This window comes from Onychomys torridus, chromosome 5, assembly GCF_903995425.1.
Source record: "Onychomys torridus chromosome 5, mOncTor1.1, whole genome shotgun sequence".
Classification (NCBI taxonomy): domain Eukaryota; kingdom Metazoa; phylum Chordata; class Mammalia; order Rodentia; family Cricetidae; genus Onychomys; species Onychomys torridus.
Window position 1 is genome coordinate 92,479,275 of NC_050447.1, and position 54,051 is coordinate 92,533,325.

The following is a 54,051-nucleotide window of genomic DNA, read 5'->3' on the forward strand; positions in this document are numbered from 1 at the left end:
TGATAGGAAATCACAACATGTCCACACAGTTGGGCTTGCCTGGCGGACCGTCTAGTTATTTCTGGTTCAAAATAGCCATTTCCAGGTCAGAACATCTCACGTGGCTAGGACTCTGTGGCTTTACATGGCTATGCACAAGCGTGGAGTAGCCACATGCGGTCCTGTACGCATGCCCTGCCCACTCTTTAAAAAGCCAGCGCCATTTTGCACAGGTCTCTCTCTCCTCTCTCTCTTGTCTCCTCACTCACGTGTGTGCTTCACACAGGCCTGTCACATTCTCTTTCTATCTTATATTAATAAACAGCTCCTCTGTGGATTTGTTGTGTTCGGAACGTCTTCCTCATGGAGTAAGAGTGCCGATAAATAACTAACAGACCTTGCCTTGGAGGAGGTGGGAATGGGGGTTTGTTTTGGGGGGAAGGTTAGGGGGCAAGAGGAGGAAGGAAAGGGGAATCTGTGGTTGGTATGTAAAATGAATAGAAAATCTCTTAATAATAATGATAAAAAACCAGCTCAAGGAAGTTTCAGGGTCCCCCCCCACACAAGGGCTTTGGCAATTTGGAAACCATTATTGTGTTTGATGATGCAACACGATGAAGGAAAAATTACTTTATAAAAAGTAAAGTGTCCCAGAGATACCAGACAGCAGGAAGAAGTGTCATTGGGTAAGAGTTCGCTCACTGTGGGCTGTGTCAGTTGCTTTCCTCACTCCTGTCCTTAATTATGTCACCAGCCTGTGACGGTGTCCCAGCCTAAAAAGCGGGCATGCCCTCTGAGGTGCCCTCTCCTTTCGTCTGTCCTCCCCACTCCGCGAGCTCAATCTCTCTCTCTCTCTCTCTCTCTCTCTCTCTCTCTCTCTCCCAATAAAGCTCTAAAAAGGTAACTATGGCTCATGACTCCAACACTCTCCTCCGCTGGCCGTCGATTAACCAACAACTACTGTGACTGAATACCTGACAAGAAGGGTTACGAGGAGGAGGATTTATTTGGGCTCACGGCTTGATAATGCAGGCTGCTGTAATAGGAAAGGCATGGTGGTGGGCGACTGCTTGCTTACTTCTGGGTATATCAGGAGAAAGGGAAAGGGGTGGGTGCAGACTCTCAGTTCATTCCCCACCTTTTAATTTTTATTTAAAAACTCTTCACTACATTTATTTACTTACACCTGTGTGTACATTCGTGTAGGTCCCATGGTGCATTTTTTTTTCAGTTCAAATGACTTGTAGAGTTTTTTCTCTTCTATTTCAGGTCCCAAGGACTGAACTCAGGTTGTCAGGCCAAGCAAGCTTTGATGCACTGAACTTGCTGCCCTCCTCCTACCTTTATTTAGTCTGAGACGCCAGCCTGTGAGATGATGCCACTCACATTCAGGGCGAGTGGAAACTGCCTCATAGATATACAACAAATGTCATTACTGACTGTCTTAGTCACTTTTCTATGCCTGTGATAAGACACCAAGGCAACTTACAGAAGAAAGAGTTTATTGAGGGCTTGCTTACAGTTTCAGAGGGTTAGAGTCCTTGACCATCATGTTGCAGGGAATGGAAGCAGGCTGGGAGGCATGGTACTGGAGCAGTAGCTGAGAGCTTACATCCCGATTCACAAGTAGGATGCAGAGAGAGCTAACTGGGAAAAGTGTGGACTTTGAAACCTCAAAACTTGCCTCTTGTGATACCACCTCCTTCAACAAGGTCACACCTCCTAATCCTTCCCAAACAGTTCCACCAACTGGGGACCAAGCATTCAAATATATGAGCCTACGGGGGACATTCTCACTCAAACTACCACATTGACCTAGCCATTTCTTTTATTTGCTTTTTGATTTTTGAGACAGGATCTCCTGTTGCCCAGACTGGCCTCAAATATTCTATGTTGTCAAGGATGACTTTGAATTCCTGACCTTCCTTCCTCACATCTTTAAGTCTTGAAATTATATCCTTGAGCCATCATCATATGCCATGTCAAAATATACATTCCTGGGGTGGAGAGATGGCTCAGAGGTTAAGATCACTGCTTGCTCTTCCAAAGGTCCTGAGTTCAATTCCCAGCAACCACATGGTGGCTCACAAACATCTGTAATGAATTCTGGTGCCCTCTTCTGGCCTGCATGGATATGTGCAGACAGAACACTGTATACATAATAAATAAATAAATCTTTAAAAAAATACATACATTCATAAGCTTTTTAAAAAAATGCCGGGTGGTGGTGGCACACACCTTTAATCCCAGCACTCGGGAGGCAGAGCCAGGTGGATCTTTGTGAGTTCGACGCCAGCCTGGTCTCCAAAGCGAGTTCCAGGAAAGGTGCAAAGCTACACAGAGAAATCCTGTCTTGAAAAACCAAATATATATACATTCCCTCAGGACTTCTTCCATTTCCTATAGACAAAGACATTCCAAATAGCAGATTAGTGTGAACTTGTGAGCATCCTTCCATCAGTGAACAGACTAATCTCATGAGCTCTGTGTTTACCTATGTGGATTGGGGGCTGCAGGGGAGCGTGAGGCTCTTGAGAACACTCACACGGGCTTCCCAATGTTTCCACACCTGGAATCACCTGATGACTTTACCAACCCAGATAGCTGGTACTATCCACAGAATTAATGGTTCCTGAGGTCCAGGGCAGATGTCCCAAATCTGCAATTCTAGAAATTTCCTAGGGAACAATGACCCACATGGTTTGGTCTACCACCATGATTGACCCCATAAGCAGAGGTCAGGGCCAGTGAAAAATTGGACCTGGAAGTAGGGATTCACCTACTCCTGCCACTTGCTAGGCACATCTTCATCTCTCTAAACCTTGATTTTCTAACCTGTACAATGGGGACAGTGACAGCAACATATAATGAAAAGAAGATCAGTGTAGTTAGTTCTGTCCCACCAGCCAGCTCCCAAATAACCACATGGAGACTCCTTACTAATTATGAAAGCTTGGTCGATAGCTTAGGCTTGTTACTAACCAGCTTTTACAACTTAAATTAACCCATTTTTATCAAGCTACTTTTTGTCTCATGGCTTTATTACCTTTACACTGTACTGCTCATGCTGCTTCCTCTTTGTCTGGCTGGTGGTCCTCCCCACAACCCATCCTTTCCCGCATCCTGTGTGCCTGAAAATCCTGCCTAGCTATTGGCCGTTGGCTTTTTATTAAACAAATCAGAACAACATATCTTCATGGTGAACAAAAAGATTATTCCACAGCAGATCAGGGCTGGAAATGTAGCTCAGCTGGTGCAGTGCTTATCCAACAAGCCCTAGGTTTGGGTTTGATCCCCAACACAACATTAGGCAGCCATTGTGGTGCACTCTGTAATCATGGCACATTGGGAGGTGGAGACAGGAGAAAAAGAAGCTCAAGGTCATCTTCAGCCACATAATGAGTCTGAAGTCAGCCTGGAATAAGTGAAAGCCTGTTTAAATATACAGAGTATTCAGACTTGTGGCAAAGACTTTATGCTCTTAGTCTGGACAGTCAGGAGGCTGGAGCTGTTGACCATTCTGAGCTCAGTTCAGAGAGATCAGCTTTCTCATTTGTCCAGTGAGGTTGCATATCATAAGAATTTGGAGAAGGGAGTTTGGGAATTTCCTAGAGGTTAAACAAGCTCCTACAGAGCAGCAATGATCATTCACCAGACACCGATCATACTCTAAAGCTCTTGCTTATGTTGCTGGATGGATAAATGACACATGGAGTAATGCTGCCCCCTCCTGGGCTGTCTGACTCATAACTGACAATTTTTTGTCCATCAGACAAAACAATAGGCTTATTTTCTCTGAGTTAGCTGCTCAATACCTGTGGAGCTATTTGGAAACTTATTTTTATGAAGAAATTGACTCTGTTTTGGGAAGCCTTTGATTACTGCTTTGATGACTTGGCCAATTATGAGTCTATATAGTTTCTATATCATTGTGCTTGGCAGAGGTTGGGTATGCAATTCCCTCAAGTTCTTTGGTGTGTGGATGTACAGTCACTGTCAGTTATCCCAACCCCTATTCCTGTGGAGTCATCAGTAATAGCTCACTTTCATGTCTGATGGTAGCAATCTGAGGCTTCTGTCTTGTCTTAATGAAACTGGCTAAAGGGTAAGCTATTTGTTTTCATTACTAAGACTCCAGTTCTTTGGAGGTTCTCTATTTAGTTAATCCTGCCCTAATATTTTTTACCCTCCCCCCTGCTAGCTTTTGATTCAATTTATGCTTTTTTCTGGTTCCTTAGGTTGTAAAGTCAACTTGTGAATTTTCCTGGTTTTTTAATAGAAATACTTTGGGACACACATTTCTGCTTTTACTGTGTCCCATAAATTTGAGGTTGTAGTAGTACATTTGGCACATCTCTAAGCATTTTATTATGTTCTTGTGATTCTTTGATATTTAAATTCTTTGCAGGAGATGGGAAGGTATGTGATTAGTTGGGTTTTCCTTGTTTTCTGAGGCAGGGTATTCTTAGGTATCCCAAGTTGGCCTTGAACTCATGGTCCTCCATCATCTGCCTCATGGTTGATGGTACAAATCTATTTGTTACTTAAGCGCGTCTTGCCAGGGATAGTGGCACATACCTGTAGTCCCAGTACTCACGAGACTGAGTCGGGAAGATTTCGAGTTTAAGATCAATCTTGGCTATATAGCAAAACCCTGTCTCCCAAAATAAATTAATAAGTAAACCAATAAATAAATATAACCAATAAAGCAATAACAAATCTAGAAATAGCCACCAAGGGTGTCTTGGTTCATTCAACCAATTGAAACAAAACACGAGACTAAGCAAATTATACACAACACAAATTTATTTATCATGGTTCAAGGGGTTGAAATTTTGGTGTCTGGTGAAGGTCTCTAAGGTTTCTTTGTAGTTTCTAAGATGACCTCGCTACCTTCTCCAGCTGGAAGGAGTACTGTGTCCTTGAGTGGTGGGAGGAGATGATTATGCCTTCTAGGTCTTTAATCACCTCTAAAGTCCCCACCTATTAATACTACCATATTGTGGTAGAGAAGGTATAATGGTCTACATAGCTAGTTCTAGACCATTCACTAAATAAATAAGTAAATAAATACACAAAATTCATACTTACATATGGGGATGTAGCTCAGTTGAAAAGCATGTGCCTGGAGCAAACTAAAAAAAATTTGGGAGAGGGAAGATAGAAAGAAGAGCATGTCCCTAGCATCACAAGACCCTGGATTCGGTCCCTAGAATCAAAAGCAAATAAATATAAATGAAACATTTAAGTTGTGACTTAACATATACTTTCTCCCAGAGAATGCCCCATATATACTTAAGAAAAACAGATTTGTTCAGAAAGGCTTCTTGAAGACTGAGCAGATGGCTCAGTGGTTAAGCACATCTTTTGGTCTTCAGGAGGACTTGGGTTTGATGCCCAGCACCCCTATATAACTCCAGTTCCAGGAGATCTGATGCTCTCTTCTGACCCCCATGAGCACCAGGCATGCAAGTGGTGTATATACATACATGCAGAGAAAACACTCACATCCACAAAAAGAATAAATCTAAAAAATCTAATAAATCTAAAAGCAAACAAACAAAAAACACAGCAACCCAAAGCCAGACATGGTGGTATACACCTTTAATTCCAGCACTCAGAAGGCAGAGACAGGCAGATGGCTGAATCTGAGACCAACCTGGTCTATAGAGCAAGTTCCAGGACTACCCACACACACACACCAAAAAAAAAAAAAACCCACCACACTTTTTTTGTTGAAACTTACAGTAGAACAGTTTTGGTTACTTGATAGGCATACACACACACACACACACACACACACACACACACACACACACACCCACCCCACTAAGTTTAGCTGGTTTCTTCTGTGGTTCACCATCTCTGTCACTTCTCAATCATTACTAGAAGTAGGGTATCAGGGTCCAGAAAAGACATGACAGCAAACACAGGAAACCTAAAAATCTGAGGGCAAAGGAAAGAATCCGCTTACACATGTCTCTTTATTGTTGTCTTAGTTCTAATTCTCTTATCCTAATGGTCTATAATTTCTTAACTCTAATTCTCTGTTCCTATTCTAGTTCCTAAATTTTCCTAGCTTCTTCATCTCACCTAAATACATTTCTTCTTAGGAAGCTTGAAGCAATAATAATAAAAAAATCACGAGTTACCTCTCATTGGTCAAAATCACATTCCTAGCATAAGTGATAAGGAACAGAATCATTTACCATGGCAACACACGGTTCCAAGGTTCCAGGAATAAGACTGACCAGACTGGTAAAAATGAGCCAAATGTGTGCAGTTTGTGTTAGACTGAGGAGAGATTGTTATTTGTGTTAGTCTGAGAAAAAGGAACAAAGCAGGCTTTAAGTGTCTGCAGTCTCGTGGGACAATGCATCTGGTTATGAAGCACATCCTAGTATATTTTCTATATATCAAAATTGTACAGCTAATGAGAAGTCATCTTTCCTGACCATCCATGGATATGTGTGTGCTCAATAAATGATTAATAAATACTCTGCTAAGACTACGGGAATACCCCCCCAAAGTTGTAGCAGGCGGGAAGGAGCTATGGTTTCACACAAGAACTCTACAGCAAGAAACAGCCAATTCATTCAAAAGGCAGTAACTCCAATCTGCCTTGCTTACTCCCTCAGAATATCCATGTTTCTGGTGGGTTGGCCTTCTAAATAACAGCCGAGATCTCATTGCATAATCCTGTGGCATGCAGCAGTAGGGCACTGGCCAGGTGGTAGTGGTGGTGCACACCTTTAATTCCAGCACTTGGGAGGCAGAGGCAGGAGGATCTCTGTGAGTTAGAGACCAGCCTGGGCTACAGAGTTGAGTTCCAGGTCAGTCAGAAGCCTTGTCTCAATTAAAAAAAAAAAAAAGAAAGAAAAGAATGAATGAATGAATGAGTGAATGAATGGAAAAAAATGCCAGACGGTGGTGGCACACACCTGTAATCCCAGCACTCGGGAGGTAGAAGCAGGTGGATCTCTGTGAGTTCGAGGCCAGCCTGGTCTACAAAGAGAGTTCCAGGACAGCCTCCAAAGCTACAGAGAAACCCTGTCTTGAAAAACAAAAAATAAAAAAAATTAAAAAAAAAAAAGAAAAGAAAAAAGAAAGGAAAAAGAGGTAGAACATTAACCAGGGATGGTGGTTCATGCCTGTGATTCTAGTACTTGGGAGGCTAAGGCAAGAGGATTGAGAGCTTGAGGGCTAACTAATGAGATCTTGTCACAAACAAACATACAATAATAAGACAAACTGAGCTAGAGAGCTGGCTCAGTGGTTAAGAGCACTGACTGCTCTTCCAGAGGACCCAGGTTCAATTCCCAGCACCCACATAGCAGCTCACAACTGTCTGTAACTCCAGTTCCAGAGGATCTGACGCCCTCGAACAGAGATACATACAGGCAAAACTCCAATGCACATAAAATAAAAATCTTTAGAGAAGACAGGGCTGGAGAGATGACTCAGGGATTAAGAGCACTGGCTGCTCTACCATAGGACCCTGGTTTGATTCCCAGCACCCACATGTCAGATCACAACTGTAACTTAGGGATCTGATGCCTTCTTCTGGATTCTATAGGCACTAATGCACATGCTGCACATACTGCACATACATGCAGGCAAAACACCCACACACATAAATTAAAATAAGTAATAATTAAAAAAAAAGAATTTATGTGCTCAATCTACATTCCTAGAAATGGTTAGGTAAGAAGTTAGGGGTTTATAATGTTAGTAAGGCTGTATGAGAAAGGGTGTCTCAGCTTAAATTGTACAAATAAAGGTATCCACCTGATCTAGAAGACAGGCGTTGTTTCCATAAGGGTATTACCTTAGTTCAGGTGATCATTTGTCCTTTGATGCTTGATAAGTGTTTTAGATAAATATACTGTTAAGAGTACTTGGAAGCACACATAGCATACAAGAAAATTATTGTAGGAACCAGCTAATATATACACAAAAGCTAAAATATCATCAAGACTTCTTAAGCCATGGCTTGACCTTTGGGAAAGTCCTTGACTTTTCCAAGCAGTAGCTTTTGTGATAGAAACTGAATTCCTTTATATTTTCCTGTGGCCTGCAGCAGGAAAAGGGGCAGATTAGATATAATCATTACACCTCATGAAACCATTACCCACTGTGACTCTAATATGGTTAGAAATCAAACCCAAATATTCTTTCTTTTAAGCCTAATTCAATTTGGCTTTCAAATTAACATTAGCTATTATATGTGTGGTTGTTTGAATGAAAATGGACCCCATAGGCTCATAGAAGGTGGGACTATAAGGAGGTGTGGCCTTGTTGGAGGAAGTGTGTCACTGGGGGTGGGTTTTGAGGTTTAAGAAGCTCAAGCCAGGCCCAGTGTCTCTTTCTCTTCCTGTTGCCTGCTGTTCCAGATGTAGAAATCTTAGCTACCTCTCCAGTATCATGTCTGCCTGAGTGCTGCCATGCTTCCTGCCATGACAATAATGGACCAACCCTCTGAACCTCGCAGCCAGCCCCAATTAAATGTTTTCCTTCATAAAAGTTGCCATGACTATGATGTCTCATCACAGCAATAAAGCCCTAACCATATACAGTGAAATTCAGTAACTTTTGGTCAAGGGAGGACTTAGCAGGGAGAGAGATCTCAAGTACTAAGAAAAGAAACCGGAAACACCATCTGGACCAATGATATCTTAGGTAAGACAGAGTGAATTATCTATCTGTTGGTAGGTATGGTTGTCTTCAATCCCTGATGACTGAAGAAGGAAACAATGGAATGTATGCAGGTTGTTTAAAGCCTCTAATGAGGAGCTGGAGTGATGACTCAGAGGGTCAGAGCCCATACCGCTCTATATGATAGACATAAATATTTAGAAATGTTTGAGAACATGTTCGTTTAGCAAGACAACACTATTAACTTCCTCCCTAGGGCCTTGACTTCCCAAGCCCAAGCTAGTTTACAGTATCAGGCATGAATCCCACCTATAGAACAAGTCTGATGGGACCCATAAGCCTAAGCGGCCCTTGACACACATGCTGCCACATTTTGGCTTCTCTCCTCTATTCTTAGATCTAGGTCTTGCTTAAGTCTCCATAGCACCAGAACCTCGTCTAACAGATACCAAAACCTCTTCTCAGATATCAGGTGAATGAGCTGCAGTTAGGCAATTAGGCAGTTAGACAAGGGTAGATAGATAACCTTCAGAGCAACATTTCCTGCTGGACGAACAGCCCATAATTAAGTCCCTTCCTGCTTGCAACCCTCTTTACCTACCTATACATGCCTTGAGAGAAAAATAAAATGTTAGAGCTTGATCAGACGTCCTGTCTTGCTCTCATTCTTTGTGTCTCTTGTCCCTCTCATTCGCCGGCCCTCCCGTTGAAGACCCCACTGGCTGGGCACAGGTCCAATCCAAAACTGATAGGTTACATATGCCCTTAACCTTTGGGTCACTTTTACACCAATGTGTATTTTTTGTGTCTTGGGTGAATAGCATGTGGCTTTAGTTGCATTGCCTGATAACCAGGTTCTCTATTCTATTCCCATGATCTCTGGGTTCACTTCTGGGGCAGTGCCATGCTGGTTTTATTATTAGAGCTCTGAAGTATAACTTGAAATCAAATATAGTGACACCCCAGCATTGGTCTTTTTATTTTGTATTATTTTGATTATACAGATTCTTGTGTACTTCTATTGAAAGGACCAAGCAGATGCCATAACAGGCTACTCAGTCTTTTCTCAGAAATCAGGCCTCAATTTCAGTTTCCTGAGACTTGAGGAAGCAGTTTCTGGGAGGGCCATGAACAAAAGACATAGTCCTTGCAGTAGCTCCCTTTCTGCACGTACTCTGACAGCTCAAGGTTCACTCAATTATCTACTGTATGGGACCCCTCACCAACTTCGAGCTATGTGCATGGGTCAATGTGAACATGTGAGGCCAGCCAGCCTCCATGGCAGCACAAGGACAAAGTCTGGGACTTGTCCAGGCCTGCCCCCAAAATGGTAACTATACCCCCAACCAGTAAATTCAAAGGTTACATACCCTCATCCAATCATATGATGCAAAGGCTTGTCCCACCCTGTTTGCGGTTTTTTTTCCTTTAAGAACCCATCACTCTGAGAGCTCAGGGCCATCTTCCTTCATCTGCTGTGTTGAGTGTTGGACATGGACCAAGCCTGAGCTTGCTTGTTATCAATAAAACCCTACCTGTTTTGCATTGGGTATCTTGCTGGGGTGGTGGTGGTGTCTCCATGGTGGTCTTGCTGGGGGGTGAGACCTGTACACAACACTATACAAATATTAAAATTCTTCCCCCCATTTATATGAAGAATGCCACTGGAATTTCAAGTGAAATAAATTGACTCTCTACATTGCTTCTGGTAAAAAAAAAGCCATTTCTCACAATATTGAATTCTTCAAATACATGACCATGAGAGATATTTGGAACTTCTAGTGTCTTCCTCAATTTTTTCTTTGATTTCTTACCATTTTCATTAACAAGGCCTCTTTGATATCCTTGATTAGGTTTATTCCTAAATATGTTTTTTGAAGCTATTTTGAATAAGAATATTTCCATGATGTCTTTCTCAAAATGCTTTATATAAAAATGCTACTCGTTTTCTAAGATTATTATTTATTGCATTAGTATTATTTCTGTTTTACTTTTCTGTCGATATTTTTCTGGATTTTAGTATTTCAGTAATATTGGCTTCACAGAAGCAGTTTGAAAGAGTTTCTTCTGTTTCTGGTGTTTGTTTTTTTAATAATTTAAGAAGGATTGACTATAAATCCATAATGACACTATTTGAAGAAACACTCCCCATCCATTCGCTTATTGCCCCTAATCTACTAATCTAGTGTCTCCTGAGAATTACAAAATAAACCATGGCCACAATAAAAACCACAACCCCCAAACTTAGACATCTCCAATTTATAAACTTCTCCAGCATCAGTCTGAATTCCAAGAATTTCTCACAAAGAAAATCTCCCAACAAAATCCCCCAACCTACTGAACAAGATAATAATAGCTTCCATCCTGCAAACTTGTATCTGAGCCCCAGAGTCAAAGGCAGTTGAAGGTTTACAAGAGTGGGAGTGTGCAGCTGGGCGGTGGTGGCGCACAACTTTAATCCCAGCACTCGGGAGGCAGAGGTAGGCAGATCTCTGTGAGTTCGAGGCTAGCCTGGACTCCAAAGCGAAGTCCAGGAAAGGCGCAAAGCTACACAGAGAAACCCTGTCTCAAAAAACCAAAAAAAGAAAGAAAAAAAGAGTGGGGCTGTGCATAAAGAGCTTTCGCTGTGGCTCTTGGAGCTTTTTTGGCAAGAAAGGTGCTCTCACCCTAGAAGTCACTGCCAGTTGTACTAAATTGCAGTTACCCTGCTTCCCTCAATGACCTCAGAGGCATTTATTTAATCAGGCTTCAAGACCAAGAACATCTACCCTCCCTGACAGTCCTCTGTGCACAAATACTTGCTTGTGACAGAATCCAAAGTAGTTGCTCTTAGAAACCCCCACACTCCTGCTGTGGATCACATCTCTGAGAACACTGTAAACATCTGCACTGCAACCACTGACTCATTGTTCAGACTTGTCCAAGAACTCTTTGTATGGTCCTACCACTCTAAGCAAAGGCATCTTAAATATCCCAGTTCTTTGAGAAAATCCATGTTTATTCATGGAAACAAATGCTGTAGAGTCACCAGGACAAGAGTACCAGACTGTGCCCTCAAGTTGCCCTGTGTGTTAGAATGATGTTCAAGACAGAGAGAACCAATAACCTTTGCTCACCTGGTTTTTCCTCAGGAAAAAGGGGATGGAAAGAGAATAAGAACACGGGTTCTCAGCTATGGCCTCATGAGTAAGTTCAACAGTGTCACTGAAGTCCTGAAATTATCTCATAATTCTTGTGAGCATATGATTTCTGAGTTGGGCATGACAGCTTTTTCAATTTCTTAAGGCTTCTACTGCTGGTGAAAGTGCAGTTTCTCAGAAGTCTCTGACTTGAGGGTTAGCATCCTGGGAGAGATGCTCTAGACACAGGGCAGATCAAGGTGGCATCTTTCCAGATGTGCAGAGCAGAGCATTTCTCTTGGTCTTTGCTTATAGACTGTCCAGTGGGTGTCATGGGGTCTGCTTGTTTTGAGTGAGTGATGTCACTGGGTTCTGGTTATCAGGTGCAGCCTTGTGGGTAGTTCCTGACTAAGCTGTTTTTACATGTCTAAAAGTCATTTTACTATGTTAATTACAGGAAAGGTTTTGAATCAGTTGCCTTTCTGTGCAATTGGAGCACAAGGAGCTACCTTGTGCTCATTATTCCCACCTTGGGTTAAACGTAAACTAAATACTTCACGTACTTTATCATGGAGCCTTGGGTGTGCCCCACCAAAAATTTCATGGTCTAATAAATTACGGTGTGGAAACCAAATTATACTTTTAGCCTTTCTCAATAGTATGGCTTCACTGTTTCCTCACCTAGCTTAAAAAATAGGAGAACATATCATGTTTCCTTGTGAACATTAATACTTAGTACCAGATTCGTTACCCTTCAGAGAGGAAATCTTCAAGAAACACTCTTCTAATTCTACTTTTGATACCATGAACAATGACTCCTACTATGCACAGACTTGTGTAGTTGGTCCTTCTGTGTTGTTAATAGAAGACCTAGGAATCCAGTATATTCATTCATTCAGTATATCATGTAACATAACAATTACTACTATTTAACACAATTTGTTGATAGCACAACAAATAATACTATAATTGTGTTTCAATGACTTGCTTTTCCTTTTTGGATCCCAGAAAAATAAGAACAAGTGTCATCTTCCAAAAACTTCAATGCAATACTTGGAAAATTTTTAACAATTTTAGGAAAACATTCTTTTTTTATTTATTACTTTAAGTTTTTCATTTAGTTTATGTCCCAACTGCAGTTTCACCTCCCTACTCTCTTCCTGTTCCCTGACACCACCTCCACTAAACCCCCATCCACTCCTCCTCTCCATTCAAAAAGGTGCAGGCCTCCCTTGGGTGTCAACAAAGCATGTCACATCAAGTTGAGGCAGGACCAAGATCCTCCCCCTGCATCAATATTGGGAGAGAAAATCCAACATGGGGAATAGGTTCCCAAAAGCCAGATCAAGCACCAGGGAGAGGTCCTGATCCCAGTGCTTGGAGCCCCACAAACACATCAAGCTACACAACTGTCACACACATGCAGAGGGCCTAGGTCAGTCCCATGCAGGCTCCCTAGCTGTGGATCAGCAGTCTATGAGCTCCTAGGAGCAGTGGTCAGCTGTCTCTGTGGGTTTCCCCTTAATGACTCATTGGTTTGGGCTGGAGAAATGGCTCAGAGGTTAAGAGCACTGGCTGCTTTTTCAGAGGTTCTGAGTTCAATTCCCAGAAACTACATGGTGGCTCACAACCATCTATAATGAGATCCTGTGCCCTCTTCTGGCTTGTAGGCATCATGGAAGCAGAACACTGTATACATAATAGATTTAAAAAATTCATTGGTTTACTGGTAGCTAGAATATTTACTTTAATAGAAATTGTTTAAGCTATAAAAGTTGGAATCTTAGCATTAACACAAAATGTGCAATCAGCTCAATTTACACAGTAGTTAAAATGTTTCTAAAATATAAAGAGTTCAAGAAAAGATTGCTATTGATTCCATAGAATGATTGGATGAAGAAAAATAACCTATAGGCATGTAAACAAAGTAAAATTTCCCCCACTTCCAGTTCTCTTCAAATATAAGTAAATGTGAAGTAAAAATTGTTTGGAAACTCCCTCTTGTATACAAAACTGTCATACTTTGAATAATGAGGCAATGTTATAGAATGACGTATTTACCATAATTTGTTTTATAAGATTCAATGTATATACTGTTCATTAAACTATACATAAGGAGTTCCAGGTCAGCTGGAGCTTTCTAATGAGATCCTGTCTGAAACAACAAACCAAAATTATATTCACACACACACACACACACACACACACACACACACACACATATGTGTGTGTGTGTGTGTGTGTGTGTGTTATTTAGACATGTCCTACTCTCATACTCACTCTGTAGGCTAAGTAGGCGTGAATTCATGGAGATCGGCCTGGTTCTGCTACTGTGCTTGGATATATTCATTTCTGAGAATGATTTCACAGGGAACAAGGGGCTGGCAGCTGAAATGACTTTAAGAGATGTGGTCCCAAACCTCTTGTGCTCTTTATTATGTGGATGGTGTGTGTGTGTGTGTGTGTGTGTGTGTGTGTGTGTGTGTGTGTGTGTGTGTTAAAGTTCTCTATGTAGCACATGCTTTAAAACTCCAGTTATCTTCCTGCCTCTGTGTCTGAAATTCTATATTAAAAGAGTTCACCACCACACACAGTTTGAAAATTAAGTTTTATGATGCAAGTCATCTCTTCTTATGGTTTTTGTTGTTGTGGCTTTTTAAAAAAACAAATCTAATTTCAGTCATTATTTTATATGTATGGCTTTTTTCCCTTATGCATGTCTTTGTACTCCATTCATGCTTTGTGACTATGGAGGCCAGGAGATGCTGTCAGAATCCCTGGAACTGGAATTACAGATAGTGGTGAGCTTCCATATATACTGGGAATGGAAGCTGAGTGCTCTGGAAATTCTTCGGTACTCTTAAGTATTTTCCAATCCAAATTTTCTGTTCTTGATTATGTTTCCTATGCAAGGTAGCCTAGGCAGTGACAGACACCTTATACTGATTAAAAAGTCAATTCTACTTCAGATGAGAGAATTACCCTCTGGCAGGGATGAGCTTCCTAAGTACAACATGGTCAGACTTAAACCATATACATACAAATAACAAATAACAAAAATGGACTGGGTAGTATGTATTCATATATTTCAGTGTACTTACTCAGACATACTGAACAAGGAGGAAGTTGGAAGGGAAGTATGTGGAAAGAAATGGAGGGAGGAGAAAAAGGGGAAATTGATGTAATATGTTCTATAGAAAAAATTTAATAAAAAAGGAGGGGCTAGAGAGATGACCCAGCAGTTAATAGCACTGTGTGTTGTTACAGAGGATCCAGGTTACATTCCTAGAACCCACATGGTAGTTGTCCATTTGCTGTAACTCCAGTTCAAGGCATCTCCTGCCTTCTTCTGGTCTCTTAGGTACTGTGCACAGACACATTCAGGAAAAAATGGAATATAACTAAAAAAATGTTTTTAAGTTAGAAAAAGGAAAGAATGGGATTTTCTATAGTGATGTCACAGCTCTGAAACAGACAGCAGCCAGGGCTAGGTAAAATGAACTGCTCTGGTCTTGCATAGAATCAGCTGTGGCCTTCCTCTGAGCAAGCCTGCTCAGAGGCAAAAGCAGCTTTGTTCTGAGGTTAACAGAGCCCATCATAACCACTCATCTAAGAGCAGAGTACACCATGCTGCTAGGTGACATTCCTTGATGTTGTCTGTATCTGTGTTCTCTGTCTTCTGTATCTGTGAGAATTGTGGCATTGGTACAGCTATCTTTCAGGTCAAACATCAAGGTTGACATGTAGCATAGGCTCCAAAGCAATCCACTTTCATAGTGTCATGTCTTTGATTTTCAGCTAAGACCTTGTGGTACAAGATGAACATACCAGAAGTCATTTCTTTCCATTATTTTGATTATATGTGTGTGTGTGTGTGTGTGTGTGTGTGTGTGTGTGTGTGTGTGTGTGTTCTGGCATGACTTTGAGCTGCGAATGTGCCTAAATGACCCTGCTTTTCCACTGTGATCATGTTCAGAAGTGGATTAGCTAACTGAGCATGCTTAGGAATAGGCAGAACTCTCCATGAACGTGTACAGGCTCCCTAAGTAAGTCCCCATGCTTCCTTTGTTTAGGAAAAGCACTGCTTTGGAAATGACTCCCATGCCCTCCATTCCTCCTGCAGGTAAGAACTCTTTGTCAGTTCTCTGTCTTGGCTGCTGTGATGGCTATTTTTGGTACCTAAACGGACTCTGTATGGAATGAACTAAAACCCAAAGTGTTGGGTACACCTGTCAGGGAATTTTCTTAAAACTTTGAACTTAAAGACCCATCTTCAATCTGGATCATTTGAGGTGATGAGATCCACCTTCAGAATCTTGGTGGCAGTGCACAGCTTTAACACTGGGATTCAGGAGTCAGAAAAAGTCAGTTTCTCTAAGTTTGAAGCCACCCTGTTCTATAGAATGAGTTTCAGGGCTACATAAATAAACCCTGTCTCAAAAACACCAAAAAGACTTCAAAGAATAAGATCCACTTTTAATGTAGGACATACCTTCTGGTTGCAGACTACATATATAAGGATATTGAAGAAGAAAGCTCTCTCACTTTGCCTGCTTGCCCCAGTTCTGGCTACCAAGTTCATTCCCTTACTAGCATTAGAACCTACATCTTTCAATTTTGGAGTATACTGAAGACCAGCTGAGACATCCAGACTCATGGGCTGAACAACTGCTGGAGTCTTCAACTTTCCATTGGTAGACAGCCATTGTTGGACTAGCTGGACCATGGTTTGGGGGACATTCGAATAAATCCTCTTGTTACATACATGGAGAGATTGAATTTTACTAGTCTTGCTCATGAAGAGAACCTTGAATAATGCAGTCCTCCCCGCCTCCTTGCCCACGGAAGAAGATGCGCTGGCTAACATGAGTTCTTATAAAGACATTCTTCCTAGCTCCATTATTCTCTAACTACTTAACTTACTTTGAAGACTACTCTTTTTATTATTATTCATTGTCAAGACTTTGCCCTGAATTCCAGAAGAAAACTTCCATAGCAAATGAGCCATCATTCAGCCTTCTGGTGGGAGACAAACCTATCATCTTTTTAAAAATCTGGTCCCTGCATTTCTCTCCTTGTTCTCTGAAGTGCCTGTGACTAACCTGTAAAAAGTACCTTCAGTTCTCCTCACCTCAGCGTGAAGCCACTGAACAAACATCTCCTTTTGTGCCCTTAAATCTCTCTTTAAAATTGTGAATATTCTGGGCACCCTTCCACCTGTGGGACAGGGAATCACTCCATTCCACATTGAGGAAATGGTTGTGCAAATTAGTCACATTGTTTCCAGGAGGAAGAAGGGGAAGTGCCTATGGAGTGCAGGAAGATAGCCGGTCAGGAATTAAAGCCTGGGCAAGTGCTATTGAAATGCATATCTCTACAGATCTGGAAAAGGTCTGGGTCTGGGGTGGAAGACAGGGTCAGCAACCATTGTGCTGTGTCTTTAAGTAAGCTGTAACTCTAAGGGAGGTGCTCTTGTCACTCAAGCCGCACTAGCCAATCAGGGCCTTGGGGCTGAAATGCCAGTCAGAGTGGTGCAGGGCCCTTCCGGGAGCAGGTTGTGGGTTTGGCCTAGCAGAGGAGCCCCCGCCAGTGTTCCACGTGCTGTGAATTGTGCTGCTGGGAGCAGTGAAGGGGCCATGGAGGAGCTGGGAAGACATCCCATGGTGAGCGATGGGCTCCTGTCCCTAGGTGGGGAAGTGCTGGAGTAGTGTGGAGGGTCCTCCTCAGGGCTGCGTGTGAATCTGCAGCCAGATTCCCTGCTCTGTGAGTTCCCCTGTGGTCCCTGCAGCTCCCTGACTCTGGCACAGACCTTGGGATAACTTTGCTCTGTTGGCTGCATCTTTGCAGAGCATTGGGAACAGGGAGCTGTGTGAAGAAACATAGTTGTAGTTAACAACACCATGCTTTTGGTGCATCCATGGCAGGATGGAAACAGGGTAGGCTCAGCTGCTGGAGTCACCTTTCTGACAAAGGTCCTGATTGTGGCGGGAGGAGTTAATTTGCATTTTCTCAGCATATATTCATTCATTCATGTCATGTGAATGAAGACTGACCAGATTGGTGGGTGTACAATTTGAGATAGTTACCTGAGGTAGTGAATATTGAATTTGCATTAGAGGACTCTTCTGTGCAGATACTTTCAGCCCTCATTCACACAAATATGTCAGCTTAGAGGTTTGAGAAATAGGCCATTGTCTGCACTCTTGTGTGTCAGGTTACAGATCTCAGCAGCCAACATGTACTTACAGGCAAATTCAATCAGTCTCTTATTAATGGCCTTCCCTTTGTTAGGTAAGGACCTATTCTTTTTCAAAGTCAATAAAGGTAAATTTTTAATCTTGAAAATATATTATTTTTATCATTTAAAAAATTCCCTATTGATATTTTAACATTTTCTTTATGTGTATTATTACTCTTATCTCTATTTGTTTCTGTTCCCCAATGTTTCTTGGTCATTACGAATGTCATTCCTTTTTTCTCAAGTGCTATTGATTTTTTATTCTGTTTAGAGCAATATGTCCTGTAGCTCAGGCTTGCCTGGATCTATGAAGTTAAGAATTACTCTGAATACCTAATCCTGCCTCTGCTGCCCAGTGCTGGGCAGGCAGTTCTGCAATATCTTCTAGGCTGGGCCTTGACTGGTCAGTGAGAAGGATAAGAGACCAGTGAATGAGTGTCCTCAATCTCTCTGACTTACTGGGGGTTACAAATGAAGAAGGACCTGTACAAGAGTTGAGTTCACTGGCCAACTTTGAGGCTGATGTAGTCACAGCCCAGAGAAGGAATGCAGGAAGGAGGGCGAGAGCTTTCCTGCTTTGGCAGTAGCTGATTTTAGCAATATGGAGTCAGGTAATCAATTTTAGACATCAATAAATGCCCTGACTGGCCATTTCTTGAAGTCCACCGACCAGGGCAATCAAGAATCTGGGTAAAGAACTGACCTTAACATGTAATCAAATCCTGCAATTGCACTAGTTCAACCCAAATAGAGCGTCTTTGTAAAACATTTTGGCCCTGCCTAACAGGACTATTATTTTCTAGGTTTAGGATGAACAGGGGAGAGAAAAAGTGTGAGTAATTCCTGGTGTGCTCTCATACAAATCCCTAGTCCCTGGAGCATGTGACCCTAAAGCCTGTTTCCACTTTTCAAAATAATTGTTTGAGATAAATCTCCATCATATGCATAGTTGCTCTGTTGCCTCCATGCCCTACCATGACCCCTCATTGTTTTTTAATTCATGGCCCCCTTTTTGCTTTAACAACTGTCACTGTTTGAATGTGACCTATGCAGGACTCCCAACTAAGAAGCAAAGAGTTGGCTGCACTGGACATTGAGTGTGTAATGGAATGTGCATACAAAGGACCCTGTGCCATGGGGGAGGAACAGAAAGTGCTCTGGGAGAGTGGAAGAATGTCTACTATAATACAAACTTTCCTTACTTGGGGCCTGTTTACTGGTGTGTAAGGGCAGAGCTGGGAAGGCCTGTGCTGCCTGAATCTTTTGGTCTCTGCTCACCCACTAGTGGAGCTGCTAATATTCTGAGGGCCCAGCTTGGTTGCATTGGCTGCTGAGGGACTCTGGCAAGGCTTAGCAATAGCAGTACTAGTTTGCAGGTTCTTTCCAGGATTCTTCTCTGCTTCTGCTCTAGGGGGTTGTAAGGAAGATCACAAGCAATGTCATCGTGAGTGTGGGGTGTCAGAGCAGTTCTGCTGTGCTGTCGTTTCTGCTGGGACTTGAATGGACCATGAGTCAGTCTGTGGTTCTGTTGGTCCATGTGATGACCTGGGCAGTGGTCCTTGTCCTCTGAGCCTCCCTGTGTGGGATTTCCTGGGGATGGAGTGGCTGTGTAGCCTTGACATTGGAGGATGTGATGCTTGTGATATCACTATCCAGTGTGCACCCACAAGCATTGCTTGTGTTGTTTGGTAGGAAAAGAAATTGGAAAATGTGAAGGTCTGGTTTCTAGAAGTTCTGAATATTGCATTCCACTTTCAGGTTGTCTTCTAAATGTTACAAATAGTTTAGGAAGGGTTTGAAAGAGGTGATGTGGACATCCTTCAGCAATACATAATTAGAATGCTTCTAACTTTCTGCTACCACCAGCCACCATGGTGTGATTCAGTAAAGTTCAGTTCCAGGGGACAAAGGGTATTTCTGATCGCTAGAGATTTCTCAGGTGTCCATGGTGTTGGGTAGGTGGATAGGGCAGATTCCACATCTGATGCCATGATCCATGTGGCAGGAAGCAGATTTTAAATTATTTTTCTGTGTTGTTTTGGGGTTGGTCATCAGTGGGGCTGGGTTCACCAGAAACCACAAGGAGCCATAAGGGGCTGCAGAGATCACATCCATATACAGAAAGCATTAGAGCATGGGGCTTCTGTCTTTGGAAGAAATACCAGTAGCTTGAGGGTCAGAAACATAACAGTTTAAGGGTCACTTTGAGTTTATTTTTTTGGTAGTTGTGAAATCTGTGTTTATTTCATTTCTACACACATAGAATCATAGGTAGCTGGGTAACATTGGTCACGATCACATCTTTCCTGGCAGAGTTTGTCTCCCATCCAGTGGTCTCCCCATTCTCTCTACCTCCATTTCTCCTTGCAGCCTGCTCTTTCTTGTTCTCATCCCCACCCACCCCTTTCTATCCAGAAAATCTATTCTGTTTCCTCTTTCCGGGAAGATCCGTGTGTCTCATCATGGAGCCCTTGTTGTTAATTAGCCTTTCTGCGTCTGTGGATTGCTCCATAAATATCCTTTACTTTACAGCTAATTTGTACTTAGAAGTGAGTTAATAATATGTTTGTCTTTTTGAGTCTCGGTTAACTCACTGAGAATGAATTTTTTTTCTAGTTCCATCCATTTGTCTCCAAGTTTTATGATGTCCTTGTTTTAATAACTGTGTAACACACCATTGTATCAATATACCACATTTTCTTTATCCATTCTTTGGTTGAGGGACATCTTCGTTGTTTCCAGTTTCTGACTTTTAGGAATAAAGCTGCAATGAATATAGTTGAGCAGGTGTCCCTGCGGTAGGATGAAGCATCTTTTGGCTGTATGCCCAAGAGTGGTATATTGGCATTTTGGGGTAGATCTACTCCCAGTTTTATGAGGAACTGCCATTTTGATTTCCATAGTTGAAGTACAAGTTTATAAATGTTATTTCCCATACAGGATCAGAGTGATGTAGTTAAAATGTTGTCAGCTCATGCCATTCTGAGGTCAAAGAGTTTTTCAGTGACTTGAAATTCTTAGGCCTTCTCTTACTATCCTGATGGAATTTTATTTTGTTGTTTTGTTATGTAGCCCAGGTGGGCCACCAATTCATGGCAGTTTTATTCCCAACTTCTGAGTGCTGCAGATATATGTCATGTAGTCCTCTGAATAGTTGAAAGTTAGTGTCAGATCCGAAGAACTGTGTTCACTGCTTCTTGTAGAAGTAGAAAGGAAAGGGGATCGGCCAGTATTTTCATTTTTTCTGTCTTATCTTCAGTGCCTACTGTTTGCTCTTCCAACTCTTGCATTCTGTTGGTGATGCTTGCCCCTGTAGTTCCTGTTTGCAGTCCTAAACTTTGAATCTCCGGAATTCCCTCAATTTGTATTTTCTTTCTTGCTTCTATTACTATTTTCAGGTCTTTAACAATTTTATTCATTTCCTTCAATTGTTTGTTTCCTTTTTCCTGGCTTTATTTGAAGGAATTCATTCATTTCCTCCAATGGTTTGTTTGTGTTTTCCTGGCTTTCTTTAAGGGATTTGTTCCTTTCCTCTTTAAGGACCTCTATCATCTTCATATAGTTGGCACTAAAGTCATTTTTTGTGCTTCAAGTGTGTGGGAATATTCAGGGCCTGCTGTGATAGAGCCCAGGAAAGCTGGGCTCTAGTGGACACATAAAGCTTTGGCTGTTATTGATTATGTTCCTGTGCTGGTTTCTATGCATCTGGGTTGGGATGATTATAGGTCTGGGTTTGTCCTTATTGGGTATGTGTATGTTCCTTGGTTTCTGTTTCATCTCTGGATCTTGAGATAGTGTGATGACTGTGTGTCGCCTGATTTGTTGGCCTGCTCTGCTGGTTTTGGTGGCTGGGATACAGCAATGAGATTTAGAGAGGCTGGTCTGTGGGATCCACAGGATATGTGGACAGGGAGGAGGAAGGGAGGCTTCAGCTGGTGATCTGTTCCAGCACTAGAGAGAAGTCTCTGGGGATTGGGTCTGGGAGAACAGAACACACCTCTGCCTTTTATATTCTTTCTACCACATCTTCCACAGTGATCCCTGAGACTTAGTAGGGGATTGAGCTGTATATGTTGCTTTAAGACTGAGCATTCCCCAGTTGTTTATTCTCTGCACCATGGCCAGATATGTATCACCATGTCAATCACAGCCTACTTTAATTAAAAGCACTTAAGGTGAGGGATGGGAGGTCCATTCAGCTGTGAGTACAATGGTAAGTTATTTTAAGTCAGTTTAATTCTATGTCCATTTAGTAGCATAATAGTAATACATTCTTCCCTAAGGCTTGTGACTTGTCTATTTTTAGGTTCTTAGTCTGATAGTGGTGCCAGGTATGTGTTTCATGCTGTGGAGAGGGACTCAGATACAGTCAGGAAGTCATTGCTTACTCCCATGATATTTGTGTTACTGTTGCACTAGTGGGCAGGTCTTGCAGTCTCAGTCATTACTGTAGCTTGAAGTGTTTGCAGTTTGGCATGGGTGATGATTACTTGTCTCTTCCAGTAGCTTGCATAGTCCCTTCCAGGACTATGAAAGCAAGTCAGTAGGGACAAAGCTTCTGCTTCTTCACTCCTTTGAGTTTGCCATGCTCTATGACTCAAACATATGGTGTCTTCAGCAGTAAAGTCTTACCATGTAGGATAGCCATGAGCAATTTGGTGTAATGTTGGAGGAGTCTTTGGGACCTAATTGCCAAGTGCTCCATAAGAAGTAACTCATAAGTGGCACAGAATTTTTATCTGTTACCCTCTGGTGTTTTGTAGGGGTATTGCTGCTCTTTTTCAGAGTAACTCCATTTTAATTCTGTCTCTCTCTTCTCTCCTCATTTTGCTTCCCATGTGTGTGTTTGTGGTTTTCTGCATGTGAGTATATGTTAGTGATATTAAAGTATCGTAGTTTCCATGTGTTTTTTGAACGTTATTTATTTGTATTTTATGTATGACCTCTGTACATGTACACCTGCATGCCAGAGGAAGGTATCAGATCCTGTTATAGATGATTGTGGGCCACCATGTGGTTGCTGGGAATTGAACTCAGGATGTCTGGAAGAGCAGCCAGTGTTCTTAACCTCTGAGCCATCTCTCCAGCTTTCCATGTGTTTTTCAAAAGGTCCTTTGTTTTGTTTATGTCTTTCCCTTCTCCCTCTGATGACCTAACTCCAGTCCTCTTGTTTAATACTAGAAGGATGAGCCTTAATACTATACATCCCAGGGGCTCAGGAGAGGAAACTATGAATGGCGAGGACTATTTTTGTGAAATAGAATCTCAGCACACCAAGCTCTATAGTCCACTTGCTTTAATTCCTCTGGCATAACATCCTCTTTACACAGCTTCAGTTCTGTTCTCATGCCTAGCTTCTTTCTTGCCTGATTTCTGTCTGTATTTATCTACTGCTCCCTCTAAGTTCTATCTTAATTCTCTTGTCTTAATTCTGCCTCATCTAGGTCCTTGTCATCTGATTCTTCCCTAGCTAATACTTCCCCATCTGGCTCTTCCTCATCTTCCATCTTGTCCACACATTGTCTCTGGTCAAAATCCTCCTTACCCCTCTCAGTTGTCCCCCTCTAAGTTCTCTACATTTCCCCCAAGTCTCCCAGGAATCCAGTTATAAACCCAAGCAATAGCAATCCTCTGCTAGAGCAAGGCCACCAGGAATTGAATTCTATGGGGTCATAAAGGTAGGTAAGAATTTTCCTCAGGCAGTGACCAGCAAGATTTCTTTTACAATCCAAAATGGGAGTGTTAAAAGAGGAGATCAACTGAGTGCTAATGACCACTTAGTATATTAAAAAGGGGATCTATGTACTCAGTCTACATTCTAAGAAGTGCTTAGGTAAGAAGTTAGGTGTTGCCAGGCATTGGTGGTGCACGTCTTTAATCCCAGCACTTGGGAGGCAGAGGCAGGCGGATATCTGTGAGTTCGAGGCCAGCCTGGTCTCCAAAGCAAGTTTCAGGAAAGGTGCAAAGCTACACAGAGAAACCCTGTCTTGAAAAACCAAAAAAAAAAAAAAAAAAAAAAAAAACCAGAAGGAATTAATATTATCTAACAACAGAGACATCTGCCAGGGTAATCACCCAAAGTTCTGCGAAGTTGGGGCACCCAGCTTCTGCCTACAGGCCTAGTCTTCAGCCTATAGGCCTAGAGTATCTAGAAGACATTTTAGTGAAGCAGGAAATTTGAACGACTGGCCTGCCTTGTATTGGCAAAGTTCATCAGTCACTTTCCTCTGGGTCATCTATGTCCAGTCTGCCAGCACACTGTTAAGCAATCAAGACAAAAGCAATTTCTTGTCCAAATGACTAATCTTGCCACGATGAAAGTGCAGTCCTATGGACTTTCTTCAGTATACTTCTTCCTTAATATGAAGTAAATTGCTACTGCCAGAAGCACATGTGTCTCATTGTCATGTGATGTTAACAAAACCTTTTAATATTATCAAAAAACTTATGTTTATGAAACATTTTAAATGCCATATTCTATAGGTCTTTTAAGTGTTTGAAGATCATTTATCTATCTAAACTATGCATGTTTAACTTTGAATAAAACCTAAAGTGACTACTAGTTTAGCTATTATAGATTAACTACTAACCTCATTTTTAATTAAACACTGCATTTTAAAGTGAGATGCATTAGTGCATTACCCCAAACAAGAGTAGAAACATATATATATATGTTTCTACTCTTGTTTGGGGTAATGCACAAAATTTACTTTTAATTTTTTCCATATTCCAAAGTCCATGCCAGTGCAAAATATCTGAAACTAGTCGTTGTTTTTTTAATCCTATATTCCTATAAACCTCTAAATGATAACACACATCCATAACCCACCAGATAACCAAAAGCCTTCCAAACCCTTTCTGGGAATATGGGCATTGTAGTCTCCAAACTGCTTCCTGTTGTCTCTGGGTGAAGGCATTTTTAGGATCTGCAATTGATATTTGAGATAATGGCCAAGTCCTGGGAAGACCAGCTATAATTTTTGATGGTAGATTATCACCTGTCAAGATTCAGGAGGTTTCTCCTGATCAAATCTGATCTATCTCATTCCTGGAGGAATCTACAGCCTCTCATCTCCTGTGGGAACAAGAGCAAAAACTCTTCTCCAAAGCATTTTTGATTTCCATTTGACAAAATATTTTTTAATTTCCATTTTAAAGTTAAGATAGTCCTAATGTATATACAGGAATTCTCTGCCCCACCACATCCCCCAGCTATTTCCCCAAATACACAGAGGCTTATATTAATTATAAATGCTTGGCCATTAGCTCAAGCTTGTTACTAGTTAATTCTTACATTTAAATTTACCCATATTTCTGTTTATTCTTTCCACATAGCTCATGGCTTGTTACCTCATTTTTATGTGTCCTGCTTGCTCTACAGCTGGTTGGCATTTCCTCTGACTCTGCTCACCTCCCTGTATCTCCATTTGGCTTTTCCACCATTGTATTCTGCCTGGCTATAGACCAAATCATCTTTTATTATCAACCAGTGAGAGCAACACATATTCACAACATACAGAAAAACATCCAATAGCATTTTCCCATTTCTGTCTAATCAAAATGGGAGGTTTTATCTTTAACATAGTACAATTATATACAGCAAAAACAGTTATTGAGTAAGAGTCAGTTACAATATTCAGTGTATTTGTATTCGGCAAAAATAAAATACTCTATCATGTATCATGTCTTTGTGAGTCTAAAGTTTTATATCTAATTTACCTTTTATCATAACTAAGGGAAACTATAATTATTCAGTCTTCAACTCCATCAAAGTCTTCAGAAGGATATAATATTACCTGAGTATACAGGAAGTGCATTGCACACAACTTACAAAACACTAGAAATGACAGAGACATCTGGCTGCCTGGACATTCACCCAATGTTTTCCTGTAATGTGTAGCATCCATCTTCAGCTTATAGGTCCAGAATATCTGGCAGACTTTTAGTGAAGCAGGAAATTTGAAGGACTTCCCACCTGTATTGCCAAAGTTTGTCAATCGTTTTCCTCAGTGTCCTGCAGAATATCTGTCAGTTTCTTCTGTGAAGGAAGAACCTTGAAGGACCATCCTGCCTTGTTTAGGCAAAGTTTAGTGGTCTCTTTCCTGTGGGTCCTGTATGTCTAGTTTATACAGCATACTGTCAAGCAGTTCAGGCAACAGCTGTTTCTTGCTCAAATGTTTAGCCTTGCCACATTGAAAGCAAGTCCATAAGGAGTTTATTTAATGCCCATCATCTGAAGTAACTTGGTGCTGCCAGGAGCAGATGTGTCTCATTGTCATGAAAAATTCTTGGTTAAAAAAAAAACAAAAAACAGTTTAAATGCCATATTCTATAGTTCTTTGAAGTAGCTGAAGAATATCTAAAATGATCTTGATAGCATTTTTAATATATCTATAAATTTGATAATCATAAATGACTACTAACCTATGTTTCTTGATTATCCTATATAGTGTATAATAATAGCTTTAAAAACCCCAAATTTTACCTTATATCTTTAAATGAGCTGCATTAACAGAATACCTTAAACAAGAGTACAAATATACAGATAGTTTAAGAAATTTGACTTTAAATTTGTATCAGTTAACTAAAATATATCCCAATGTAAAATATTTTGAGATTAACAGTTGTTTTTTTGGATTAAAGTAGATTCAGTAATCTACTCTTTTTCCCCAACATTTCTAAACAACACCCTCTAAATGAAAACAGACATTCCTTGACAATTTTAGGGAATTTGGGCTTAGTTCTCTAGAATACTTCCTTCTGATAGAGGGTGTTGGTAATCTAATGAGGACCCTGAGAATATTTAGAATTATGGTTAAGTCCTGACTGGAGTATTTTGTGTGGCTGCTCCATCTCAGCCAGCACCCTTGAAGCTGTTTTGGATGTAGAACTCAGAGGAAAGTGTAACAGAGGTGTTTTAAAACATTGGATCAGGGGCTGGAGAGATGGCTCAGTGGTTAAGAGCACCGACTGCTCTTCCAGAGGTCCTGAGTTCAATTCCCAGCAACCACAAGGTGGCTCACAACCACTTGTAATGAGATCTGGTGCCCTCTTCTGGCCTGCAGGGACACATGCAGGCAGAATACTGTATACATAATAAATAAATTTTTTAAAAAATTGAGTCCAATTATATGTAAGACCAGCAAGAGCTCTTTACTACTTAGCCATCTCTTCTGCCCTGTCTTGATCAATTAAGATTAACATTATATTACTAATGTTTTCATCTGTCCATATGTAACTGTTTAAATGTGCCTTTTAGTAAAATCGATTGATGTTTTTATAAGTTTCAATAGGGGCACTTTAAGTTTCTGGAAGATAAATACAGAACTCTTTGTGGAAACATTAGCAGAAAACTCTGGGTTCCATCTATATATTTTTGTGTGTTTGACTGATTATTGATTGGGAGTCTTTATATATACTTCTGACTGTCCTGGAACTGACTGCATAGGCTAGGCTGGCATTCAGCTCTGAGGCAGATATACCTGTCTCTGACTTCTGAGTGCACAGGTTAAAGTTGTAAGCCAATATACCCAACTTGTCCATCTTATTTTTATCTTTTGTAGTTAGTAATTGTTCATACAATTTCTCTCATGTGTACTCTGTACTGTGGATCTGTTTACTTGTCTCTCTATGTGTTTTAGTAGGCATTTCTCTTGCAAGGTGTTATCCCATTCACTTGGTACAGAAATGACAGAGGTGAACCTCTTATTCAGTTTCCTTCCAAAGTGACTTGGTGATTACATTATAATGTCTATATCATGGAATAAGTTTGGAATATTATATAATAAATCATATAATTTTATGATTATACTGTCAAAGAACTACATATTTACAATGTTGTCAGTATCATGCTTTCTGTTGTACACATGTATGGGATTTTTTAGAATGCAGTGACCTATGATGATGTACATATCGACTTTACTTGGGGAGAATGGGCTTTGCTGGATCCTTCCCAGAAGAATCTCTACAAAGATGTTATGCTGGAGACCTACAGGAACCTCACTACCATAGGTAAGAGTGAATTTTTCTTCAAATTCTAAAATAAGGAGACAACTGTTCCTTGGTTTTTGATGTTTGATTAGAAAGAGGAGTAAGGAAAATAAATCAGGCATGGCTTTAAGGTTCACTGAAGATAGTTACCTAAATTTTCCATAATTTTCCATAATATACCATACCTTTTCTGGTACTATATTTTAGGGTACAGTTGGGAAGACCATAATATTGAAGACCATTGTCAAAGTTCTAGAAGACATGAAAGGTAATTATCATGTGCAAGCTGATACAAATGTGCCTCCAAAGAAATGGTAATGTGTCCTGTAAGCTTAATCAAAAGCAACAGTGTAAATAAGCAGAGTTTCATGTGCATTGATGATTACTAAATTCTCACAAAACCATATACCTCAATTTCAGGTAGGCAAATTGCATTTGCAAGGCATTTTTTAAAGAAAGAAGACAAGGAAACAATGCTTTAACAGATATCACCATTTGAACCAAAGCTCCATGAGAGCTATGCTGTAGGACTGCCAATCTATTTAGTTTCATACTACTCATATTACAAATGGTATATATGTTGAAGAGGTAATAAGTATGTCTCCAAAACCTTCTAATGAGCAAATAGTCCCTAATAAAGCTATTGTTACTCATGTACTTGTTGTGACTGTGCTAAGTTTAATGAGTAGGACTCTTAAAATGAAGAGTTGAGGGACAGTTATTGTGGAGAAACCTTGATCCCTATACCACAATTTCTATGTGGAATAGAAAATCAAACTGAATTCAATGTGGAAACCTTTTGTTATTCTTCCTTTACTAGGTCCATCATATGTCACTTTGGATATAAGCCATATGAGCATAGGGATATGGGCAGAAGTAATATACCTCTCAGAAAAATTAGAAGGTATGTAGCATTCCCCATGTTGAGTATACTTGTTGAATTTGATTGAGTATACAAGTAATTGGTTTTCCAGCTTCATTGTTAATACATCCACAAACTCACACTGCAGAAAAGCCCTATGAATACTAGGACTGTGTAAATATTTCTGTTGGTCCTAGTCAATTAGTAAATGTAATATGACTCAAAGTATAGAAAAATTTATGAATGCAATAAGGGTGATTAAACTCTGAGTTTTTCCAGTTTTCTTCAAATATATAAAAAACCTAATATAGAAAAAAGGTTCAGTAAATGTGAACCATGTAATAAAGGACCTTACCATTACAGGTATTGTCAAAGATGCAAAACAACCCTTAATGAAGGGGAACAACCTGAGTGTAAACACAATGATAAATCCTTAAGATCATATCCTTTTTAAAATTGGGTCGAGGGTTGGGGATTTAGCTCGGTGGTAGAGCTTGCTTAGCAAGCTTAGCAAGTACAAGGCCCTGGGTTCAATCCTCAGCTCAAAAAAAAATTGGGTCTAATTGTAAAATTAATTCATACAGATATAAATATTCAACCCTGTATTGAGTATTGTAAAGCCCTTACATGTACCAATTATCCTTGTAGGCATGAAAGAGGTCATACTGAAGAGAAACCTGTGTATACTAAATGTGATAAAGCTTTTGTACATGACAGTCATCTTCAAAGGCATGAAAGAACACATACTGGAGAGAAACCCTATGAAGATAATCAATGTGGGAAAGCCTTTGGATCTCATAATACTCTTCAAATGAATAAAATAACACATACTAGAAAGAAACCCTATATATGTAATCAGTGTGGTAAAGACTTTGTACAACACAGTCATCTTCAAAGACATAAAAGAACACATACTGGAGAGAAACCCTATGAATGTAATCATTGTGGTAAAGCCTTTGAATGGCACAGTACTCTTAAAAAGCATAAAATAATACATACTGGAGAGAAACCCTTTGAATGTAATCAATGTGGTAAAGCCTTTAAACGTCAGGATGCTCTTCAAATGCATAAAAGAACACATACTGGAGAGAAACCCTATGAATGCAATCAATGTGGTAAAGCCTTCACTCGTAACAATGCTCTTGAAATCCATAAAAGAGCACATACTGGAGAGAAACCCTATGAATGCAATCAGTGTGGTAAAGCCTTTGTACAACACATTAGTCTTCAAATACATGAAAGAATACATACTGGAGAGAAACCCTATGAATGCAATCAATGTGGTAAAGCCTTTTCTCATCATAGTTATCTCCAAATGCATGAAAGAACACATACTGGAGAGAAACCCTATGAATGTGATCAATGTGGTAAAACCTTTGTACAACACCATAATCTTCAAACACATTTAAGTATGCATACTGGAAAGAAACCCTATGAATGTAGTCTTTGTGATAAAGCCTTTTCTCATTACAGTTATCTCCAAATGCATAAAAGAACACATAATGGAGAGAAACCCCATGAATGTAATCAATGTGGTAAAGCCTTTGCACGTCACAAGGATCTCCAAATACATAAAAGAACACATACTGGTGAGAAACCCTATGAATGTAATCTATGCAATAAAGCCTTTGTACAACGCAGCCATCTTCAAAGGCATAAAAGAACACATACTGGAGAGAAACCCTATAAATGTAATGAGTGTGGTAAAACCTTTGCACTACACCATAATCTTCAAAGACATAAAAGTATGCATACTGGAGAGAAACCCTATGAATGTGATCTTTGTAGTAAAGCCTTTTCTAATCACAGTTATCTCCAAGTGCATAAAAGAACACATAATGGAGAGAAACCCTACAAATGTAATCAATGTGATAAAGCCTTTGCATGTCACAGGGATCTCCAAATACATAGAAGAACACATACTGGAGAGAAATCCTGTGAATGTAATCTATGTGGTAAAGCCTTTGTACAACACAGTCATCTTCAAAGGCATAAAAGAACACATACTGAAGAGAAGCCCTATGAGTGTAATCAATGAGGTAAAGCCTTTACTTGTAACAATGCTCTTGAAATGCATGAAAGAATACATACTGGAGAGAAACCCTATGGATGTCATCAGTGTAGTAAAGCCTTTGCCTGTATCAGTAGTCTTTGAAATCATGAGAAAAATTCATACTGCAGATAAACCCTAAAAATATAGTCAGTGTAGTAAAGTTTTGCAATTTATAGAGTAGATCTTTTTGAGTGTAATCCATCTGTTAGAGCCTTTGCGTATTATATAGACTGAGTACTTGTAGTGAGTACATTCAAAGTATTTGATAAAATCTTTATCCAAGACACTTGCATTCAGTTACTCAAGAGTATTTATGCTGTACAAAATAATTTGACAGTGTCAGTAATCTTTTCAAACTTTATGATGTCTATTTTAATATTGTTTACCCCTGCAGACTCATGGAAAAATATGATTTATGAAGCCCTATTTATAGGGTAAAATGGCAAGCTAAAGAAAGACACTCTGATCCTGAAACCTGAGCCAATGAAAGACACACACTCTACCCCTGACCAAGTGAGCATGGAATCAACCAATCAATTAGCAGAAAAACAAACCAGTCCCTAAGCATGAAATCAACTGTCACTGAGCACAAAATCCAGCCTATCTCTGAGCTTCTTCAATTTCAGGGATTGAAATCTGACCAATTCTTATGCTGAAAAATCTCCCTGAAAAAAACTCAACCCCTAAAAAGCACCATACAAGCTCTGTGCCTGTTCAGTTTGGATCACTTTGCCAGAGGCAGCCACTCTCCTGGGCTCTCCCTCCCAAATGAATCTCTTGAATAAGTTTTGTATGCAGATCTTCTTTTGCCAGAGTTGAGTAGAATCTCTGCTGAGGAACTCCCTAGTTGGAGCAGAGCAGAGAATCAATGGACACCTCTGCTGGGAAACTTCCTAGTGGAGTGGAGCAGAGAAGCAACAGGCATCTCTGCTTGGTATGTCCCTGGGAATAGAGCAGAGAAGCAACAGATAACTCTGCTGGGAAACTCCATTAAGGGAGGAGAGCAGAGTTGGCAACTTTTAACCAGAGCCAGAACAGACTGCTAACATTTCTTCTGGGTTTCCCCCTTACTTAAGTGAAGCAGAGAAATAACAATCAGGTCCAGAATTCAGAAGAAATGGACAACTGTGCTGGGAAACTCTTTGTGGAGTGCAGCAGAGAAGTGATGGACAACTCTCCTGGGAAACACCCTTAGGGAAGTGGAGCAGAGCAGCAATGGATGTCTCCACTGGAAAGCTAAGCTCTCTTAGCAGAGTGGTGAGGAGCCCCCCTGTAACGGCTCCCTCTCAGAGAGGAGCAGGATAACCACATACTGAGGGGAAACCAGTCCCCACTGGAACATAGCTTTGGGTGTAGCCTGACTTCCAGACAGTCAGCATTTCTTATTCCTCACTGCTTTAGGTATCCAGGGTACCTTTCTTTTCAGAGCTGTAGGTATCCAGGGTACCCTTTCTCCACAGCTTATGGTATAGCCTGACTTCCCAATAATTAGAATACCTTTCTCCTCACAGCTGTAGATATCCAGGATACGTTCCTTTCACAGCTGTAGGTACAGCCTGACTTCTGACAGTCAGGGTACCTTTCTCTCCAGAGCTTGAACTCTTGTATTATAAATTTAAATGTTAATGTAACTCTTTCAGATTTTATATTTCTCTTTAATTCCATTAAATAAGTAAGGTGTAAAACTAGATGGATTTGTATCAGTTCCTTTTCTGTTGTTATGATATAATGTCTATGTCAATTTATAAGAGTTAAATTTGGCTCTTGGTTCCAGAGGGATACAAGATGACCATGAAATTGGCATGGCAACAAATGCCAGACTTGGCAGCTAAAGCAGGAGGCTAAGAATTCACCTCCTTAACCTGCAGCATGAAGTAGAGAGTTGGAACAGGAAATGGTGTGTGGATGTAAATTCTCAAAGCCTGCCCCTACTGACATATTTCCTCCTGCAGGGCAGCATTTTCTAAATCTTCCCAAATGATACCACCTATTTAGAAGGGTTGATTTCTTTCACTTCAAGTCTACATGTTTGTTTTCTGTTACTTGAAACAGTTCATGATGAAGAAGAGCTCTGAAAGTAAACTGTTAGATACCTCAACACCTGTGTTATAGGAATTAATGCTTAGAAGAGAAAAACTTTCATCAGTGAATAATTGTTTGTTTAAAGAGTTATTTTAATTGTAATTATGTGATGTCAGTGTATATTTGTGTGGGTATGTGAATGTGCATGCTAGTACCCAATAATGTTAGACCCTTGGATCTTATTTTAGCAAGAATTACAGGAAGTTGTCAAAAACCAGACCTTGGACCTTAGAATGTACTTTTCCTGTCTGCCTGTCCATTTGTCTAGCCCTGTAAGTATTTTAAAACCTATTTATATCATTTTGAAGTCAGGGAATTGGAACAAACTCATACAAGAGAAAACCCCTGTTCATGTAAATGATTTGGTAAAACCTTTAGACATCACAGTTGTCCATGGCTTCAAGAAAAAAAAATATTGTTTCATTTATATTTCATCATAGCCTTGAAGGAAGTAAATTACTTCCTATGTTCACTCAAGACTATTGGTGGAGACCCTGCATTATGGTTTCCATTTTGAAACATTTGAGGTGGAAACTAAAGTGTGCTATATGTGTGGCAAATCCATTTAGTGAAGTTTATTTTGGGTTTCCTAAATTCTTCAGTGGCTTTTGTTCATCTTCTATTGTGCTTTTGCTTAGTGATATGTATTTTTATGCTGTAATGTATGAGGAATGGGATCCTCATCTAAGTGGCCCATTGTTTATTGATATATCATGCAGTGTGTGATCATACTTTTTAAGTAAGAGTGTCTGTGGAAGGGTGGTGGGTTATTGCTCCTCATTTTGTTTTTCATATTTTCACAAATTGCCTTGAGATTTTGTTGTTTCTTATTCAGCCTGGCTTGGATGTCAGTAATGATTCAAGGATACATTTGAACTCATGATCCTCATGTGTCCACTTCCTGAGACAAGTCCAAGAGTAGATGATGTACTGCCAGTGTGTGCTGTTTTGTCAACACAATTTCACAATGTTAATGTTAAAATGCTTAATAGGAGAGAATATAAGAAACATTAAATACCTCATGTGTGTATTCAAAGCAGTATTTTTATTATCTGGTAGAGATGTAATAAAGTAGGATAATCAGCAATCAACTGTGTATTTCATACCATAGCTTGATGTTCTGCGGATGTTCCATGCTTCTCCCTGTTCCCCCTAGTTAACCATTTGGCATTTCCTGTTGAAGTATTCCCTTCTAAGGGAATAATCCAGAGATGCCAGGTAATGTAATGACACTAAGATTCATTTCATAACAAAACATTTATGGTGTGTGCATAATGTGACTATGGGAGAGCAAAAGACAGCTTTGTGGTGTCTACTTTTTATCCTCTTTACATGTTGATTTTTAAGGTCAGGTTTCCAACCTCGCACATCACAGACCTTTCCCACTGAGCCATCCACTGGCACACAAATAAGATGAATAGAAATAGGTCATCAGTAAACTATTGTCTTCTTTTCAGATTGTAAACATAACACTTTCTCAGAACCACAATTAAATGCTAGAGAATTGCCTCATTAAGTAAAGTTGGTTGCTGTTAAGCCTGATGACTTGATTTCTATCTCTGGATGAACCATATTGTTCCTACAAGTTTTTCTCTTACTTCTACATGTGATTCCATAGTGTAAAAAAAGATTTTCTTTATGTGTCTGTTATCTTAAAAAACAATGAAATTTAATTTAGGGGTATAAATTTTGCCAGTGAGTGTAAGTGCATGCCAGGTAACAGTGTTGAACAAAAGATGGTGTCTGATCCCATGTGACTGGAGGTATAGACAGTTGTAAGCTATGGTATGAGTGCTGGAAATTAAAGTCACACCCTATGGAAGAGCAATCAGTGTTCTCAGTGTTGAGCCTTCTATTCAGCTCCATGAATGTGTTATTTATACTACTAAGATTTGAATGGCTGATCTAAATTTATCTTTACCTCAGCCATGATCACTCAGAAAGAAATATGATTGATAGCATCAGAAACTTAGACTTGATGCTTAAAGAATTTTCCAAGCCCAAATATCCACAAAATGAGGGAAAGTACCAAAAATAATCAGGACAGAAACTGACAGTAAAAGTCTTTGTATGGTGGTTAACCGTTTAACCAAAGCCACAAGAGTGGGTTTATCTCCTGTTTGGTAAATTGGCAGCAATAGGATTCCAGAAGCTCACATGTCAGGTGTATGCCTGCCTGAGTTAATACCTCCTGTAAGAGAGAAAAGGAACTTGTAGACATGAAGTCTGACTTGTCTGAATAGGATGATATTCTGCTTTCCTAGTGCCTGCAAAGCCTTCAGTTAAGACCTCTGAATGGTGGTGACTCTAGATGACATCTAGGTTGTCAGGAGAGCCTGAGACTTGAAGTCCCTCTACTGCTAAGGCAATCAGGAATTTACAAAGAGCTGTGGAGTTTGGAAGAATTGTTATGGAGGGAATTTTGGGTGTGAAAGCTTGAAGGTAAAATGCCAGAGAGCAGTGCTTGGAGTGTAGCTGAGGACAAGCTGGCATGAACTGTACTCGGTACCCACTCAGTTGTGGTGGGTCAGCCCCCTCTAGGTCTTCACTCTTTGCTGTTTTTGGCAACTCTTGTAGCTGTCAGTGACAATACCCTGCAGCCTCCACTTTGTAGTCCCTACTGGGTCCTTAAAGCTCCTCAGTCTCCACTCCATCAATCCCTGGTCCCTCCCTGCCTAGCAGGATATTTTAAGAGACATATATATATTTTATTATATGACTTAGTTATGTTACTTAGTTGTCCATATCTCTTGCCATCTATCTAAACCTTTTAGGACCATAAGAATGGATTAATTACCTTATATATTCATTATGGTTCCAAATTAGTCCCACTGAGAAAATGTCACATTTACAATTTTTATTAATTTGGTCCTTTTTCTTTTCTCTTGTTTTCTTTTATTTTAAATAATAGTGTTATTGTGAATCTCTGGCTATCCTGGAATTCACTGTATAGACTAGGCTCTTCTAGAATATCAGAGAGATTTACCCACCTTGTCTCCAGTGTACCTGAATTATAGTTGGGGATATCATAGACAACTAATGTGGTTCTTTGGGGAGTGGTATAAGACATTTTTTTGTGTAGACTTGGCTGTCCTGGAACTAGCTCTGTAGACCAGGCTAGCCTTGAATATACAGAGATCCAGCTGTGTCTGCCTCACAAATGTTAGGATTAAAGGCATGCACAAGCACCACCTAGTATAACTTGGTTCTTTTAATTGGCTTAATAAGGGTGAATGTTGAGCCTGGTTCATTAGGATAGCCAGGACACAGGCTCTGGTCCTACTCCAGTAACAGAAGAAGGCTCCCATCCAATGAAGCCCTCCTGCATTAAAGCCCACTGTCTTCTAACTATGAGCAATATTGTTTTTCTTTAAGTCTACTATAGTGCATCAAGGCACTCGGGCAGAGTATTGTCCTTGTTCTGCAGATGGTGAAACCCAGGCATACAGAGATAAATGGTTTTTGAATATACTTAAATGTAACTGCTCATGTTACTCAACTCACCATTGTAATGATTCACTAAATGAAGTGGAAGCTACTTAAGACAGGTATGGTGGCATAGGCCTTTAATCATGGTACTTAGAAAATGGGAAGAGGAATTTCACAATTTCAAAATCATCCAAGATGAGAATGGTCAGTGGGGTATGTTCAGAGGACCGTGAAACCTAGGGACACTGTGACTGGCTCAGGATAGTGTCCACAGTCTTCCCTGAAGCTCTAGAACTTCAGGGCCATAGCAGCAGCAAGTGTTAGCTGAGGTATTTACCATTCCCAAGTTTTCTATTGTTAGTAATGTTTTCTGTCCAAGGCAGCCTAGGTCACTTTAGGATCAGACTCATGTTGCTCAAGAGTAAAATTCTCTCCTGCAAGTGGGTGAATTAGTCTCAGGCAGAGATGAGCTCTTGATCTGTGTATCCCAAACAGCATGTACAGCCAGGCATGATGGGCACATGCCTTTAATCCCAGGAGGCAGAGTCTTTATTCCCAGGAGGCAGAGGCCAGCAGATCACTGTGAGTTCCAGGACAGTCTGGTCTACAGAGTGAGTTCCAGGACAGGCTCCAAAGCTACACAGAGAAACCCTGTCTCAAAACAAAAAACAAAACAAGCAAACAAAAAAAAAAAACCCAAACAAACAAAACAAAACCAAACGAAAAAAACACCAGCAAGTGCAGTTCTGAAAGCATAAACCACAACTAACAGAAATGGACCTGGCAGATTTTATTCATTTATTTGCATATTCACTTATTCACATATATTTAACAGGGAAGGAATTGGAAGGGAAGAATTTGGGAAGGGATGAGAGAGGACAAGGAAGAGGGAAAGTGATGTAATATGCTTTAATTAAAATGTATAAAAATAAATGTTAAATAAGAAAGATGGCTTGAGAGATATTTTAGCAATTAAGAGCACTGGGTGTTGTTACAGAGGATACAGATTACATTGCCAGGAACCATGATTGCTAACTAGCTCCTTTAACTCCAGTTCCAAGGGATCTGATTCTCTCATGTGGCTTCTGCAGGTACCGCATACAGACACATGTGGGCAAACACCCACATACATAAAATAAAGCTTAAAAAATGAAATTCTGTATGGTAATCTCAGCCTTTAGACAAACAGGAGTCAGGGCTGGTTAAAATGAACTCTTTCTGTCACAATTCTCGAGCTCATGGCAGTTATATTCATGGTGGCCTAATGCCCCACCCAGCGGGATTTCAACGGGGCGACCCACCTGTGGGATCGAATGAGAGACAGAGGACACAAGAGACGACAGCAAGACAGTATTCTGATCAAACTGCCAATCTTTATTTCTCTCCACATAGCTTATATAGCATAGGAGGGGAGGGGGCAGGAAGGAGGGAAGGGGAAGGGTCGTGGAAGGGGTGCAGAACGTGGGAGACGTGCAGGTCCTGCAACTGCAAGAAGTCGGCTAAGGTCACTGATCAGGGGCCATTTGTTCTGTTGCTAGGCTACCTGACCATGGAATGCTCTTTACATTCGGTTGCCATGGCACCTGACTGTGGAATGTTCTTATCTTTGGGAGCCTCTGGTTAGCAAACAGGTGTTACTGCTCTGGGGAAGGGGGTTGGGCTTATGACTTGTTCTCTGGCTTAGCTAGTACTCTCCATGGTTCATGTTTGGTTCCTGAAATCTTGGTCCCTAACAGCCTAATATAAAAATAAATTTTCACTTGTTGAGTACAAGCTTGGAGCCTCAGTATATATAGGACTAAATGAATGAAGATAAAAACAGTGGTTAAAGGATTATACACTTATAAAGGAGTCTCACAGTCAGTGTTGTATGGGTCTGAAACAGCATGTAATTCCAGCTTAGGCTATATTTACCCACTTCTACCTCCCATCAGATTTTATGACTTAATCCTTGTTGCACTCTCATTTATCAAATGGATATGAGAGCTCCAGCATCCTGTCTACACTATAGGTAGTAATAGAATATGAAAGGCAGAAAGAACACAAAATCTAGTGACAGCAATCACTTTTGAGAATTTTTCTAATGTTCATTTAGTTGGTATGTGGAGAAGAACTATTTATACCACGCCTTTTGTAGCAGGAGTTGTTATAGAGATGAGATACAAAGGTGCTATTATTCTCTGTATTTCCTTGCAGTCTTTGTTTCTGGTTTTGTTGATTTGGGTATCCTTTCTCTGCCTTTTAGTTAGTTGAGTAAGGATTTTCTCTTGCTGATTTTCTCAAAGAACCAACTCTTTGTTTTATTGCTTGTTTGTATTGTTCTCTTTGTTTCTATTTTATTCATTTCAGCCCTCAGTTTGGCTATTTCCTACCATCTACTCCTCTTAGATGTGTCTGTTTCTTTTTGTTCTAGAGCTTTCAGGTGTGCTGTTAAATCATTAGTATGGGATCTCTGCACATTTTTCATAAAGGCACTTAGTGCTATGAACTTTCCCTTTAGGGCAGCTTTTATTATGTCCCATAAGTTTAGATATGTTTTGCATCATTTTCATTGAATTCTAGGAAGTCTTTAACTTCTTTATTTCTTCCTTGACCCACTGGTAACTCAGTAGAACATTGTTTAGTGTTTGGATAAAATGTTCTGTAGCTATCTGTTAGGTACATTTGAGTGTAATGTCTGTTAGTTCCTTATTTGTCTGTTTAGTTTCTGTCTGGATGATCTGTCCATTGTTGAGAATGGGATGTTGAAGTCTCCCACTATTATTCTGTGGGGCTCTGAGTGATTTAAGCTTTAGTAGTGTTTCTTTTACAAATTTGCATGCCCTACATTTGAGGCATAGATGTTGAGAATTGAGATATCATCTTGGTGGGTTTTTTCTTTGATGAATATGAAATTCCCTTCTCTTTTTGATTAATTTCATTTGAAACTCTGTTTTGTTAGATATTAGGATAGCTACACTATCTTGCTTCCAAGATCCATTTGATTGGAAAATCTTTTTCCAACAATTTACTCTGAGGTAATGTCTAATTTAATGTTGATGTATGTTTCTTTTTTTTCTTTTTTCTTTTTAGTTTTGTGAGACAGGGTTTTTCTGTTTTAGTGCCTGTTGTGGATCTCACTCTGTAGACCAGGCTGGCCTTGAACTCACCCTGCCTCTGCCTCCCAAGTGCTGGGATTAAAGGTATGCACCACCGCCAGCCTGAGGTGTGTTTCTTGTTTGCAAAAGAATGTTGGATCCTGTTTTTATATCCAATTCATTAGCCCATGTCTTTTTATTGGTGAATTGAGTCCATTAATATTGAAGGATATTAATGTCCAATGATTGTTAATTCCTGTTATTTTGTTGTTGGTGGGTGGTGTGTGTTTGTGTGTGTGTGTGTGTGTGTGTGTGTGTGTGTGTGTGTGTGTGTGTGTGTGTGTGTGTCTATTCCCCTTCTTTGGCTTTTGGTGGTGTGAGATTATCTATTGCCCGTGTTTTTATGGGTGTAGTTAACTTCCTGGAGTTGGAGTTTTCCTTCTAGTACTATCTATAGAGCTTGATTTGTGGACAGATATTGTTTAAATTTGATTTTGTTATGAAATACCTTGTTTGTTTTTTTTTTCCATCTAGGGTGCCTGATAGTTTTGCTGGCTAATATCCATGGTCTTTTGTAGTGTGTAAGTCCTCGGTCCAGGCCCTTCTGGATATTAGGGTCTCTGTTGATGGTTGGGTATGATTCTAATAGGTCTGCCTTTATATGTTATGAGGCCTTTCTCTCTTGCTGCTTTTAATATTCTTTCTTTGTTCTGTATGTTTAGTGTTTGATTATTATGTGGTAAGAGGATTTTCTTTTCTGGTCCAACCTATTTGATGCTCTGTAAGCTTCTTGAACATTTAAAAGCACGTCCTTATTTAAGTTGGGAAAGTTTTCCTTTATGATTTTATTTAAATATATTCTCTGAGTTTTGGAGCTGGGTTTGTTCTCCTTTTTATATTCCTGTTGTTCTTATGTTTGGTCTTTTCATAGTGTCCCAGATTTCCAGGATAATTGGTGGTAGGAATTTTTTAGATTTAACATTTTCTTTGACTGAAAAATTTACTTTCTCTATTGAGTCTTCAATGCCTAAGATTCTCTCTTCCAGCACCTGTATTCTGTTGGTGATGCTTGAGTCTATAGTTACTGTTCACTTACTCAGATTTTCCATTTCCAAGACTCCCTCCATTTGTTTTCCTTATTGCTTCTATTTTCATTTTCAAGTCTTGGAATGTTTGCTTTTTCTTGGTTTTGTTTTAGGGATTTATCGTTTTCTTACATGTTTTTGTTTCTTTAAAGGATTTGTTCATATCATCTTCATAAGGTTATGTTCTTGTGCTTTAGCTGTGTTGAATTGTTCATGTTTGGCTGCTGTAGAGTAGGTATGCTCTGGTGATGCCATACTGCATTTTCTGTTATTGATTGTGTTCTTTACACTGGCATTTAGGCATCTGGATTTGGGGTGATATTAGGTATAGTTGTCAATTTATGTAATTGTCTTTGTTAGATGAGTATTTTGTTCCTTTGTTTCTCTTTCCCCTCTGGTCTTCTGGCCTATGTGACCAAGAGTTCTAGTGATAAACTTGACTTTGGTTTCATTAGGGTGTCCCCTAGGTTTCTTGGGGATAGGGATCCCTAGATATGGCCTGATGATTACTAAGACCAAAGTCCTATTCCAAAGTTGTAGACCAAGATATGGAGCCCAGGTGAGAGAGTACATACTGGAGTCCCTAGATCTTGTGTGGCATTTGGGGTACATAGGACCAGCCTCGATTCCTGTATAGCTGCCATTACTGGGGAACCTAGATATGACCTGTGCTCCAGTAAGTCTGACTTCTTCTGAAGTTTTTGTCCTGGGAGTCCTAGATCTTGCCTGGCCTCTGGTAGAGCAGAAGTCTTCCAAAGTTGTAGAGCAGGATATGGCAACATGGGTTGGGGTGGGGCAGTCTGAGATTTTTTGAACATGCTTAAATGGATTTAGTGGGCAATGTTCAGTGTCTTACCTAATGTTCCTAGGAGCAGGATGTGGAGTCAGGGCTGGGAAATGTGCTGTGTGCAGTCTGAGATATTAGAATAGGCTTAAAGGTTTTCAGTGGGTGGTGGGCAGTGTGTTGCCTGCATATGCAACATCTTAATACTAATACATCAATTTCCCAGGGATTGTTTATTTACTCTTCTTTATTTGGGTTATTTTTGCTTGCTGTTGTCATGGTTAATCTGTAAAAATCTTTTAGCTTATTGGATAAAAAGTACAATGAGGCCTGGGCAGGTCACTTAGCATGTATTCTTCTTGGGGATGACTGTATTCAGATACCAACACCCAAACTGGGAGGCTCATAACCACCTGCTACTCCATTTCTAGGGGATCTGACACCTCTTTGCTGGTGTGTCACCTATAACTCATGGAATACACTCTCTCACATACCCAAATAGACACATAAAACTGGGGATAATGGTTTTCAAAAGTTCCTGTGACTTATAAAGCAATTAGAGCAAGACTAGTTGCTTTGCATGCTATATAATACAAATCATACAATGATTCTTTAGAATTCATCATCTTGCATTTGTTTTTAAAAGTTTTCATTTCTTTACTGTATTGCAGACTTGCTTTCAGTCATCAATCATAGAAAACAAAGTGGTTTCTAAGTGATACTATCAGACATCATTTTCTTTATCATGAGGGAATGAAATATATTAAGCAGTCAAACCTATTTTCTACAATTTTGACACATCAGAGCGCATTAAGCAAAAACCTCCCATTTTGGTGACACAGCACTCCACTCCCAACCCATTTTTCTCCAATTGGCAACTGGAGCACAGAATGTGATTGCTGGCCTGTGATTTCTTTGATTTTGATTTTGATTATAATCTTGTAGATCTTGTTTAAAATACAATGTTAAATGTATAGGTCTGCCTGGTGTTTCCCTTTATCAGTAGTGACATCATTGTTTGGTTATCTTATTAATTATTACCTAATTAATTTTATTAATTATAATCTAATTATATTTTAGTTTCTCTGAAAATGATAGACATTCACCTATTTTTGTATTCTGAAAGTTTACAGCATTGTTATGAGTCCCGAAAGGTTTTGTTGTTTTGGGGACTCTCTGTGGAGAAACTTTCATTTTTCTCCACTTGATCACAGAATCATTCCTTTGCTTATTTCTTGGTATATCTTTGTTGTCCAGTTTTGGCTATCCTCCTTCTCTAGGATTTTGGTACTTCAGTGGTTTATATGGTTAATATATTAGTTTTGAATTTTTAAAATACTCTCATATATTGTCTGTATGTCCTAGTTTGCTTCAACTATCAACATGACATAGGATAGAATCATCTGAGGGAGCCTCGATTGATGGCTTGACCAGATCATACTGGTTGGTTGCAATAACTGTGAGAGATTGTATTGATTGATGACTAATGTGGAAACATTTCTCCACTGGGGGTGACAATATCTCTAAGCAAATTGGACTCTGCTGTCTAAGAGAGCTAGCTGAGCATGAGACAGTGACAAAGCAAGACAGTAAGACAGGAAACCATGTTTCTACGTGGTTTTGTCTTCAGTTATTAGCTTAAGCTTGTATCCTAAGCCCCTGTAATGATGGACTGTGTCCTGGGGGTATCAACCAAATAAACCCATTCATTACCTGAGTTGCTTTTGGTTAGAGAATTTAAACACAGCAACAGAGAAGCCAGTTAGTATTAAATAAAATCATACTTCAAAAGTGATTTTGTTGCTTGAAAGGATTTGTCTTTTGGAAGAATGTAAAAGATATCAGGACCTTAGATGGCAAAAGTTCCAGAAAGCCGTACACACAGCTTAGTCAGCTATTCCTGTAGGACCTGAAGATAAGATGGTCAGTGATAATGCATACAGTTGAGGTCAAGGTCATAGGGGTTCACTGGTTAATAATCCTCTGGTAAAATTAAGCTAGAAGTTATTTGTTTGATATTTTGGTATAAAATCTTTCTTATTGAGTGAGGCAGAATTAAAAAGAAATGGGCTGATTTCTTAGAAAAAAATTGATTCTATTGGATGGTTATTACTGATGAATCATTCATGTCTATAGTTAAAAAAAAAAAAGAGTAACAAGTGAGATAAAAAGAAATCCAAAGTCCATGGCTTGTCAAGAAAAATAGCAGTAGGTAGTTTCAGATGGCAGTCAAGAACTGAAACAGAGGCATCAATTTTCAAGATTATCACCATTAAAGAGAAAGCCCTTGCTCTACAGTGGAAGCCTTTAAGTACTCTGATACACTATATGTGTAACCCTCTACCCTGTAAATCTTGAATTAATGGAAGGAGTAGACAAAGTGATTTCTATTTCTAGGAAGCAACTTTATACAGATCCTGCTGTGGCTATAATCCAAGTGTGGTGTTATGGTTTCCCCACTACTTTTTCTGAAGAATTGGGTTTGTTTCCACTTTTCCTGTGTGTTAGATTTCTATGTGGCTTATGTATACCCAGGAAAGATGGTACCATCTTGATTGACAATATCACAAATAACAACATACAAGTAAGTGAACACTGCGTGCTGGTATAGCTGCTGTTTAGTATATTGAAAAGCCTAGTTTAACCCATGGACAATAAAAGCCCTTCAGGATACAGGACTGGGGTTACAGATATGCCTATTGTGTTGGCAGAGAACAGAGATGTGTGACTGAGTCCATGGGAAATTACTCAAGTCCTTACAAGATAACAGACTAAAGGGACTCTTAGTAATCTAGAGACTTGTAATAAACAGTAAGCTTAGTAGTTTTGCCTCACTACACCTTAAGCTAATTATTGGATGGTGACACCAGAGAACTAATATGCTCTGTTGTAGATGTCATTGTCTTATTGACTGAAGACAGTTCTTCCCTCAAACCTCCTCCTTTCAGTGCCTGGTTCCCTACTGGTGGCACTGCTTTGGTAAGTTGTAAAACATACTTTAGGAAACAAGACATAACTGAAGGAACTTAGTCACTATATCATTCCCCTGTCTTTTCTCATGTACTCTGCCAGCAAGATTTTCTGCCCAAGTGCACTGGGCCAAGTAAACATAGTCTAAGCCCTCTAAAGCCATGAGCCAAAATATATTGTTCTTCCTGTAAAATTGTTCCACTGACTTATTTTTCTTTTGCAATGGTTAAAATCTAATACATGGTGCAATAATACTATGAGGATAAGCAGAAGAAAATATGAAATATACTCCAGTTTAATTATTATCAAGGGACAACAGAATCTGACCATTAAGAAAGATCTAAGCTCTCCCACCATTCCTAGCAATTCACTTTGACATATGTAAGCTTTGAATAATGTAGGGTGAGACACGTTGCCAACCTAAGTGAGCTGTTACAAGATTGGCAGTGTTTGAGAATCAGTTTGATAGGAGGGGGCACAGATTAAGAGTTGTAGAGAAGGCTGGGGTTTTAGCTCAGCAGTAGAGCACTTGCCTAGCAAGCTCAAGGCCCTGGGTTCAGTCCTCAGCTCTGTAGCCTACCTGTGGTAAAGAAGGGCTTTGACAGTGATGTAAGAATGGATACACCTCAGTGAACTTTGATATATATAGGAGCACTGTTGACAATATTCTAGTATCAACGTATTATCCCTGAAGTCCTATAGCATTCAATATTGAAACAAGGGTGTCAACTCTTTAAAATAATATTATTATTCCAGAAATATAAATACACTGCCATGTTTGACTTATTTTCCAATTGCTATACTTATTTTTCAAATCTAATTCATAATAGGTCAGAGTACCTTAGCACATTGTGTGAAATTGATTAGCATCCTCCACAATAGAACAAATAAATGTACGAAGCTAGTTAAGAAGCAGGTATGTCTGAAGCACAATGAATTATGTGCCTTTAGCAGAATATATGAAGGTAAATGTATAAAATCAGTCATTATTTTTAGTATACTGAAAATAAGAAATATCTTCAGGTTTATGATGAATACTACTTAAATAAACAGCAAAGTTGTTATACTTACAAATACAGAATTTTGTCAGGTAGTTGTGCATGCCTGTAATCCCAGCATTTAGGATGCAGAGACAGTTACATCTCAGAGATTGAGCACAGCCTGGTCTACATAGCTAGTTCTAAGGCTACACAAAGAAACCCTGTCTTGTAAAACTAAAAAGGAACATGTAAATTACTGTTAATTATACCAGCTGCATAAGACTATTCACTTAACAAATTGCAACCATGAATATAAACAAGAATATATTAAGGTCTTCTACAGACAAATTTCCAGAGAGAGATCTAATCAAAATTATAGCAAGTGATAATGAAAAAAAAGTCAAGAAAAATAATACTATGATTTGTATAACATAAAATTTATTAGGTGTTTTAATTATATATAACTTAAACAACATGGAAATTGCATAAATGTATGTTCTTGTGCACCTAATTGAGTAAAGAGCTTAGTGGGTAAACTTAAACTGAACAAAAGGAAATTTCAAAGGAAGGTGTTCATCCAATCTTTTATCCATTGCTTAAATTGCTTAAACCAAGGAAAATTACATCCTGTGTAATACCTGTCTATACTCACCTTTATTGCCTTGCTGATCTGCCCTCTCATTGGTTTTTAGCCTAGCTACCTCACTTCCTTGTCACTGCCTGTCTGTACAGACCTCCAGGTGTCTATGGTTGGTACTGAGATTAAAGGCATGTGTCACCATGCTTGGATATTTCCTAGTGTGTCCTTGAACACACAGATACTCTGCCTGCCACCGGATGGGATTGAGGGCATATGCTACCAATGCCTGACTTCTATGTTAACCTAAAAATGGCTGGCTTTTCCCCATTGATATCGAGGTATGCTTTATTTATTAACATACAAATAAAATATCACTGTGTGTGTGTGTGTGTGTGTGTGTGTGTGTGTGTGTGTGTGTGTGTGTGTTAGTGGATCTCAAACCCGGACCCCATGCATGTTAGGCAGGCACTCTACCAGAGCTACATCCCTGGCCCTACTCTCTGGAAACTGCTACCCCTGTCAACATGCAGGAGCACAGCAGCAAGAGCCAAGTTCCAAGATCCAATTTCTGTAGGTCCAGGAGGCAGAGAGCATCTTCCATGCTGGCCATCATGCCTTTCACCCTCCTCCTGGGGAAGAGGTGGGTCTGCACTTCACATGGATGGTAGGGCTGGGGTGGGTAGAACTGGGAATCTAAGAGCTGCCATTCCGAGTTCCAAAGAGAGAAGCAAAATCCATCCTGGCCACCCCCACAACTCTTTCTAACCAGATTGCAGCTGTCCAGTCTTCTTGGATTCTCCAGGAGGATCAGCAAGAGGAGAAGGATGTCCTGAGGAGAGGAGGAAGAGAAGAAGGTGAAGGAGGATGGAGAGGAGGAGGGGTTTGTGAGTACTTACAAAGTGGGTGGGTGGGTGTATTTGTGCATGTGTGGGTGTCTTAGTGTCTGCTCAAGAAGAATGGTCTTGTTAGAGCCGGTGGTGGGCAGTGAAACAACTGGACTCTTGGCTCTTCCTTGATTGTGGGAGTTGTGGCTGGATGGAACTAAGGATAGCCCATGATAATTCTGTCTTAGAACCCACCACCACCAGCAGCACCATCATGTACCAGAAGAGCACCAAGCCCCAAGCTCCAAATTCTAAGTTTATAGCTTATAATTGTGTTTCAATGACTTCCTTTTCCTTTTTGGATCCTGGTAAAATAAGAACAAGTGTCATCTTCCAAAAACTTCAATGCAATACTTGGAAAATTTTTAACAATTTTAGAAAAACATTCTCTTTTTATTTATTACTTAAAGTTTTTCATTTAGTTTATGTCCCAACTGCAGTTTCACCTCCCTATTCTCTTCATGTTCTCTGTCACCACCTCCACTAAACCCCCATCCACTCCTCCTCTCCATTCAAAATGGGCCAGACCTCCCTTGGGTGTCAACAAAGCATGTCACATCAAGTTGAGGCAGGACCAAGATCCTCCCCCTGCATCAACATTGGGAGAGGCAATCCAACATGGGGAATAGGTTCCCAAAAGCCAGCTCAAGCACCAGGGAGAGGTCCTGATCCCAGTGCTTGGAGCCCCACAAACACATCAAGCTACACAACTGTCACATACATGCAGAGGGCCTAGGTCAGTCCCATGCAGGCTCCCTAGCTGTGGATCAGCAGTCTATGAGCTCCTAGGAGCAGTGGTCAGCTGTCTCTGTGGGTTTCCCCTTAATGACTCATTGGTTTGGGCTGGAGAGATGGCTCAGAGGTTAAGAGCACTGGCTGCTCTTTCAGAGGTTCTGAGTTCAATTCCCAGAGAGCACATGGTGGCTCACAACCATCTATAATGAGATCCTGTGCCCTCTTCTGGCTTGTAGGCATCATGGAAGCAGAACACTGTATACATAATAGATTTTAAAAATTCATTGGTTTACTGGTAGCTAGAATATTTACTTCAATAGGCATTGTTTAAGCTTCAAAAGTTGGAATCTTAGCATTAACACAAAATATGCAATCAGCTCAATTTACACACTACAGAGTGAGCCAATGTTATAGAATGAAATATTTATCAGAATTTGTTTTATAAGATTCAATGTATATACTGATCATTAAACTATACATAAGGAGTTCCAGACCAGCTGCAGATTTCTAATGAAATCTTGTCTCAAAAAACAAACCAAAATTATACTCATATATCTCTATATCTCTATATATCTCTGTGTGTGTTGTGTGTTATTTAGACATGTCTTACTCTCATACTCACTCTGTAGGCTAAGCAGGCTTGAATTCATGGACATCAGCATGGCTCTGCTACTGTGCTTGGATATACTCAGTTCTGAGAATCATTTCACAGGGAACAAGAGCTGGCAGCTGAAATGACTTTAAGAGATGTTGTCCCAAACCTCCTGTGCTCTTCATGTTAACATTGTGTGGATGGTGTATGTGTTTGTTGATGTTGTCTATGTAGCACATGCTTTAAACTCCAGTTATCTTCCTCCCTCTGTGTCTGGAGTTCTGTATTAAAAAGAGTTCACCACCACACACAGTTTGAAAATTAAGTTTTATGATGCAAGTCATCTCTTCTTATGGTTTTTGTTGTTGTGGCTTTAAAAAAATAAATCTAATTTCAGTCATTATTTTATGTGTATTGCTTTTTTCCCTGTATGTGTGTCTTTGTACTCCATTCATGCTTTGTGACTATGGAGGCCAGGAGATGCTGTCAGAATCCCTGGAACTGGAATTACAGATAGTGGTGAGCTTCCATATATACTGGGAATGGAAGCTGAGTGCTCTGGAAATTCTTCGGTACTCTTAAGTATTTTCCAATCCAAATTTTCTGTTCTTGATTATGTTTCCTATGCAAGGTAGCCTAGGCAGTGACAGACACCTTATACTGATTAAAAAGTCAATTCTACTTCAGATGAGAGAATTACACTCTGGCAGGGATGAGCTTCCTAAGTACAACATGGTCAGACTTAAACCATATACATACAAATAACAAATAACAAAAATGGACTGGGTAGTATGTATTCGTATATTTCAGTGTACTTACTCATACATACTGAACAAGGAAGAAGTTGGAAGGGAAGTATGTGGAATGAAATGGAGGGAGGAGAAAAAGGGGAAATTGATGTAAATGTTCTATAGAAAAATTTAATAAAAAAGGAGGGGCTAGAGAGATGGCCCAGCAGTTAATAGCACTGGGTGTTGTTACTGAGGAGCCAAGTTCCAACCCCAGATCCTACATGGTAGTTAACCATTTCATGTAGCTCCAGAATCAGGCATCTCCTGCCTTCTTCTGGCCTCTTCGGTACTGTGCACAGACACATTCAGGAAAAACAGCATATAACTAAATTTTTTTTTAAAAGTTAGGAAAAGCTAAAAATGGAATTTTCTATAGTGGTGTCACAGCTCTGAGACAGACAGCAGCCAGGACTAGGTAAAATGAACTGCTCTGGTCTTGCATAGAATCAGCTGTGGCATTCCTCTGAGCCAGCCTGCTCAGAGGCAAAAGCAGCTTTGTTCTGAGGTTAACAGAGCCCATCATAACCACTCATCTAAGAGCAGAGTACACCATGCTGCTAGGTGACATTCCTTGATGTTGTCTGTATCTGTGTTCTCTGTCTTCTGTATCTGTGAGAATTGTGGCATTGGTACAGCTATCTTTCAGGTCAAACATCAAGGTTGACATGTAGCATAGGCTCCAAAGCAATCCACTTTCATAGTGTCATGTCTTTGATTTTCAGCTAAGACCTTGTGGTACAAGATGAACATACCAGAAGTCATTTCTTTCCATTATTTTGATAATATAACACACACACACACACACACACACACACACACACACACACACACACACATATATATGTTAGCATGACTTTGAGCTGCGAATGTACCTAAATGTCCCTGCATTTCCATTGTGATCATGTTCAGAAGTGGATTAGCTAACTGAGCATGCTTAGGAATAGGCAGAACTCTCTATAAACGTGTGCAGACTCCCTAACTAAGTTCCCATGCTCCTCTTGTTTAGGAAAAGCACTGCTTTTGAAATGACCTCCATGCCCTCCTTACCTCCTGCAGGTAAGAAATCTTTGTCAGTTCTCTGTCTTGGCTGCTGTGATGGCTAATTTTGGTACCTAAACGTACTCTCTATAGAATGAACTGAAACCCAATGTGTTGGGTACACCTGTCAGGGAGTTTTCTTAAAGGTTTTGAACTTAAAGACCCATGTTCAATCTGGATCATTTGAGGTGATGAGATCCATCGTCAGCATCTTGGTCGCAGTGCACATCTTTAACACCACGATTCAAGAGTCAGAGGAAGTCAATTACTCTAAGTTTGAAACCACCCTGTTCTACAGAATGAGTTTCAGAGCTATATAGATAAACCCTGTCTCAAAAACACCAAACAGCCTTTAAAGAATAAGATCCACCTTTAATGTAGATCACATCTTCTGGTTGCAGACTACATAAATAGGGATATTGAAGTAGGAGGTGTAGATGTAACTGTCTTATTAAATAAGAAACAGAGCCAATTGCAGAGTTAAAAGCCAAGAGGTCAGAGCAATAGCTGAGAGCTGAAAAACCTTACCCTTCATTGCTTCTGCTCTCTTTCCTCTCCGTAAGAGAGCTACTTCCTGTACCCTGTCTTTTATATAGACTTTCTGTTCTGCCTTCTCATTGGTTGTAAACCCAGCCACATGACCTCCTCATCACTGCCTGTCATCCAGACCTCTAGGTCTTCTATGGTTGGTATTGAGATTAAAGGCGCGAGTTGCCATGCGGGCTGTATCCTTGAACTCACAGAGATCCGCCTAGCTCTGCCTCCCAAGTGCTGGGAATAAAGGTATGTACTACCACCACCCAGCTTCTGCTATGGCTTGCTCTGACTCCAAGGCAACTTTATTAATATACAAATAAAATCACATTTCGGTACAAATAAAATATCACTATATTTCCCCTTTTCTATTTTAATAAAAAGAAAAAAAGGAAAAAAGTTATAACTAATATAAGAAAAACTATATACAAAAGTACAATAACCATATATCATATATACAAGCAATAAATCCCTAAACAATGTCTAGTTCATTTGCATTTGACAAATTCAGAGAAAATAATTCCATTGTCTATGCTATTTTGGTAAGTCCAAAATGTACCTGATTTACTTTCTATCCTAACTTATATTACTAATGGAACTGTCTTATAACGTCTTTCAAATTTATACACTTACACCTCTAGTGAGTTTCTGTTCTGAAATTCTTAACAAGGAAACTATAACTGGTCTTCAACTCCCTCAGAGAGCCAAGAAGGAAATAATATTACTTAATAAAAAATAAAAACAGGAAGTGCATGCAAGTAGCTTCCAAAAAAAAGTGTGAGTTGACAGAAACAGCCAGCTGCCTGGACAGTCATTTGAGGTTTCTCCGCAGTGTTGGGGCATCATTGTAGTTAGAGTTTTCCTGCCCGGCCCAGTCAGGACAAATCTCTCTTACCTGCCAGTCCCACAGTCGCTCAGACCCAACCAAGTGAACACACAGAAACTTATACTGCTTACAAACTGTATGGCCATGGCAGGCTTCTTGTTATCTACTTCTTCTATCTTAAATTAACCCATTTCTATACTTTGCCACATGGCTTGTGGCTTACCAGTGTCTTTACATGTTGCTTCTCATGGTGACGGCTGGCAGTGTCTGTCCTCCCCAGCCTTCCACTTCCCAGAATTCTCTTCTCTCTTGTCCCACCTATACTTCCTGCCTGGCTACTGGCCAATCAGCATTTTATTTATACAGAGTGATATCCACAGCACATCCTCTTCAGTCTATAGGCTTAGCGTATCTGACAGACTAATTTGAGAACTAGAATGTCCACAAGGTCAACAGTTCGGCCTCACATTTGGTGAGAGCAGTCCATGTACCAGAAACACCTGAATTCCATTAGTGTCATGTTATGATTCAGGATTTTAAATTCTGGAAATTATTGATGTTTTTTTCAATTCAGCTGTCCATTCTTCTTGGCTGTGTGTATGTGTGTGGCTTCATCTTGGCATCTCATTCTTCTCCACATCCCTCTATTAAATGCCAGTCTACTATTGAGAGGGGTGAGCTTAGTTATTCTTCAAGAATAACTGTTTCATTTGCTGTTCCAATGCACCTCAGAAACCATTGGCCCACTGCCTGTTCAGCTGCCTTCGAAGAAAAGGGCAAGGTGCCTTTTCCAGATTGCAAAGGCTACTCACTTCAGGGATGGTGCCATATTGTCCTGGCTTCAGAAGATGCCTTTTGTTAAAGCCACAATCACACTTGTTTTGGCAAGAATCGGTAGTCCTTTGTTTCATGTCCTGTCTGTCCTGTTTGTCAGCAATTGATTCAAGGATGCTTTGTTGTCCAGTGGCTAAATTTTGCCACAATGAAAGTTAACTCATATGCAGTTTCTTCAATGCCCATATTTTCTCTGAAGTAGATTGGTACTGCCAGGAGCCGACATGTCTCATAGTCATAACAAAAAAGAAAAATTCCCAAGTTATTAAAACATTTTAAATGCCATATTCTGTAGATCTCTGAAGGGTTTGAAGATGACCTGTCTATCTAAAATATATCTGTTCGATCTTGAAAACATACATAATATGACTACAAGTTCGATTATAATGTCTAACTACTAACTTTCATTTCTATATATCCTAATAGTTGGTAATAATAACATTCAAAGATTAGCAAATTGCATTACATTGTTAAATGAATGGTATAAGTACAATATCTCGAGCAAGATTAGAAATATGTGTATGGCATATTCTAACAATAACAATAACTATAACTATAACTATAACTATATATATATATATTATATATAGTATACAATAGAAAACAATCCACTCCAATGTAAAGTATTTAAAACTAGTTGTCTTTTTCTTTTTTCTCTCTCTTTTTTTAAACAAGCATCTTAAATCTAATCTCCTTTGCCTAGCCCTTTTCCTAACCCTTAACAACAACTTGTAACCAACCCTCCTAAACAATGAAAATTATTCCAGACCAAAATCCCATTAAAAGACCAAAAAAACACCCGCCCCACACCACCCCTTTGGGAATGTGGGTGTCGTATTCTTAAAATTGCTTCCTGCTGGGTATGGGTGAAGGTATCTTTATTCTGAAAAGAAAAATTTGGGGTTAATTGTCAAATTCTAGGAAAGGTAACTATATTCTTTGTTATCCATAATGCCAAAGTTGAGGGTTTATCTCAAGTCCTTATTCAAGTAGTCTTTGAAACTGGATCATATCAGCTAGCCATCTCAGAATTGCTCTAAGCACTTTGTAGTCCAAAGCTGATCTGTAGATGATGTTTGTCAGCTTAGTGATATTACTATTGCCCACATGGAATTGTCGTTGTGGGGCCCCATCTTCTTCCTGGAGATTTCAGTTGACGTTAGGCCTGGCCATGATTTCCTGCAGAAAACTGATAAGAGACTCAAACACAAAGACATGTATAGGCAGCTAATCAAAGCCTTTTCTCTACCCTCAAAGGGGTCTTTTAATTAGTACTCTATATGACCATTATTATCTTAACAAAGTTTAATATATATATATATATATATATATATGTATAGTAAATTTTGATATAAAAGTCATACTTTAAGAAAAGTTTAAGAATCAGAATAGAATCAAAGAATTGAGATTAGTAATAGAATAGTCCCTTAATTTGTTTTTTCTCCTGTCCCATGTCAGAAGATGGCTCTTTCTTCTGGTATGATACAGGGAGTTTGCATTTTCCTTTTAACAACATGCTTGAGTTTAAAGGAGGAGAGAGCCATTCTCCAACTCCAAAGTCAGCTTTAAATTTTAATTGAACTGGTACTACAAGAAGACCAATAGTGTTAAATTTTTTAGAGAAGAGCAGAAACAAACATTTAGAAAGACTTATGAAAATTTGTAGATGATATACCAATAGGCCATTTTACTCTGTTTCCTGGGACAGATGATTTGTCCTTTTTCTTCAGTTGTCTCATTTGTCCAGTGTTCTTCAGATTCCTTAGCCTTCATTCTCTCTGCTTGCCCCAGTTCTGGCTACCAAGTTCATTCCCTTACTAGTATTAGAGTCTACATCTATGGAATTTTGGAGTATACTGAAGACCAGCTGAGACATCCAGACTCATGGGCTGAACAACTACTGTATTCTTCAACTTTCCATTGGTAGACAGCCA

General features: G+C 39.8%; 1 protein-coding gene across 2 annotated transcripts; it reads left to right on the forward strand.

Annotated features, from left to right (window-relative positions):
- Nucleotides 1-17,295: 17,295 nt before the first annotated feature.
- LOC118583996 (zinc finger protein 431-like) lies at nucleotides 17,296-32,584 on the forward strand. 2 transcript variants are annotated; one of them, XM_036187873.1, is made up of 6 exons: nucleotides 17,296-17,416; nucleotides 27,876-28,002; nucleotides 28,189-28,249; nucleotides 28,802-28,885; nucleotides 29,492-30,882; nucleotides 31,291-32,584. In XM_036187873.1, the coding sequence occupies exons 1-5, from the start codon at nucleotides 17,390-17,392 to the stop codon at nucleotides 30,879-30,881; spliced, it is 1,689 nt and encodes a 562-aa protein (XP_036043766.1). In that variant the 5' UTR covers nucleotides 17,296-17,389; the 3' UTR covers nucleotide 30,882; nucleotides 31,291-32,584. The 2 variants fall into 2 exon arrangements, with proteins under 2 accessions (XP_036043766.1, XP_036043767.1); XM_036187874.1 differs by having other exon boundaries at nucleotides 29,492-30,546; nucleotides 30,631-32,584.
- The last annotated feature ends 21,467 nt before the right edge of the window (nucleotides 32,585-54,051 follow it).

What these genes read in the sequence shown, in the direction of transcription:
- LOC118583996 (XM_036187873.1), top strand. Translation starts at nt 17,390, where the DNA reads ATGGAGGAGCTGGGAAGACATCCCATG. An exon ending in CAGGAACCTCACTACCATAG is followed by an intron (nt 28,003 to 28,188) that starts GTAAGAGTGAAT and finishes ACTATATTTTAG; the next exon opens with GGTACAGTTGGGAAGACCAT. An exon ending in CCTCTCAGAAAAATTAGAAG is followed by an intron (nt 28,886 to 29,491) that starts GTATGTAGCATT and finishes TTATCCTTGTAG; the next exon opens with GCATGAAAGAGGTCATACTG.